Genomic DNA, 72,089 nt, shown 5'->3' on the forward strand with positions numbered 1-72,089 from the left:
CATTGTTCTGTAAACTAGTCCTCCACATTAACCAAAAGGTTAAAAACCTGCCAATAACGGTGATAAAGGTCAAACAACAATAATTAGATTCAAACAAATTGTAGAACAAGGAGACAGAGGTGGTGATCAATAGTTGCAAGAATTTTCTCAGCCAGTTTATAGACAATGGATATATAATGCTAGACTTAAAAGAGCTCGATACAGTAACCATTTCTAAACCTAGAGGGTCAAACTTTAGTACTTCTTACCAACACTTATAATTTCAATAAAACTGCTAAAGCATGAAGATGCAAAACCAATTATTAGGGAAAACTATAGCCTCTCAAAGTACTAAATCTTGAACTAGAATCCTATTTCACTGTTATTAAAATGAGATTCAAGCCCAAAGTATTAAAATATACAAGGCCAGCAAAAAATTATAACATACCTTGGATTGATTTTATCAAGTCCAGGAAGCAAAGGAATTGATAAAAGAATAGGGCTCCAATCAAGTTGGCCTTTTGAAAACTCAAAACAATGTCTTGAGGCATCATCAATGCATAAAATTGGAGCACCACCTCTCTCTCTATCTTCGTCTCTACAAATAATGTAAATGACCATTGGAAGTTGCTAGTCTTGGGGATTAGGGGTCTCCCTTTATAAGCGGACTAGAGTCTCCCATGACCTACACATGGAAAATGGTCCCACCCATGACCCAGCAGCAAGGTCATAAGCCCTTCCTACCTAAAGAAGATTATGGATTGAAAATGCTAATGTCTCCGAGTTGCCAAAAAGGTGAAAATTTTCAACATATTCTTTATCCAATGGCTGCCAAATAAAATAAATTAGGTTTAATACTAATTTTGTTTGAGAAATAAATCGGAAAGTCAAATAAATCTTTCAGGATCATCACCATACAACCATACCTTTTGTAAAAGAATATGTTTTCATAGCAGTTGTTCAATTTCCTCAGCCAATTTACAGAAAATGGATATACAATTCCAAATTAAACATTGTAAAAAATACATTCTCAGAGCATAGCAATTTATAATTGTGGTGAAGGAAGATCAAAATAACAATAACCATACGTACTTCACAAGAATAGCTAATAATATTCTTATGAAAACATTTCCCCCAAGAACTAGGAAGCTAATAAGCTTAACAAAGGTTTTCTGAAAAAGAATTTGAATGAGCAAACTAAATCAAGATAGTGAAATTTTGAAAAGTAAAATCCAATGATTAATTTGAATAGGAGTAATACAATACCTAGCAACAGAATCCAGTGATGGTAGACTATAACCACAACTAATAACAGGACTGGTGACACCCGTATTTTGCAAGCTCTATAATGGCAATGGAGGCTTACAAAATGCCACCGTACCACACTGATCTGGTCTCTCGTTGTCAAGAAAGACCTGATTAGCATTTTCATGATTTGAATAAATATAGGTAACTTGGTGAGCATCACAAGAGAGGTTTTTTGTCAAATTTAATCAAAATGAAGGCATCAGGCTCATGTGCTAACTTTTTAAGTTCCTCCACACAATAAGTACATCCTTAACCTTCCTACTAAATAGAGCATGTGAATAAGGTTATTATATGTACACAAATCCGGACCAGAAGACTTCAATGGCATTATTTTGAGCTTATTACATGCTATAACTCAAAAAGTGAAAAGTAGATAATAAAGAAAGAAAATTGAACAAATAATTAATTCAAGGATCATGCTAGTACGCAAGAAAACAGATCCCGTTACAAAAATTTAATCTGGAACTAAGTTTACAAACTCTTATATTTTGGAAAATTTTCAATAACAAAACGACACTACCACAACAAAAACAAAAATTTACCTTGAACCTATTCAAAGAAATGCACTATTTCTATTAGAAATAGTTTGTAATTTTCCCTTTCTTCAACTTTCTAACATCTTAAAGTTGATTTGGACTCAAAACAAATCTAACCCTTCAAATTCTACCTTCACCAGACCATTTTTGCATTTTTTATTAGTCTCAATCTCCCTTCAAACATCTACTTTTTCCTTTCACATTTTCCCTTCAAACATCTATAAATCCCTCATTTCCAAACATAAGCTCATTTACCCAACTTTCCCCACCTCTTACACAATCATTTTCTTTCCCCATTTTGCGGAATCCAAACACCCACCTAGAGAGAGAGAAAAAAAAAAGAAAAGAAAAGTTTTCAATAGGCAGTGGTGTGGTGGTAGTGTTCAAGCATCACCGCCACCATCACCACCACGAGCGACAACATGGAAGGAGGAAAGGAAAATGTCCAGAAGTTTACTTGTAGGGTGGAAAATGTCCGGTGGAGAAGTGGATTTGGTCGACGAATGATGACACGAAGGTTGGATTGACGACGAACGGAGGCTGGATCGACGACAGACGAAGGCTGGATCCACACCAGACCTGCACGATCGACGGCCCAATGAGAAACTAAAACTAAAACTTAACACAATTTAAAAATAATGCAAAACTTTAAAGCTACATGATCAGTCTCATTGAAAAAAGAATGCACAACCTTACAAATACAACAATGTAGCTAAACCCTTTGAGAAAATAGCATATTTTAGAGTTTAAGAAGGAACCCTAACTATCAACAAAACTTCTTTAAAATGTCACAATGTATAACACTTACTCTAGAACATCTCTCGAATTTAAAATTAAAATAGTAACAATAAAAAGAAACAAGAACAGAGTATATCCATGAATTACTTTTTACCTGTTTAAGTGGATTATTGTCCAGCTTCAAACATATGAGATTTGGTAGCTACTTAAGAATTATGCCTGATCATCTTTCTTGCAGACAACAACAGATAATACAATGTGCTTAAGGCAATAAAAACTGATGAACTTCAAACACAAGAGCTAAAGGCAATAAATTCTACCTAAAGGATGGTAGAAACTAATCTCTAGAAGTTTAATTTGTTGTAAACGGTAATAATGCTCAAGCAACTAATAGATAATATAATGTGCTTACAATATTTAATTTGTTGTAACCTTAAGTTGTTATTATTATTATTAAAACTAAGAAGCATAGAAAACAAGAATAATAAACAAATAAAATCGTCACATCGTGCTGTTTCTTTTGCGCGAAAAACACAAGTAAGCAAATATACCTTCACTCGCCTTTGATATAATAGTACGTGAATCTCCAAGATTGACCCAAACATCAAATTGCTTTCAAATAGAAAATAGTTATATGAACAAAGAGATGGTCCATCAAGAATTTTGGGTGCTTCATCAGATTCTCAAAGAGATGTTCCTTCAAAAACTCTGTAGCTCGAGATCCACTATGACCTGCAACCATATGTCAAGAGGTAAGTATTTATGTTATTTGTAATATTGGTTAGATATTCATGGTGGCTTCTATAATTTGAAAGATTAGCAATTAGCATCAACTATGGATTAAAAAATATTAATCTCTAACAATGATTGAATTCAAGCGTTAAAATTAAGTAAAATGAATAGCATGGGTAAATAAAGTTGAAACCTAGGTTCGTTTGGCAAAGTGAGGAATCTCAAGGTTTTCAAGTTTTGCTACTTACTTTTTAAAAACATTTTCTTAAACCAAACCAAAACTTGAAAATTAAAAATGTACTTCCTCAAATCTTGATTATATCTTTAAGATTTGGCTAAGAATTCAAATGTTTTTAAAGGAGGTTGAAAAGCACATAAAAAATTGGTGGTGAAACAAGCATAATTTTCAAAAATGGAAAGAAAAAGAAAAATGGTTATCAAATGGGACCTAAGTGAAACTTAACATCTAAATTTAATTCGTAACAATACATCACCTATAAATTGGATAGATTAAAATTTACTAATAACGGTGTTACATCATGCCACTACAAGAATAGTGGGAGAATTTAATTATTAAAGATGCCAAAAAGGCAGATGATTTGACCATCGACCTTAGACAATTTAATATCAAAGAAATCTTCCATGGTTGCCCTCTTTCCTTTGAAACTCGAATATCCCCAACTAAGTTTCCCATCTTCACTGCATATCAAATCAAAGATAATAAGTTTACTGCAGATCTCATGGAATCCAAAGTTTAATAGACTAGGCGCAATAACAAGATCAAAACATTGTGTTCTTGTCATTTTCATAAGAACAGAATAACAATTCAGCAACATAACTTCAAACAAATAGAAGCATGCTTTATTCAGACGAATCCATTAAAACCTTTTCCATCCTTCGCTAGTATAGCCACCATCTTCATCTTTCTCTGGATGCTTATCAACAACTGGTCCACGATTTTCTGATGCACCCATATATACCATCATCATGAGACTTGTTCCATATTCACGCTTCCAAGTGTGAACAAATCCAAGATTGGAAGGCAAACTCCTCAAGATATTGTTTATTTGGACCCTTCTACTGATTATTCCTATATGTCCAGCCTGAGCAATCACATTCCTTATATTGTAGCTGCATACCATCTTAATCAACATTTGCACAATCACATCATTACAGTAATCAAAAGATGCAAACCCCATGAAAGATTCAAAAGTAGTAACAAAGAACAGATGCAACAAAAATAAATCCTCGCATCATAAACAATTCAACATTCAAAACTTCAATTTCTCTTGTAGGTTCTTGATATCAAAATGATACCAAGATCTAGAGAGAGGGGCAAAAACTAAAAAGAAAAAACAAACAAAAAAAATAGAACAAGAAGCCAAAACAAGACTTGCACTCTGATGATCTCCAATCAAACGCTAAGGTAAACCTTTCAATCCGATTGATCGACCCAAGTAAAAATTGTCTAAAACCAAGTCTAAGCTCGATATTAATGAAATGGGTCAGTCAAAGTGGTGTCTGGTTCTAGAGGAAGTGGAGCGACATTTTCACAAGAAAATCTTGACTGGTAATTTCTTAGGCGAGAAATTGAGAAAAAAAAGTTTCTCTTCTCCCAAAATACACCCTCTTTTATGTTTTCTTATATCTCTTCTTCTAACCCTTTCGTTTCTTGTAGAACCAGAGCAACATGTGTAGTAGCTGGCTATTCACTTAGAATTGGAAGATCAAGTCAACAGAACGACGATAGACTTATTTGGATCATCTAGTTCTTTTGATTCAACTGAGTTTGCATTTCAGAAAATCCACTAGACCTTCAAAAACGGCCTTAGCGTCCTCACCCTACTCTTTCACAATCTATGTCGATGATATTTCTTGTGTGGGTAAACTAAAGCAGCCTCTAATTTGGTACCCATACATTTGACGGAATCTGTAGACAAAATATATAAACCTTCTTTTAAATTAGATTTTAGACATAAGAAGCTTTAGGGTCATCTCAAACTTCTTTGCATTTTTCTTTTCTTCCATTTCTCCTCACTCTTTCTCCGTTCCAGGTTATTTCCTTGTTGATTTGTTTATTAACAAATTAAGAATTTTGGATCAATCGCAAGTTGTCACGTTGTTTACTAAATTAATGACAAAATTATAAATCATTAAATTTGGATCCAATTAGAAGTTGACATATGTCCCGAATTGAATTGAAGACAAATTTCGATGACCACACGCGATTGAATCAGAGATTAAATTGGCCCAATTTGATATTATTGTTTGGGTTTAAAGTCAATTGGACTCAAATTTCAAATAAGACCCAAAATCGATTAATTGGGTCCAAGGGCTAGGCCCACGGATTAACCAAGCTAAGTCTAAATAATTGGGCTCAAGGGTCAGATCCATTGACCAACTAAGCCCAAGCCTACGAAACTCACTCGAGAACTCCATAATTTAGAAGTAGTATTGGCCAGGACTTGTACCATTAGCATTGAATTTCACAATTTCGTTTCAGGATCCAAATTTTCTCTTCAAAAGTAATGCACATGACAAACTTGTTGGTGCTACCCATGTAATTTTTTTTAATTGCCATTTATGTTCTCTCTCTTTTTGAATGTCCCTCAAATAGTTTTCTACTTCCATCCAATATATAATACTCCATCCAAAATCAAATTCCCTTTTTGGTGGAAGTCATTGACTGATTTAAGTGAGGATTTATTAGGGTGTTGTTAATGATGTTATCTAAAAAGTTTCGTTTCTCATTTTAAGAGCGACAACCATTGTTCACTTTACTCCATATAATAGGGGTAGATTATATGTGCTCATTTTTTATGTAATGACATTGCAAATAGAAGATAGAATGAAGTCGAAAATGAGACAAAATAAAGTAGCACGTGTAACATGCCCTCTTTTTAAAAGCAACCTATTGAATCTCTTTTATAGGTTAATGGTATAAGGAATCATGTTTTAAAATCTGGTTGTTTGGATGTTTGGTTGACTTTGTTTTATGTACCAAACATCTATCTTTAATATCTTGATGTTTAATTCACTTTGGAATCGATGAAGTATTTTATTAGTATTTATTATGCTATGAAGTATTTTATGGGTGTATATTTTAACTAAAGTTGAGTACTTGAACTAAAATTTATCAAAATCTAATTAATTAAAAAATTATTTTTAGAAAAAAAGTTACCTCTTTTGTAGCCATGAGTTAAAGCTATAGCAAGATTTATATAGCACAAACGAAATGCTATTAAAAGGTTATTATAATAATAATAATTGGAAAGGATTAAATAACATTACTATAGCATACAATTATAACTATAAATACTATATTATAGCGTTGAAAAAAGGCTATTATATATTAAAGATAGCACATTATTTTAGCTATATAAACATATTATAGCTTTAATAAAAAAATGCTATTAAATGTTTTTATAACATCGTATATAAGTTGTATCTTCATGCTTTATAAACATTAATTATAACTTTAGAAAAACGCTATAAAAAGTCCCAGACGTTTAATAACATGGGCTATCAAGGCTTTCAAAAAAGGCTATAAAAAGTCTATTATCGTCTTTTTCGTTAGCTATCGTATATGTTATTTCTTGTAGTGCTTGTTGGTTAGCTAGGTTTTGATCTTTAATGCCATTTTCTTTATTATAATGCTTTGTTGAAATTTGCAGAGATGAAGTTAACAAATGAAAGCTGAAGGGGAAGAAGATGAAGAACACAACAATTACGTGGTTCGGCAAGAGTGCCTACATCCATGGGAAGGACCCTTTCCTTGATTCTTAAAGATTCTTTTATAGTAGTTTTCTTTTTACAAAGTAATGAATGATAATTTCTATCTCATGTATGTAATAGTTCTGATCTTAGGTATTTATAGTTCATACCCTTTATCAATTACAAAAAATGAAATATTGTTGTGTAAAAAGTCTATACTAGCCATTTTAATGCGTTGGAGTCAGCTTCTTCAAATTCTCCCCATTGACTCCAATACATGCAATCTTTTGTCCTTCCAAGCTCTAACACTTTGTTACACTTCTGGTAGGTTGAACCTGATAAGCTCAAGGCATTCGAGAAGCTTGAGCTTCGAAACTGGTTTCGTCAACGTATATGCAGCATTCTTCAAGGTATGGACCTTTAGAGTTTCTATTTCCTTAGCTTCATTTTTTTTCCTGATAAAATGGTATTTAATATCAATTTATTTTGTTTTTGTGTGATATTGTGAGTTTTAGGATAAGTAAATTGCACTTTGGTTATCACAGTAGAGTTTAACTACTATTTGATCTATACCAAAGTCTTTCATTAATCCTTTAAGTCACAATGCTTCTTTAATTGTCTCTATGATAGCCATGTATTCAACCTTTATTGTAGATAGGGCCACTATAGGTTGTAGAGAAGCTTTCCAGCTGATTAGGTTAGGATCAAGAAGGAAAAGATAACCTGTTAGGGACCTTCTTTTGTCTAAGTCACCAGCATAATCAATATCTACATAGCCATATAAATCTGACTTCGATTCTTGGGATTTCTGATAGACTAAGTTAGAGATTTTGGATCAAAGTAGGTACCTTAGGATCCATTTAGTGGTCTCCCAATGTCTCTTACCTGGATTAGACATATATCTACTAACTAGGCTAGCTGAATATGAGAGATCCGGTCTAGTGAAGATCATTAAATACATAGGCTACCCACTGCTTGACTGTAGGGTATTAAAGACATTCGATTCTGATGTTCTATATCAGTTTCCTTTGGAGAATTAACTTAAGTCAGTTTAAAGTATTAAGCTATAGGTAGGGATAATGGTTTTGGTTTTGCATCATTTAGATGAAACCTTCTTAGTACATTCTTACAATAGTTATTTTGATTGATGCTTAGGGTTAATTCTTCTCTGTTTCTCAAGATATCAATCCCCAAGATCTTACTTGCCTAACCCAATTCCTTCATGTCAAACTCTCTCTTTAGAAGATCTTTAACATGAGTTCAGTCTTACTTGGACTTCTCTGCCAGTAGCATATCATCCACATATATGAGTAAGTCCTCTTTATCCTTATAGGAGGTTGTGTTCACATACACACATATGTCATAGGAGCTCCTTTTAAATCCAATGCTAGAGATATAGTCATTGAATCTTTTATACCAGCATCTTGGGTACTGCTTAAGTCTATAGATTGACTTATTGAGTAGGCAATAGAGATTTTCCTTCCCTTTGATTTCAAACCCTTTTGGTTGCTTCATATAGATTGTTTCTTCTAGATGTCCATGTAGAAAAGAAATTTTTACATCTAGTTGATCTAGTTCTAAGTTGTCTTGAGCAACCATAGACAGTAGAAGTCTAATAGAAGTTTGTTTTAATCAATGGAAAAAATATCTCTGAGTAATCTATGTCCTCCCTTTGTGTAAACCCCTTAGCAACCAACTTTACTTTATACCTAAGTTTCTGATTTGGGTATACTTCTTCTTTGAGTTTGAATATCCATTTAGAAGCAATAGGCTTATACTCTTTAGGAAGAGGAGCCAAAGACCAGGTCTCATTCACATTTAGTGAATGCATTTCCTCATTCATGGTAGCCTCTTCAAAGGTAGTTAACCGGAGAGAACAAAATTCATACCGGTGTCATATAATTACTTCAGTAGGAGCTACAACAACATTATTAAGCACTAATTTCATATAGTTCATTTCAGTATACTTGGTTGGAGGAGTTATAATTCTTCTTTGTCTATCCCTTACTAAGGCATATTGACTCAGATCAGATTACATATTTATGGTTTCCACTTGTTCTCTTATTCCTTCCTCTTCTTCTTCTAAGTCACTGGGTAAGTTTGGCTCTATTGGTTGCTCAGTAGGTATCTCCACCTCAATTTTTGTGGTAGAGGTATCAGATTTATCCTATGATATCTTCCCTTTTTGCATAAACATTTCTTCTTCTCTAAAAGTAATTTCTCTATTGATATTGAATCTTTTCTCAGATGGATGCCACATTTTAAAACCCTTAACTCCCTCAGTGAAGCCTACAAACATATGCTTAGCGACACTTGCATTCAACTTTCCCTTATTTTGGTGTATAAACCCCACACATCTAAATACCTTAAGATTATCTAGATTAGAAGGGTGATTAAACCACTTTTTCTCAGGAGTAAGTAGCTTTAAAGATGTGTGTGGGCACCTATTTAGGGTGTATACGGTGTAGGTTGCAGCTTCTGCCCAAAAATTCACTTAAAATAGCATAAGATAGCAAACACCTTACCTTTTCCATTATAGTTTTATTTAGCCTCTAATCAACTCCATTCTATTGAGGTATGTACCTCATAGTCCTATGTCTTGTTATTCCATTCTCACTACAAAACTTATCAAAATCTTCATACAAAATTCAAGTCCATTGTCAGTTCTAAAGTACTTTAACCTTTTAAATGTCTGAGTTTCTATCATTATTTTCCATTCTTTAAATTTCCCAAATACTTTCCTTAGTTTTTAAAAACTATATCCAGCTTTTCCTAGAAAAATCATCTGTTAAGGTTAAAAAATACCTTGATCCACTAAGGCTTGGTGTAGGGGATGGTCCCCATAAGTCAGAATGAACATAGTCAAGTATTCCTTTGGTGGTATGCTGAGATTTTGTGAAACTCTGCCTGGTAACTTTTCCTAAAATGCAGTGTTCACTAATTCCTTTGGGTAGTATACTCTGCTTAGACAAAGCTTGCATCTCTTTAGCATTGATGTGAGACAGTCTTTTTTGCCATAGGTCTGCTTCTATCAAAGTTGTTGTAGAAATAGCATAGGCTCCGGTCATCATTTCTACTCCTCTGAGAATATAAAGGTTATTTACCTTCTCATCAACCAAGACCACCTTCGAATCCTTGATAAATTCTAGGATTCCATTCTTTCCCCTGCATTCACTCCCAATGGAGTCTAGCATACCCAGAGATATCGAATTTCTCTTAAGTAAGGGTACATGTCTCACATGTCTAAGAAGCTTAACTGATCCATCTCTTTGTTTTAGGGATACTAAACTAATTCCCTTGTTCTCACAGACTTCATTATTCCCCATGTGCACCAATTCTCCATCAAATCCTTGTAGTTATTGAACCAGGGTCTAAAAAGTGTCATGTGATAGATACAACCAGAGTCAAGTACCTAATCATGCTTCTTAGAGGGTGGATATGGTTGGTTTTGTTTCTTGTAGAGGCTAAGGCATAAAAATAGATGTATGAACCTTCAACCACTGAGGCTTTAGGGTGTTTCCCTTTCTGATCCTTCTCTTTCTCTTGATTATTCTTTTTCAAACTATAACAATCTCTCATAAGATGTTCTTTCTTCTTACAGTAGTTACACCTCAGTTTAGTTTTAGGCTTGTGTTCTTCACTAGGTTGATGTTTGGCACCTTTAGAGTGGTTTTGCTTGTTCTTGCCTTTGACAAACAGTCTTTCTGCATTAGGTTGTTCCTTCTTGACAACCTGAAGCTTCAACTCTCTAGTTCTCAATTCTGAAATAATGGCATCATTGGTGATTGATTCTTTGCCATATTTCAAAGCATTCTTTTACCTCCTTATAAGCTTCTAGTAGAAAGTTCAACAAGATAAAAGCTTCATTTTCATCACCAATATTTTCACCAAGGCTCTTGAACTCAGAAACTATCTTCTTAAACTCGTCCAAATTGTCAGATAGTGTTTTAGCAAAATCCATCTTGAATGTGAAGAATTTCTCTCTTAAAAAACATCTTGTTAGGTAGATCTCTTGTGGCATAAAGACCTTCTAGCTTGGTCCACATCTTATAGGTTGTGTCTTGGTCAATTACCTGTCTCATGATGTTGTCACTGAGGTTAAGGACTAGAGTTCCATCGTTTTTAGTTCCATATTTTCCCTTTCTTGAGCTGTTACACAGGTGGTAGTGTAGATGGATCTACAAGGGCCTTATGGGCTTTCTTTTGTCTGAGAATTACCTTAATTTTGGCATTCCATAGGCTAAAATCGCCCTTTCTATCAAACTTCTCTATTTGGAATCTTGCAACAACCATTACTGATCTGAAATTAGACTTGAATCACCAAGAATTATCTTCGTGGAAATCTCGATGCTCCAAGAAATACTAACCTGATGATCTTCGTGCTCTGATACCAATTTTGTTAGGTTAATTCGCACGTGAATAAGCCATGATCCTTATGCTATCTATTCGCACGTGTAGAGTGGAGATGATGCCCTTAGTTGATCAGAATGAGGGATTCCCATATCTCAATCATTTGGTAGGCAAAGATTTAGTCTCGTTCTTCAAACTCTCTTTTTCTCTCATAGCTTGTTGGTTAGCTAGGTTTTGAACTTTAATGGTGTTTTCTTTACTCTAATGCTTTGTTGAAATTTGTAGAGATGAAGTTAACAAATGAAAGATGAAGGGGAAGAAGATGAAGAACACAACAATTATGTGGTTCGGTAAGAGTGCCTACATCCACAGGAAGGACCCTTTCCTTGATTCTTGAAAATTGTTTTGCAGTAGTTTTCTTTTTACAAAGTAATGAATGATGATTTCTATCTCATGCATGTAATAGTTCTGATTTTAGGTCTTTATAGTTCATACCTTTTATTAGTTACAAAAAAATGAAATATTGTTGTGTAAAAAGTATAAACTAGTCATTTTAATGTGTTGGAGTCAACTTCTTCACAAATGAATATTCCTGTATAGTTGGTAGAGTTATGCTCTTGCAATTCGATCGTTGCAATTATGGGTTGGATATCTACTTGTTACAAGCGTAGTTAAGTAATTGTCATTTTGTAAGATCATAATAAAAACATAGTTTTTATTTTTCTTCTAAATGAATACGATATTTAAATTTTTTTACCGGAACATGATTAGTTTTTAAGGGTGTGTTTGGTATATGATAAAAGTAGAGAGTTGAGTTGAGTTGAGTTGGTAATTATTATCTGGAGAGTTATATTATCTGAGGAATTAAATTGTCTGTGTTTGTTGTGTAGAGTTGAGTTGAGTTAGTAATTATTGTTTGTGTTTGTTGTGCAGAGTTGAGTTGAGTTGAGTTGAAAGATCTGATGTAGTTTTTTTGTGAATGAGATTAGTTCTATTTTTTTCTGTTTATTTTTTATTTCATTCTTTTATTTTTTTTTTTAGTTTTATGCTTTGCTATTGTTGATTAATTTTCAAATATACACGTATTTTCTCAAATCATTTATGAAATAAACTGGACAATCTCAATTTTTTTTCTCAATTTGTAGAACATAATAAATTATTTTTCATATATTCTTTTCAAAAACTGTAATAATTCTAATTCTCTTCAATCGGTAAAACATACCAACAAAATATATTTTATATTACTGCTCAATTAATTGGTATATTGTATATCGTATGTATATATATTGAATGTTTGTATATATATTGAAGGTATATATATTTCATATTGAATGTTTGTATGTATATATATCCAAAAAAAATTCACATATATATATGTTCTTTTTTATACTTATAATATTAGTTATATTTACAAACACAAAAAGTAAATGTATGCAAAAGTTATCATTCTTTTCGACATGACAGTCCATTGTCCATTTGCTATTATCCAAAAAACTATAAACAAAATGTAGGGGTGTGGTCAGTCTACATGTTTCTTTCTAGTAAACAGAGGCAGTACCTCTTCCATGCGTGTTATGGTACTGCAAGGAAGCAATTTGTCTTCTGAATGTCTGTGACAACGAGGTCAATAAGGGTGACCTGATCATCCTCATCCAGGTCATCAATGTTGTATATGGCATTTACTACTTCCTTCCGACGCCCGAACTCCAGATCATACTTCTTCTTTTGCCACGATGCAAGTCTACCTATGTGTGTGCTCTGCATTTCAACAGTCGATCTCATGATGTCGATCATTTCAACTTGGAATGATGACCTCTTCCTCTTACTGCCTCGAGATGACTCGGCAGGTGCACTCGCTCTACCTGTAGATTGCTCTGCTGGCTCTTCATCTATTTCATCTCGAATTAATGGTGATTCTGTTTGGCGAACCTCAAGGGTGTGACAGTCCTGTGATCTAAGTCGAATCTTATCTTCAAACTCTCTGAATGCATTCGTCGCCATCACGTATGGGTCTTCACTTGATTGCCCTACTACTCTATCTTTCCCAAATACGGTGGAGAGGTCATCATAATATGGGAATGGCTTGTTCCATATCCCCTTCGCATTGGGATGACTCTGCATTGATACACATACACATTATTAATATTTATATTATAACACGTATCCGTACATTTTTTTTTCTAGAATCTTACCCGAACCCAAAGATAAAAAATCTCCCTCTCGACCTAGACACATTTGAACTTCTCATTCCAGCCAAACCCCGACTGACCTAACATCTCTGATACTGCGTTGTATTGTTTCTTCAGACTCCTCACCTTGCACTCAATGGTGTTCTGATTCTGCACACCCGGCACTTTCTCATGCAGAATTCGCTCCAAGTGTTGTAGGTATCCTGGTCGAAACGTCCCATTATCGGACCTCCAACCGGTCTCCACTAAATACAATAGAGCTTCCACCAACTTAGCATCCTCCACCTTCGACCATATGTGTTTAGACCTCTTACCATTACCTGCCATTATGTTGCATGCATATGTTTTTTGAATGAAAAGATGCTATAAATTAAACACATGCACAAACAAAGGATAAACTGTTGAAATTATATGTTCCAATTTAACTTGTTCACACAGAGTCTTGGCACAAAACATTTTCACGACATTCTTGGAATGTTCCATAATTAAATTCCATTCAGTAGTAAAAGAAAAATAAGCAATGAACATTGAATAATCAAGCTCTTTGCCATTGAGTAAACATTTCGACTACTAAGTCATCCCTGAACTTGGTCCATTCCTTTGATGATTCAACAAATTCAATATGATTCTCATCAGGACCAACTGATGTAGAATTCTTCTCATCGAGCACGTCAAGCATTGCACTGATTCTCATCTCCCTTGTGATCAAGTTGTGAATAAGGCAACATACAGTTATTGTTCGACATTGGACTTGTATTGGGTAGAATGATTTTCCCCTAAGAATAGCCCACCGCCCCTTTAGCAACCCAAACGCTCGCTCGATAACGTTCCTTGTTGAAGAATGTTTCATGTTGAAAAATTCTCTTGCAGTTGTCGGTGCGTTTCCTGCTCCACACCAATTGGAGAGAAGGTATCGTTCCCCTCTGTACGGCGCCAAGAATCCTTCAGCGTTGGGGTATCCAGCATTACATAGGTAATAGTATCTTGTACACGTTTTGAAATGTCATGCACATGTGTTGTGGCAGGTACGCATGTTTAAATAACGTATACGATTATTATAATACCCTTTGGAACCCCCAATCCAAACGGTCGTGAAACCGCATCCCTAAGAACCCTTGAATCGGCTACAGACCCTTCCCACCCTGGCAAAACGAAGACGAACTCCCCATTTTAATCACACACCACAAGAACGTTTGTGGCAATCTCTCCCTTTCTCATCTTATATCGAGGTCAATCGACGACACTAACATTCACTTTAATGTATGTGCCGTCTAACGCACCTAGACAATTCTGTTTCTCTCAAGTGATCAGAATGAATTAAAAAAAATCTATCGTTACATGCATATTTATGACGTATTCATATAAAAAACTGAGTACTTTTTGTACCTAAAACCACTTCCATCTTCCATCGGTGCATGTATTTGTGATCGGTTTTGGTTTTCTTAACAAAACAGTGTGAAGTTGTAAGAATGCCTTAAGAACTATGTTGAAATATCTCGAAACTGTCTCACCAGATCTCGAAAAGTTTTTGCGTACCACTTGATTCTTGACATCATGTGCAAGAATGTGTAGGAATATCACAACCATCTCTTCGACTTCCATACATCTTGTTGGTTCCAAACAACCAGTCGACCGTAGTATATTACATAGAATCGTAAAGGTACGTCTATCCATTTGGGTGCTTTCAGGATATGCCAAGTCACTCTCGTAAATTAGGCGAAGAAGGTCAACTGCTTAATGCAGTGCCTAGCATATGTCGGTTGTCTCTCTATCCTTCGATAGTTGTTCAATAACATGGTTAGTGTTATGAACAACTATATTTGAGAGTGCGAAAAAATTCTCATGATCGAAAAGAGGTCTTCAACAGTATCCATCTTTATAGGGAAAGGGATACACAAGTTGTTCCTGAAAGGGTAAGGTATTTGGCGAATTATGTTTCATGATTAAGAAAGAATAGCAAACGATGTCAAGCGTCGGTATTGAGCATATTGGGTTATAGTTTAGATTTATGGTGTTATTTCCCAATGTACCTATAATAATCTAAAAGTACATGTTTTCAAGGGCTTAGTGGGTTTTTTTTCCTAAGGATAGGATTGAGAGTATTTTAGTTAAGTCTTTTTAAGGGCCTAGTGGGTTCTTTTCTTTTCTTTTTTTTTTTAAGGGCTCAATGTACCAATAGTAATCTAAACTTGTCATAATCCTAGTTCCTAGGACAACAAATTTTCACCGAAAGATGTGTTAAAACGATGTATATAGAAAAAAAAATATGCATTTTTCCATATTTTCAAAACTTGGTGAACCGATTGTATGAATATTGGTGTGCAATATTTTTTTAATTCTTATGTCACCGATTAGAAACTATATTTTTCAGAAATTAAACATTGGTTATAATATTAATACCATCGTTTCATTACAATTACATAATTTAAAAAAAAAAATCAATTTTGATTGTGAAACGATAGTAAGACATACTAAAATTAATCTTGAAACTAGCTTGATAATAACACACCAAAATGTATAGAATATGATCTTAGTGAAGCTGGAAAAAAAAAAAAAGAAAGAATTGAAATGAACGTACTATTAGATAAAAAAAAAATTACATAACAGTACTATTTCACCCATAATTCATAAAAAAATTGAGAAGTATCAGAGGAGGTGAAAAATAATGAGGATCTCGCTGATCCTCATTGTTTTTCACCCATTGAAATGAACGTATTATTAGATAAATAAAATTACATAACATTACTATTTCACCCATAATTCATCAAAAATTTGAGAAGTATCCGAGGAGGTATGAGCGAGATCCTCATTGTTTTTCACCCATTGAAATGAACTTATTGTTAGATAAAAAAAAATTACATAATAGTACTATTTCACCCATAATTCATAAAAAATTTGAGAAGTATCAGACTAAAAAATATAATGTCGCCAACCATTAATAAAAAAATTTGTGAACTAGTATTTTAAAAAAAAATGTGACCAACAATTAAGAAATAACATATTTCCATAAAAAAAAAATAAGTCCTAAAAAAAGGGAGATACTCTGAATCTCAAAATAATAAACCTCCTCAAACTAATTAGGAATGATTTGTGCAATTAGTTTGGACACCACAAGAAACACAAAATAATGATAGTTAGATTAGAAATAAAATAAAATAAATTGAACTAAGAAGTAACCAATAAAAAAAAATTGAACTTTTTTAGTGGAGAAAGACTGTGGAAATATGAAATGTGGAAAAAGATAGTGGAAATATAGTGGAGAAAGACAGTGGAAATATAAAACGTATGAGTGGGAAGTCATCTATATATAGAAGAGGGAGAAAGAAGAGGGAGAAAGAAGTGGTTGTTGAAGAGAGTTGGGTGCATTTATTAAAGAGTGAAATTAATTTAACCTCATTAATTAAGGAGTGAAATTAATTTGAGTGTTAGTTGGAAGTAAGTAGCAGCCACGTTGGTAGTAAAGTCAAGTAAATAGAAATAGTAAAGTCAAGTAAATAGAAATAACATATTTTCATTAAAAAAAAAAAAAAGGATCTCGCTCATGAGGATCTTCATGAGCGAGACCTCATTTCTAGCGAGATTTTCTTCTAGAGCGAGATCCTCATCACAAAATTAGCGAGATTCGGCCCACATTTCTAGCGAGATTTCGGCCCACATTTCTAGCGAGATTTTCTTCTAGAGCGAGATCCTCATCACAAAATTAGCGAGATTGGGCCCACATTTCTAGCGAGATTTCCTTCCAAAGCGAGATCCTCATCACAAAATTAGCGAGATTCGGCCCACATTTCTAGCGAGATTTCCTTCCAGAGCGAGATCCTTATTCAAAATTAGCGAGATTCGGCCCACATTTCTAGTGAAACTTCCTTCCAGAGCGAGATCCTCATCACAAAATTAGCGAGATTCGGTCCACATTTCTAGCGAGATTTCCTTCCAGAGCGAGATCCTCATCACAAAATTAGCGAGATTCAGTCCACATTTCTAGCGAGATTTCCTTCTAGTGCGAGATTTTCATCATAAAATTAGCGAGATTTCACTTGTCCAGGGTTGAAGTTTCGACTTATGTACAACCCTTTATACATATTGTTTCCAAGTTTTTTTTTGTTTGTCAAGTTATGTATGTCGAAACTTCAACCTACGACAACCCTAATATACATATTGTTTCCAAGTTTTTCTTTGTTTGTCGAGTTCTGAACGTTCGACATCTACATTAATCCAATCCTCAACCCTCGACTTCTAGCAAAACAACAATATTTCTCTGATATAAAAGGCCTAATATTTCTCTAATATAATAAGTTTTGAAAACAACCATATCAATATAAAAAGTCCTCGTTTTGAGGGAATAAAAAATGAGAGTTTTGAGTGGGTAAAAAAGGGATTTTAATAACCCATAGGTTTTCTTTATGGGCTTAACAAACCTGAATAATAAATACCTACCCAACTCAACTCAACTCATACCCATTTATCAAACACACCTAAATGAAATAGACATGTCTATGAAACATAGACTACCTACATCTTGTCAAAAAGACCTTATATGAAATTCACTATTCCTTGGATTGGTTTTGGGCCTTTCTTACTGCCCATAATTGTAACAAATGGAAAAAGTAAGTCAGAGATCTTTTAGATATTTTCTCCAATTTTAAAATCTTAGCAACCAGAGCTTATTACTAAAATTCTATGACAAAAAGAAAAAGTAATTTTTACCCTAATTAAAAAAAAAAAAAAAAATTCTTCTATCTCCTTTATACTTGAAATTAAAATTAATTTAGGCTTTATTTGTTAACCATTTCTGTTTTGATTTTTTATTTTTGAAAATTAAGATGTTTTCTCTCAATTTCTTACAATGATTTATATCTTTTTTTGGTAAAAGAGTTGAATTATTAGCCAACTTCCCAAAACAAAAAGAGTTTTTTAAAAACTATTTTTTTTAGTTTTTAAAATTTGGTTTAGTTTTAAAACTACTTTTAAAATATAGCCAACAAAACTTGAAAGCTAATGGATGGAAGTGGGATTTGTGAGCTTCATTTTTAAAAAATCAGGAAGTATCATTAAGACATCATCATTTTCCTTCACCATTTCATCCACGGTGACTTCAGATGACATCCAAAACAAAGGAGATCAGAAAATGCGTCATCAATTTTCAAGTTTTTCACTAAAAATTATAAAATATAGTTTTATTAGGAACATTTCAATAAGTGTGTATATATATATATGTGCATATTCAGTTATTCATTATATGGGTTTATAAATAACTCATCTCGGTTTCATTCTAAAGTTGGAAGCCTTATGAATTCAATCAAATTCAGAACATTCAAGAATTAATGACCAAAATTAAGGCATAGAAATTCAACTAATTTCAAAGTGGGATAAACATTCAAGAAAGAATGTAGTTCAGATGCTTAGGCACATTTCAACTCACAATGAACTTGTAATTATTTTGGCTCTCTTTCCCCATAGAAATTGCTTCTGATATGTCAACAATTCAAGCAGCTTTGAAAAGGAATTAGCTTAAGCTCTGTTTGGAGATACATATTTGTTGTTCAGCTTTAGTGGGCTGCATCTTCTTCCTCACAAAACTTTGTATATTCCTTTGGACCAAACAAGGAATCTAATTCAGCTGGATTGCTTGGCTTCACTTTTATCATCCATCCCCCTTCATATGGACTTGAATTGATCTTCATTTCATGAACATGGAAGTAAATAAATCAATAATATACTTGTTATGACAGAAACAAAATAGACAAGCAAAGAATAAAGAACAAGAAGAAATCGGCACAGAAATTTATGTGGTTCACTAATAGTGTGTTAGCTATGTCCACGGTAAGGAAGAAAGCAGTTTATTATTAGAGAGAATATCATATAATACAAACAATAGAGATGCTACTAGGATTAGAGAGATTATATATAGCACCTCTCTAAACCCTAGGCCAAAAAACATAAATAACGCATGTACAAATTGAAATTAGGTTTTGGGGTGTTACCCTGAGCCCCCACCCATCTTGTTGATCGGACAATGAGAACTCGTGCATGGTTATTCAGGACACCAAGTAACAGATTCAAGACATTCCAACAATACTACGTTGAGACTAAATTTACCATATCTTTTTGTAACATGTAATTTCTGGGCTCTTCTTGGTTTCATTTTAGTCTTTGTAACTTTGTCTACGCAATAACCTAATCCATATGTTAAATATCTAATTACCTAGTAACTAAGTACATATATTAGATTAAGTACATTGAGAAAAAGCACATGAATCAAAATGAAACAGACAGAAAACTCACAAATGAAACATTAAAGTTAGCAGAATACGGGACTCGGAACCGTGATTTGTTTATCAAGCAAATGCAGAGTCCAAGGACTTGGCAAAAAGAATATGAGAATTTGGAATTACCAAACCAGGGGATTCCTTAAGCTGTGGGTTAACTTCAACAATCTCACCAGAGATTGGGGAGTTGATATCACTGGTTGCTTTCACACTCTCCACAGCTCCAAAGCTCTTACCTTGAGAAACTGAACCGCCTGATTCTGGCAGATCCACAAACACCACTTCTCCCAAATGATCCTGTGAAGATGCATGAGAACAAAACGCTTCCAACCCAAGATTGTGTACAAGTATAAATGCAAAGTTTCTAAAATGAAGCGATGTAAAAGTTGTTATAACAAAAGCTTGAATCAGTTTCAATGGAAAAATGGAGAAACAGCACAAGGAATCTTGTAACTATCAAGTTTCCTTATCCAAAGAGCATTCCAAAATTTAGGTAAAATTATAAGCTCAGCACTTGGGCTAATTAGTTCTGTATTTTAAAAAGTTTTTCATGAGTCTCAAAATTTTCAATTTTAGTCTAATATGGCCCAACAATTAAACCTGACACTAACACAACCCTTCCAACCTATCACGTCATTAAAAACTTTCTAAAGAACTTAAAAGATTTATTATAAACTTTTCAAATAACGAGACTAAATAGACACAATTCTAAAAGTTCATGGCTCAAACTTAGAATTTCACCTAAAATTCAGGCAAACAAGAGTTACATTATTTGGAAAATGATCAATTTCATGGAAAAAAAGAGAGAGAACCTGAGCATGGTCAGTGATGCCAACGGTAGCAACAGAGCCTTCATGCTTCACCCACTCATGCGAAGAAGCGTACTTCAGCCCATCCAAAACTGCAAAACCAACCAAAAAGCGTTACAAATTAAAAATAAAACAACCCCTCTTTTATCATACCCAGATTAAAAATAAGTAAATAAACAAATAAACATAATTGAGAATCATAAAACCCAACAGCACAAAAACGGTACCCGAGTGTAAAAAACAAACTCAAAGTTCACAGAGACATTTACACAAACAGTTTGCATGCAAAATAAGAAATGGCAAAAAAACTACCCGTGGAGAAGCATCTGGAGAGAGAGAATGAAGGAGAGAGATGGGTTTTTGACGAAGATGAGAGTCTGAGTGCATTGGCAGTAGAAGAAGCCCACATTCTAAGAGCCATGGCTTTTTTTTTTCTCCTTTCGTTTAATTTGCTCTGTTTTGTTCTTCTTCTTCTTCCTCTGTTTTGCTATCAGCAAAGAATAAAAGAAAGTTTTGAAATTTTTGATTCACGCTTTATCTTCGATGGATGGTGGGCAGTGACTGCCTAATCTATAAACTGCTTTTTTTTTTCTTTTTTTTTTCTCATATTTTTTCTTTGTTCGAGTGATTTTCACTCTTTTTTCTTCCATATCATCATCATCATCTGAAGAGCCATGGCCTGATAATGACCCCATGATAATGGTATACGATATTAAATTTTCATCAATATTTTCAACAATTCACTAAATACAAGGGTTGATAATAAATTAGAATAAATAATTAATAAATAAATAATAGAAAGTTAAAATATCATCTTCATCCTCGATTTTGGAGTTTACTTAAAATTAGTGTATGTACTTTCAATACATCTTATTTTTTAATCTCTACGATAAATCTATTGTTGATTATTTCAAAAATATTTGATTATCTATTACCATTTATATTATAAAAATTGGAAACATTTCAAATATTGTATTTTCCATTAAAAATACTATTTTTATTAGACTGAGTACAACAAGGCAACAACAATCATAACTCACTACTCTCGAAAGAAGGAGAAAATACTATCTAGACAATATTTTCATCTTAATCTTTCTCTCTCAAAGTAAATTCATCTTGATGACTTTGAAGCTTGTTCTCATTTTTTATTTGTCATGTGGGTTCTGCATAGATTGTTCTCGAATGTGGATTTGTCTTGAGGATTTTGCAACTTATTCTCGAAGTTATAGTTCTTGAGTTTGGAAATTATCTGAGATTTGAAGTGATTTTGGGTTTCAAAATGCGTGTTTAATTCTCAATAGTTTGGAGAATGTTATGTTTTCTAAATTCTCTCTAGAACTTCTTTTAGTGTCTTTGACTTCCACTCGTGATCTTCTGAGGTTTTGATTCCATTAGTTTTAGATAGTCTTTTGATATTTTGAAAGTATTTTGAGCCTCGATCTTAATCTTTAAAGAACAAAAATAGATCTTCAAGAGAGATACACTCTTCAGAACTTCAAAGCTTTACAGTCTTCTAGTCTTTAGAGTTTCAAGAGAGTTATATTATCAAATAGTAAGTGCTCCAATTTTTGAAACTTTAGGGGCCGTTTGATTTAAGGTTTCCTAGATGTATGAGAATAAAGGATGCTTGGAAATGTCTGGGAATAGAATGTCTGGTAATTAAAGATGGCCGTGTTTGGTTGTATATCATAATGCTATCAGAATTTTATGAACAAAAATTGTGTTTGCATTTATTTTATGAAATTAAGCATGAAAATTTTATTATAATTTTCGTAGATTAATAAATTAAAGAATAAACAACATTCAATATATCGATAAAAAAAATTAATTAATTATGAATCATTAATAGTTTTAATTATTAATATTTAAAAGTTGAGTAATTTATAATTAAAAATAACCAATTAATATATTTAATGAACGTCATACTAATTATAATTTAGGAGTCAATCATTTTTATAATTAATTAAGCTAGAAATTAGTAATTTTAGTTTTAATTAAATAATATAAAAAAATATAATCGATATATTATATAAAAATTGAAAAAATAGATAAAATATGATTTATTAATAAAGAATAATAATTGTTTTGTAAATATGATATGCTAATAATAAATGGAGTAATAAAAAATAATAACAATAAATAATTAATTTATTATAAATAATCAATAATGATTATATGTTCATAATGAATGATCAAATTAAAACACTCTCCATAAATAATTATTTGATTATTAAAAAAACAATAAAGTAATAAATTATAATTATTGGGAAAAAAATGAAGTTTTATACTACCTAAATTTAAGATATTGTTGGGTAATAAATTAATAATTTCGTAAAAAACAACTCTATTCATTTAATAAATTTTTATTATAAAAATAAGTTAAGTAAATATTTTATTAGATTAGTATTGATTTATTAAAATAAATATTTATATAATTTTTGTTAAATTAATATTAATTATTTAACTATTTTCAAAGTGAATTATATATAAAATGAAAAACAGAGGGAGAGAGAAAAAGAAAAAATCCAAAGTATTAGAAGGAAATCGACAACATTGTCCGTAGAAATGAAGGTATCTAGGAATAGCTTAGTCCAGGCAAAACGTTATATTCCCAAATAATGAATTGAAAAGGGTGAAACAAATATGAGATTTGGATGCTCGTTTCATTTCTCATGCAAAAAACTCTCCAACTAAAGATTCAAGGTTTAGGTACTCAATACATCCGATCCTCTTCCATAAGGCAAGACTCCCTAGGTGAAGGGGCTTACATGGGCTTGGATCTAGTTTTTTTGGGCCCATAATTAAGTTGGGTTTGGACTTAGTTTTTTTTAAAAGAAAAAAATTGTAGGAAATGGCCACATTTTTTCCTCCCATTTTTACCCTATGGTGACTTTAATCCCAAATTTCTTCTCCTAAAATTTTGTTTTTTAAATTTCATTTTCCACACTTTTAAATCTTATTTTTCATTTATGAAATCAGTTTTTTTCCAAAATTCTTATCATATCTTCCCACATTATAAATTCAATTACAATTTTTTAAGATCTACTAATATGTATGTAGCAATCTTAACCACCTTTTTATATTATGTCGTTTATTTACAACATCAACATTCTATACTTACATGTTTTACAAGTTTTTGTGCATGATAATCCTACAAACAGAGATTGTAAATGTCAAGTTGTGTCTCGAGAAAAGTTGCTAAAATCTCTACGTAAATTATTCACACATCTTTCTAAAACAAGCAAAATTGGAGAATTGAAGAGTATGGAAGACAACTTTCAAACCCTAACGAGAGAAGCTACCAATGGAAGGGATTGGAGCCATCCATTGCAAAAATTTGAAGCAACCCCTCTTAGAAGTCAATAAACATGAAATAATTTTGCAATTTCTCATGTAGTGGAGGAGTAGCGTGTAGTTATTGGCCATATTAATTGTCATATTTACAGATTGAGGAGCTATTATGAGAAAATTAGAAGTGAATAATGTTCTCTTATTCAGTAACTAATGGAGAAACTCTCGTCTATCGAGTTTTAACTGCTTTGATTGAGAAAACTCAGGTGGAGAAAGTTATTTTTCGATGTATATATAATATTTACAAATAAATACTATGTATTATATATATATATACACTTTACTAGGAACATTGCCCAAGTAGAAGAGATTATTTGTATTATATATACACTTTAATTACATAAAAAAAATACAATGTACTTAGCTAGAAAGTTATCCCGTAGAGGGGATTATGTGTTTATTTATATACATCAAATTTGTTTGATAGGTTATGCAAGTGTTCTCCGAATGGACATTGCTTGATAATAAAGATGTATTACAATGTATTTACATGGCTTAGTCTAAGGAACATTAAATTATTTTTTAGTATGTGTGTCAAAATGTGACAAATATTTTAATTGTTTATAGGTAGAAAGTATTTGTTAACACTTACTTAGAGTCCGAGTGTGAAACTTAATAAATTCATAATTAGAGGTTATTTAGAAAAAATTATTGGTTGAATGTCTGCCCCCGAACTCTCCCTTTTTTCAATATGATGTATTTTCATGACTCAACAAAGATTTCAGTTAATTAAGTTCAATTATCTATGGGTTTTTTTTTTTAGTACATTGTATTTTAGTATTTATATGACTCAAACAAATATTTTAACCGTTTTATTTGTGTGGTTAGCTCGATCTCGATAGGTACTTATTTTTTAAAGGAAATATAATGTATATGATGTGATTTAAAAAGTTGGTAGAAAATTAAACGCCTCTTTTGCCTCTTTGCCTTGTTGCTTCTCATACTTATACCGGGTTTTTTTTTTTTTTTTTTAAGGAAAACATTTTTTTAGTTTGTTGAACTATTATATGAATTGGAGGTGTTTTCATACTTTTTAGTCCAGTTGTTTATATTCTATATATTATTTTTAGTTTATTAGATTTGTTTTTAAAATACACCATAATCATAGCAATTTTATTTGAGAGGTAAATCTGACCATTTATAGATTTTAAAATCCAATAGATTTAATAATTTGGTATTTTTAAAATCTAATAGATTTAATAATTTGGTATTTTCTAAGTTTACATAGTTTTAGTCATTTTTCAAAAATATCATCCTATTTTAACCATTTATCCAGTCAACTCTTTCTTTTTTCCACTTTTCTACCGCGAACATGAATCAGATTGACCTTGGACCCGATCAATTTAATTTACAATTTATACCAAACTTAGTTATTGGCCAAATAATCAATTGTGTGCCTCATTACCATTAAATTCGACCAATTTTGTTGTTATGATCAAATGACCAGAAAGAAGACACATGATATTTCAATCTACGACACATGTCTTGAAATTAGTCCAAATTTAATAATTTGTAATTTCGACATTAATTTGAGAGATGACATGGTGATATGTGAATGATCCAAAATTTATCATTCAACATAGCAATCATCATTTCCATATCCATTAGAAAATAAATAGAATCCCTCTCAATTTAAGATTTTTCCTATTATCCTCTTGAAATATATAATTATTTCGTTGGAGGATAAATTTTTAGCAATCAAAATTCACCACATTCATCACAAAAAAAAAAAAAAAAAAAAAGTCTCATTTTATTAAATTTATGGACAATTAAGAATTAATATTTGCCATAAAATAAAGTTTGGAGACCAAACAAATGACAAATTAGAAAATGTCACATTTCTTTTTTCTGATCATCTGATCACAATAATTAAGGTTGGACCACGATGGATAATTTGGTCTGTAAGTCACTTATGCCTAAAGTCCAATCCAATTCAATCTCATAATGGAAAATTGGTTCAAAGAAAAGGTTGGACCTAGGAAATACTTTGGCACAAACCCAAGTCCAATTGTTGGCCCAAAAGAAAATGATGCCCAGGCCCACAAAATCCTATAAACATATTTTTCCTTCATCGTAGTGGTGGAGAAAAATAAAAAACTGGAGCTCTGAATATTCGAGGAATCTTATGAAGCTCTAAAGATTACAAGACTAAAGCTTCAAAATTCCAAAGAGTGATATGAAAACTGAAACTTAGAGATATTTACACAAAATATTGGAATGTCTTGAATTCGTTTGTTGACGCTTCAAACAACAAAGTATTGGGATTTCGCTATTTAACATATTTATTTATTTGTGGTTATTTACGATTATAACCTTAGGGTTTAGAGCAGTGTGCTATATAAACTCTCTAACTCTAAGATGCCGTTTGTGTATTCAGAAAAACATTCTCTTTCATAATACTGTTCTCTCTCTATCTATGGACATAATTAACCTATCGTTAATAAATCATATAAATTTGTATGTTATGTTTTCTATTTTTTATATTTTTTAATTGTCCATTTGGTAACACAAACAGCTTGCATGCAAAACAGGAAAGAGCGAAAAAAAACTACCAGTGGAGAAGCATCTGAAGAGAGAGAATGGAGGAGGGAGATGGATTTTAGATGAATAGAGTCTGAGTGCATTGGCAGTAAAAGAAGCCCACATTCTAATAGCCATAGTTTTTGTTTAATTTGCTTTGTTTTATTGTTCTCCCTCGTCTGTTTTGCTAACAGCAAAGAATAAAAGAAATGTTTAAACATTTCGTATATTGTATGTTTTTTCTAGTAAAAATATTATTTTTTAGAAGTAAAGAACGAACACAACCCACTACTTTTGGTTCTTTTAAATTTATTTGAAGAGCTTTAGGGCCTGTTTGGGTCCAAGATTAGAGTGAGGTGGAGTGGACTACTTGTTTGAGGCTCCAACTATTTTTAGATGGAGCTCCAATTATACTTCACACTTTAATCCTAGGGGAACTGTTCCAAACCCCACGATACACTGTTTCCATCTTCTCCATCGCATTCGTGTCTCCTTTCTTGTCCGATCGTTCTCCCTTGATTTTCTCCTTTCTTGTCCGATCGAACACTATGCTTAGATTTCAATCTTCCTTCTCTTTATTTCTCCGGCTTCAAATCTGGTTTTGGTGTCATCAGATCTAGTTTCACATTTCACAGATCTATAGATCGTGTCTCTTCCCCTTCCCGCTTCAAACAATCTCTCTCTCGCCGTTCCAAAACTTTGATTCCCTTTTCTGCTTTATTCGATCTTCTCACTCTGTCGAAATAGGCTTTGGAGCTAAGTAGGGGGAGGTCAAGATTTGGAGCTTGGTAGGGGGGTGTCGAAGATAAATCTTCTTTTTCCCTTTCCCAGCCGATGATGAATTTTTTTTTTTTTCTTTTCAGTTTTAGCTCAAAATTTTGTAAATTAGTGGACAAATTATTTGATGTTCCTTATTTTGCTTTCAAATTATGCTCTTCATTATATTGAATTCTTTTGCTTTGAATTATTATCGTCTCTGAAAAACACACATATTATGTTGAGTTATGCTTGTACAATGGCTATCAAAGATTTAAAAAAAAAAAAATTAAATCTCTAACTTTGTTAATTTTTATTTAGAATTTACTTAGAAATGTAAATAAATGTAGCATAATTTCACATGAAAAAAAATTATTATGTATATGTTATGTTCTTTGTTGTTGAAGAAAAGAAAACCTCACATGAGAGTATTATCTTTGTCATGTTAGTCTAGGTTAGTCTTTACCAAGTAAGATATGTTATGTTCTTCATTGTTATTACTGTCTCTGTAAAAAATTTATTCATTTCAGTCTTTGTTTGTCCATTGCTTGTCCAATTTGTAACTTTTGACCTCCGTTTGACCATTGTTTATTGTATATTGATTGACAGCGGTTCTTAGGTACTGTTTAGTGCATTCATCATTAGCATATTCCCTATTTTTAGGATGATTTATTGTATATTGATGGACACTAATTGTTAGGTAATGTTTAATAGTATTCATCATTGCCATATCTTTTTTTGGATGGTCTATTCTATATTTACTAACAATGGTTGTTAGTTACTATTTATTGTATTCACACAACTATATATATGTATCTCACTTCACTTCAACTAAGGCCAAACCCATTCCATCTACTTGCTTAATGCAATCAGTAATTATTTCTCTTCACTCCAACATTTTCTTATTCTGTGTTATTTCTCGTGTCTCCAACATTTTCTTATTCTGTGTTATTTCTCTTGTCCCCAACATTTTCTTATTCTGTGTTATTTCTCTTGGTTTACTGCATTCATCTTGTTGATTTCTCATTTATCATATTCATGATATTATCTGAAATTCAAGTTTCAATGAATGAATTTCATAACTATGAGGTTGGACCCTATTCCATTTTTTGTTTTTTTGTACTTTATAATTATGCTCTCACTTGTCTTCAAGTATAAGGACAAACACATTCCATCTACTTCATAAATGCAAATGATATGTCTTCTCTCTCTTTATCCAACATTTTTCTTTATTACGGTTGTTGACTAGTGTACTAATGTTGTTTATTGTAATTTGTTTTAGGGTTGGTCTTATGCGAATCAACTGGATCAAACATTGTTTACCAACTTTCTCTTACTAAGGTGTTTACATGCACTTAAATATATGTTACTTTTGTTAATTGTTTCTTATATTTGTTATTTTTGTAATTTGATTTTTTACTATATTTGGATGATTGACTGTAATAATATCACAACCTAATATTCGTTGCTATATTTGTAATTTATTTTTATTTGTATTTATTTATTATTATTATTATTTTGTGTTCATTCTTTTGCAACTTTAAATTAAAAACAGATTTTCATGACAATTAGTTAAAAAAATATATAAAAATTGGAAAATTTCTGCAGTTGGTATGTATTATTATTATGAAATAAGAAAAAGTAACAAAAAAAACCATTAGAATAAGGGCAATAGAATAAGGGAGCAAATAAGAAAGATGATAATAAATTATTTTCTCAATTGATATGTATTTCAAGAGTTTCAAATAACTACTAGTGTGTTTTCAACAATTTTGTTTTATCAATGTGTTGCAAAGGAGTGAGACAAATACAAACAAACAATTTCGATGAAAATTTTTGTTATTTTTAGCATCCACAACCAACAGATAATATTCACTCCCTTTTTTCTTTTCGTAAACAACAAAAAAAATGTTATAAATGGTAAAAAAATCAAAGTTTCTTTATATATAGCATGACTAAGTTTATGGTATTAGAAAATAAAAACTTTTTGGAATTTGACTAAGTTTATTTTTGGAATTTGACTAAGTTTACATAAACAAAATAATATATATATATATATATATATATATATATATATATATAAAGTTATATAAAAAGTTTTGTTTTTTTAAGTAATATAAAAACAGTATATTAGAAAAAAAACAGTGTTAACATGACTAAGAAATATTTTTGGAATTTGACTAAGTTTATTTTTTAGTTTTGTAATTATTTTATGATCTAAAATTTTTCTTTCAGGACCAGTTCCAAATTTATAAGTACATAACGGACCCAACAGAACTAGTTACAATACTAACAGGATTTACAGCTTCACAACGTCAGTTACTTTTAATACTAGAGTTATTACTGAATGACCATAGAAGGATAGGAAACACATCACATGACAGTAGACATCGTATTAGACAATTAGCATACTTTCGACTCATTCATGAGTCCGATTTATATTGTCATCAAAGTACAAGAATGGATAGAAGATGTTTTGCCATTTTAGGTCATTTACTTAAGACAACTGGTGGATTAGTTGGAACTGAAGTTATAGATGTGGAGGAGATGGTTGCTATGTTCTTATATATTTTAACCCATGACGTTAAGAACCGGATAGTTCAAAAAGAATTTGTATGGTCTGGTAAAACTGTTTCTAGGCATTTCAACACTGTTTTATTAGCGGTGTTACGATTACACGACGTGTTGTTAAAAAAAACTTTGTCGGTCACAAACTTGTATACAGATCCACAATGGAAATGGTTTGAGGTACAATTCAACTACACCAACATTAGTTCGACATGACTTATTTCTTAGGAGAACGTATGTGCATGAATATTTCTGATTTTGTTCGAATGCAGAATTGTATGGGTGCATTCGATAGCACGTACATCAAGGTAAATGTCAGTGCAACTGATCGCCCAAGGTATAGGACGAGGAAGGGTGAAATTGCAACAAATGTACTCAGTGTGTGTGATACAAATGGCGACTTTGTGTTCGTCTTATCAAGGTAGGAAGGATCCGCAGCTAATTCTTGAGTTCTCAGAGAGGCAATATCACGACCTAATGGACTGAAGGTTTTGAAAGGTAACTAGCTACACATACCATCTCTCCCTACTCATTGTATTTGTAATATAAGGTTTGAAACGATTGGATGTTCAACAGGGTATTATTATCTATGTTATGTTGGATACCCAAATGCAGAGGGTTTTTTGGCTCCATATAGAGGCGAAATATATCATCTTTCAAAGTGGCATGGAGGAGGTAATGCACCAACAACTCCATGAGAATTTTTTAACATGAACATTCTTTTGCACAGAATGTCATCAAGAGAACGTTCGGGTTATTGGAGGGTAGATGGGAAATCTTGCGAGGGAAATCATACTACCTAGTGCAAATCCAATGTCGAACCATCATAGCGTGTTGCCTTCTACACAATCTTATCAATAGGGAGATGACTAATAGTAAACTGACCGAGGATTTGGATGAGGTGGATTCAAGCTTGCTACAACTGGGGGAGATGAGATAAATTATATCGAGAGTTCAAATGAATAGATCCAATGGAGGGATGAACTGGTGCAATGGATGTTTACTGAATGGGAGTTGCATACCGTGTAATGCCTTTATACTTTTTGTTTATTTTAGTGCCTTTATGAACAATTTCATTCGAAACTCTCTCATTATGTTTACTATATTTTGTGCTTAACTTTACCCATGAACTCTCTCATTAGATTTTCTACAAACTACTTGTCATTTATTGTTTAATTATATTAAAATATGTACGTGTATACACTAAAATGTCAAGTTCCTCAAGAGCCTCGAAGCACACTTGGACTAAAGAGGAAGAAGCGAAGCTGGTCGAGTGCTTGGTGGCGTTGGTCGCATCTGGTGGATGGAGATCAGACAATGGGACGTTTCGACCTGGCTACTTGGCACAACTACAACATTTGATGGCTGAGAAGTTGCCCGACTGTAATATCCAAGGATCACCAACTATAGATTGTCGAGTCAAATCCCTGAAAAAAACTTACCAAGCGATCGCAGAAATGAGAGGACCAGCTTGTAATGGATTTGGCTAGAATAAGGAATTCCAATGCATCACTGCAGAGAGGGAGTTATTTGATTGATGGGTGAAGGTACAGTTTTGTCTAAATTAATTTATGAATATTGGTAACAAAATCATAACATCCACTTCACCCTTCATGCGGAGTCATCTTGCAGCAAAGGGGCTTCTACACAAATCGTTCCCATACTATGATGATCTAGCCTACATCTTTGGCAAGAATTGGGCTACGGGAGGATGGTCAGAGACCTTTATGGACGTCGGGTCTAACATATCAAACCATATGAATGATGGAGTTCCTATTCATTAATCACAGGATCCAAACATCCCCATGATGTCTAATCAGGGAATGGACATGTCACAGGATGACATGCATGGAACACGTATCGGTTGAAGCACTGAAGAAGGAAATGCTTCGAGAGGAAGTAAGAGGAAGCGAAGTGGGAATCAATATAAAATGGCAAAGATTGTTAGGAATGCGATAGTATTTGCAAATGACCAATTGAAGGCGATTGTAGAATGGCCGAAAGAGAAGCGTGCAACTGAAGTTGAACTACGTACAGAAGTTGTAAACCAACTTTAAGATATTCCTAAATTGCATAACCGATAGAGAGTGAAACTTATGCAAATCGTATTCCACAGCGTGCAAGATATGAAGAGCTTCTTATCCATTCCTATAGCCCTAAAGTTGGACTATTGCAACCTTCTCCTTGAAGAGAATGTTTGATCAACCCGTGTTTTAGACTGTTTTTCAATAATGAACAATGATTAGTTTGTTTCAATTATGCATTTAAGTTTGTAGTACATTTGGTACCTAAAAAAAAAGGTCATATTTTAATCATGCAATTAAGGGTGTTCAAGAAACCTGATGACCCAAAAAAACCGATCAACCCAACCCGGGTTCAAATAAACAAAAAATTTATGGGTTGGATTGGTTCATGGGTTCACCTAATATAACCCAAATCAACCCGAACTAACCCGAATTTATTATTACCTTTAGAATATTTTATTTTGTTACTTATAACATGATTATTTATACATATATTGATTTTAATTTTATTTAATTCCAATATTTTAAGAATAATTTATTCTCCAACAACTCTTAAATGTAGTTTTTTTGCACTTTAGAAAGAAAAATTTTACTATATAAATTGAAGTTGAGTTGTTAATCTTAATTCAATATATGAAAATAATTAAATTAGATTTTTACATATTTACGTTTTGCTTCTTTTGAAAACAAAATTTTAAACAAATAACCTGATTAACCCAAACCAACACAACCCAAATATTTCATGGTTGGGTTGGGTTCATTTTTTAATAAGGATTATTTGGGTTGAAGAAATTTACAACCCGAACAATTGGATTGGATAAAAAAAGTCTTTCAACCCAACCCAACCCAACCCATGAACACCCCTACATGCAATCATGAGTTAGTTATTTTGTCTTAGAGATGCTTGTACCTAAAAAAAAGAGCTTTATATATGAAATACATGAATTGCATCAAAAAATAATGCACTTTTTCCTTTTTTGGCCATGTTAACCAAGGTATCTCTCAAAATGACAAAAAAATCGTGCTTAGCTTTTAATATAAATTACAATGAAATTACTTTTGTATAAATTGGTGGAGCATATAGTCTTAATTATATTTTCAAAATATGATATTTCATATGTATAATTATTAGTATTATAAAATATGGTAGTAGAAAAAGTTACACATGGTCTAAAATAATCTACATTCAAATTACAGACTGTTATAATTCAGATTATAATAACCTGCAGTCCAAACACAGACTATTATAAGACATAATACAATACTATGCACCCCAAACACAGACTATTATAAACCAAACTATAATAGTCTGCACCACAAACACAAACTATAAAAACATACAGTTTATTATAACCTACAGACTATAATAACCACAGACTATAATAACATACTCTACGCCCCAAACGCCCCCTTAGAGAGTCTTTTAGTATTTTGAAAATCTTCTGAGCTTCGTTCTTCAAATCTTTAAGAGAGCAAAAGCAGGTTTTGAAAACTTCGATCTTAGATTTTTTGGGAGAGGTACGCTTAGTTCAGAGTTTCAAGAGAGTTTTGTTCTTCAAATCTTAAATGCTTCAATCTTCAAAGCTCTTCGATCTTCATATCTTTAGGTAAGTTACACTCGTAGTACTTTAGATCTTTAATCTTTTGATCTTCAGAGTTTCAAGTGAATTATGTTATTCAAATCTTAAGTGCTTCAATCTTTGAATTTTCAGAGCTTACTAGATTTAGAAGTTTGGTCTGAGATGTTTCTAATCCTCTCTCTAAAATTAAAGGTAAGACTCCCTGGTTAAAGGAGCTTACATGGGTCTTGGGTCTAGTTTCTTTTGGGCCCATAATTTGAACTTGGGCTAGAGCCAAAATTGGTTTTGAAGTCAAACTTTTTTTGTCCACTTTTATACCACGAATCTGAATTAGATTAAACCTTGGACTCGATTAGTTTAATTTAGGGAAATTTGACTGTATAGCAAAGTTTAGAGTTTGGTTTGAAAAAAATGTCAAAAACGAAATTTGTTTAGATCTATGGTAAAGGAGCTACTTTGCACGTGATCCAAAATTTTGATAATTCGAAAACGTTTTCTAACTTCTCGTGTAACCAACATTTTTTTAATTACATGGCAATACATGATTAGTTCAAATTTTCTCATTGCAATCTTGACTTCCAAATTCATGAGTCAATTTAAAAAGAAAAAGAAAAAAAAAGTCCCTTTCAATTTTAGATTCCCCTAATTATCCTTTGGAGTTTAGATGGAGAATAAATTTCGAGTGATTAAAATTCACCACGTCATCACAATGAAATCTCATTTTATTCAATTTAGGGATAATTAAGAATTAATATGTACCCCAAATTGACATTTGGAGAAAAACAAATGACAAATTACAAAACGTCAAGCGTCTACCAGCCATTTGATGATAGTTATCGTGTCATCATAACAATAATTTGGTCAGCAGCCTAAGTAGGCCTAAAATTGTAAATTAGATTGGGCTAGGTAAATCAAGTCTCTCGTGCTCAAGGTCCAATCCAATCTAATCTCATGGTAGAAAACTAGTCCAAAGAAAAGGTTTGACTTAGGTCAAACTTTCACCATTCCCAATCCAATTGTTGAGCCCAAAAAGAAATCAAGCCCAAGCCCAAGTCCACCAAGTTTAATGCATATATAGGTTTTTTTAAAAAAGAAAAAAAAAAAAAAACAATTACTTTAGGTGATATATTATTGTGAAATTGCAAACATGGTAGGGAATATGGTAATCTATGAACTGAAACTGACCGTTCCAAAACAATTGGAGTTTTCTTAAAAACTCAACCATTGAATACATAATCAAACTAATTTAAACTGAATTGATAAATATAAAAATATTGAATGAATAAAATAAATTAAAAGACATAATAACATATTAGAATGAATTTTAAGATACTAATAATTAATAACATTTTATGTAAATGATTTACCAACAAAGTTATTATTATTTTTTTTTAAAAAAATAATATACACGTGCATGACACGTGGTAATACACTAGTTTTTAATATAATTCTTGTGTTAGTAACACTTACAACTCGTGTAACATTTACAAAATTGGTCGTATCCATAGTGTCAGCGATAAGACACCTAATCTTATCCATATACTACAAACGATTTAACCTAATCTTATCCATATACTATAAACGATTTAAGTTATACTCAAACATGATCCACACACTACAAGAATATAATATTTTTTTGATGTCCAAAATCGTCAAGATATAGCTAAAAACACATTGAGAGATCATCTCCCAACTCCATGATCTCATCGAGAGAATAATCGGGAAATAGGCGTCGGGGGTCATATTCCCGACGCAAAATGCCTACTCATTGAGAGTTTGTGTAACCTTTCAAGGAGGTATATGTGCTGTCAAGAATATATATATCTCCCAACGAGGTCAATGACATGTCGATAGTTCTCCCGGCTCTCTTGACGGTTTCAATTGGAGATTCAATGACCAAATGGATGTCCTGATTCAATCTCACGACGATTGTGTACCCCGTTGGGGGAGATTAGGCCTTTTTTCTTTTTAATATTCCTATAATTTCCTATAATTTATTTTTTTCTTAATATTGATTTGCATAACCAAAAATTGAACCAAAATCAATAATTTGTTAAGGAAATCTAAAGTTTTCACATATATTGAAATTAAACAAAGTCGCCCATAATATTATTCGCTACATAAAAAAGAGAGAAGTGTACTAAATACTAATGTTTACATATAGTATAAATATAGTAGTCTACAAAAATATATCTTGAGGAACATATATAAAAGTATGATGACCATGTTGTGAGCTCATAACTCCAAAAATTACTCCTTCAAAGCATCAAATTTACCTACAATTTAGTGCATATTATTATTAAGATTAAACGTATGAATAAAACTTAACAAAATAATAATAATAAAAAAAAAAAACTTACCGATCAATTAAAACAGTGTTGGATTAAGGAAAAGTCAATGTTGGATTAGACTAGGGTGCCTACACCCTACACACTTTGTCAATCCAATTATTTTAAATTTGATTTACAATCCGTAATAATTTCAACCTCATCCTCTCTCCAAACAAAAACACAGAATCAAACACAAAAGCATCAAATTTTATATTGCCTTAGCATTATATTCAAATATATAATTGTAGTCTTAATTCGCAGAATTTGTGATAATGTGAATAATTGGAAATTGCTTGATCAGTACTCTTCAAAATTTATCTTCCCTGGGTAAAACTACACCAATCCTCTTTTGAAATAATGATGGATTTTGCTGCTAAAGTAGGTACATATATAAAAATTTACTTGACATTAAAATGTAATTTTATATATTTTTATTACTAATTAAAACTCTCCAAATCTTTCTTCCATGCATAGGAAAATTTGGCTCTCCATGAAAATTTGAGAGTACATGTCTGAAATAATAACGGATAAACATACGGTTAGAAGTGGATTTGTATACGTTAAGTAATAACAGGTAAACATACCGTTAGAAGTGGATTCATATACGTTTAGGTAATTACTAATATATTATTACATGTGCATCTTCGTGGGAATTATTATATTTTACATTTTCCATCAATTAATCAATATAATTATTTAGTTTCTTACAAATGAATATATAATAGATGAGTTGAGGATTTATTATTTACTACATTCTTTATAAATTCTTTTATAAACAATGGTCAAATATAAATTCTTTATATTTTACATTTGCATCTGGTCAAACATACAATAGCTTTTCTTTGGATCATGCTACATTCTTTTTTCTCTTTCAATTTAATGTTATGAAAAACTTTTTCATAGCATTATTTATAAAAATACTATGTTTTACTTTTAATGTCATTTTTATTGTAGTAAAAAAAGGTATGATTTTACTTTTAAGCTATAAAACACATATATTGTTACAATTCTTTATTTCTTTAGTGTTATGATTGATTTGATAGCTAAGTTTGATATTGTTTATTTATCATTTTATACAAATGTAACAAAGGGCTATAAATATAATTGTAAAATCTACTTCATTTATATTTATATTAAAGTGCATTCACATGAAAATGAATTTTCAAGAGTCCAATCCAATTTTATATATCTATCCTCCAATTACTACAACATTTAACACCAACATAAGTAACCATATATATATATATATATTTTAGATAAAGTTGTCATTTTCTTCAAATTACATTTACATTATAGAAAATAAAATTAAAAAAAAAACTTTGAATTCTTAGTTTCCTTCATATACATAATATATTTGTTTTTGTTTTGTTTTTGTTTTTTTTTTTATACATTTAGTCTTGTATAAAACTGAATATGCAAAACTAAAATCATTATAATGAAATATATATATATATATATATATATATATATATATATATGAAAAGAGATGAGTTGCAAATTTTTATATGATAAGAATGGGTTGCAAATAAAACAAATTAAGGAAAAATAACCAGGAAAAAGAAAAATGAATAAATAAATAAAATTAGATACGCTACTAATACCATAAATAATTTACCATCAGTAGACAATATCTATTATGGCAAAAACAAGATAAAATTTTCCACACGAAGACAAAGCTGAATTTTTCATAAAAAATGAAATTTGTGGAATGGACGATCATTTGATACAATTTCTTATTAATTTATTAATGATACCCAATACAGAGTCCATATCGGATGGGGAATTGAAGACAAATACTTGTCTTTTTTTTTTAAAGAGTTGTTTTCAAATATAGAAAAATAAATCAAAATATTTACGAAATATAGCAAAATTTTAGAACTATCAATGATAAACTTCTATCAATGTCTATCATCGTCTATCAGTGACATTGATAGACACTGATAGAAGTCAATCAGTGTCTATCAGCATCTATAATTGATAGTTCTAAAATTTTGCTCTATCTTGTAAATATTTTCAACAATTTTACCATTTGAAATAATTTTCCTTTTTTAAAATTACTTTTGTTTACTTGATTGATTTTTAAAACACGAGTACAAAATATGAATAACCAAAAATAGAAATATATAAGTGAAGTAGTAGTGTTTATAAATTTAATTGGTAAAAAATTAAAAGATGATCAAACAAGACCTAAATTCTTATCTAATGAGTCAAAGTTTTATCTAATTTTATCTGTACAAATTATTTTAGGCTCAATTTAATGTATGTATTTTTTTTTTTTAATAGTTTTTGAAAAATGGGTATGTTTGGCACCAAATTGAATTTTTGTTTTTTCAATTAAAAAAAAACACTTTTTAAGTTGGCAAGAAATTTTCGGAAACAAAAATAATTTTTAAACCTTAATTGATGTAATTTTTTAAACACCTATAATATTTGGAATTAGGTAGGAAATAATAATATTCAAAATATTTTCTCACATCAATTTTTTCATTTTGTTTTTTAGCAAGATTTTTTTTTAAAAAAAATGTAAAGTATTTCAAAATTCAAAGTTTGATTAGAAAATATAAACAAAATTATTATTAATAATAATAAAATTTAGAAAACTAAAAGTATCCATAAATTATGAATTATGAATTCTGTATGTATTTAGAGAGAAAAGGAGTTATATTTGATTTTATTTTAAAAGGTCAAAGGATTTTTCCTATTTGGTGAGTAAAAGCAAGTTGTACATTTTTGGGTGTTTGTTCTTTTTTCTTTTTTTCTTTTTAATTAATCTAAATTATTTAAATTTTTTTTTTTTTTTTTAACTACACCGTTATGACATTTTTTGTGGCTGTTGTATGTTATTACCCTTCACATCCCATGTTTATTTAGAGGGTAGTAGCCACAAAAAAGAAAAATGGAATCTCTAATTATTGTGTTTGGCAAATTTGTAACTATTTTAAAATTTTAACATTAATTGTGTCACATTGGTTCCTCATAGGAGGGGTCCAAAGATAATTTTATAAAGTTTTTCTTTCCTTTTGACAAAAAAAAAAAATGTTAAAAGACATAAATTAAGGTTATAATGTTTTCCCCCTTAAGATATATAAAAGAACACGAAATTGGAACCTCTCCTTCTTCATGTGTTTCAGATAAAAGAAATAATTAGTAAAAAAAAAAAAGAAAAGAAAAGAAAATACTTAGTTGGAGGGATTGTTGTGTGGGAGCAACAGAATGTCCCTCATCAAAACAGCTACATAGACTCTAGTTCTTCTGTACTTCCTTTTAAAATAGTAAATACATTTTCCCTTTAAATAAATCATGCATCTTATTATTAGCTAAAATTTCATTTTTTTTTTCTTTTTTCTTTTTTACATGAAGGGATAATAATTATATATTCTTCACAAGTGAGAAAATTTTTGAAATATTGTTTACTTTTTTATTGGTGAAATTACAAAAAAAAAAAAAAAAACTTCTCCTAATACTCATATTCTATTAAGACTTGCAATATTTCCTTTCTAAAAAGCCTAAATTAATTAAGATAGGATTGGAACCGGACCGGGGCGGGGTATTTTCCTCATCCCCGTCCTTGCGGGGTATTTTCCTCATTGGCGGGGATGGACGGGAATTCTCCATTGGGGAAACGGGTCCCCACAGGGACCCATCCCTATTTCTCTCTCTCTATATATATATATAATAAAAAAAAATTAATGAAGGACGGGGTCAGGATACCCTCCTCGTCCCTGCCCCGTCCCCGACCGAGGATCCGATTAGGATCCCCGATCAAACTAGGAATTTTCCGTCCCGACTCAACCTCGCAAGGATTTTTTCCAATCTTAAAATTAGGACCATTAATTACTATCATAATTTCATATTAGTTTTACAACAATACAATATCATTAAAATAAAAATAATGCAGAAAAAGATTTTAACCATGAAAATTATAAAGTTTAGAGATATTAAAATAATACAAAGATGTATGATTACTGTATAATATCAAATGCTATTGCTCATTCAGAAAAACTCAACCGCGCATGTCCTTATGTTGTAGGATATATAAATCATAATAAAAAATAGGAAGAGGAAATTTTCGGCCCATAGTTGGTTGACTATTTATTTCTTTTTTTCAAAAAAAATATTAATAAAAAAAGGAAAAATTATGCAATACTATGATATTTTGAGTGGTGACGTTGAAAAATATTTCTTTATGAATTCACTTTTCTTTGTCCATTCCCAATTTTATAATTTTCGCTCTTAATCACCGATAGCTCTCAAAAAGAGCTATTATTCTTAACTTAATTCGGATTTATTATCAGGTTTTACGTGTTTATTATCTTATTTTGTAGGTATCAAGCACCAAGGAGGTAGAATTAGTGATTTGAAGCTGATCGGGGTTAATTTGAAGTAATTTGGAGTAGATTTGAGCATCCGAACTTCAAAGGAGTTAAGAAGACAAAAATGCCCCCGTTGAGTGTCACAACGCTCCTGATTTACCTAACCTAACGCTCGTGCAATGCTTGAAGGTAGTAGCTCGAAGTACAGGGGAGCGTTGCAACATTGACCACAACATGGCAACGCTCCAAAAGATCATCATCGCCACTGTTGCAACATCGTGTGACGCTCGATCCTGATGTTGGAAGACAGAAGCACAATGTTGCAACGCTGCTTTACAATGTTACGACGTTGTGAACTTTGACGGATGGACATGGTTAGCGCACGCGCAAATGAGCGTTGCAACGTTGCGATATTTTCTATAAATACTCTCCTTCGTCTTTAGGTTAAAATAGGTCGAATTTGGGAGGCCAAATTGATGGAAACCGAAGTAAAACTCGTTCCTTCGTCCATTCCTTTCAATTTTCAGTATCTTTAGGTTAGTTTCGCTTTTTATTTTGGGTTGTAATCAATGGAACAAATGTGTTGTCAGATTTGTCTATGAATTGAGAGGTAATCTCTATCTAGTTTTTTTGAATAAGAGCCCTGTGTTTAATTTCTTGAAGGTTTCTTAATTAATTTAACTGCAATCTTGTGAATTCTTTGGTTGGATTTGTTTTAATCTTAATGGAATTTTAATAAATTCTTTTGAAAAATTAATTTGTTGAAATTCTTGTTTGCAAAAGCATTCTAGCCTATGCATCATTAATTGATTTAGTTGTAAATATTAGGATCACATGTTTAGGGTCTAAAATTTTTCTGGCCAAACTCATGTATACCCTAATATAATCTTTCTAAATAAATCATGCTACAAGATATGACTTTTCGACTTGTAGTATGTCTCAACAATTGAACCATTTATTAATGCTTTTTAGTTTTAACTTGTATGTCGCTAAGAAGGAAAAGTTTTAAATTGAATTAGTGATGGTTTGGTTTAATATCGAAATTGGCTAATTGGGCTATTAGAATTTCTAATAGGTTGAGGGATTGACTGATTCAACATAATTAATTGGTGCTTAATGAAAAAAATTACATAGGAACTCTCTCTTGCTCTAGAAATTAGATAGACTTCTTTCCTAGATTACATTTACCCCTTTTATTTCAATTTCGCACATGTTACCTCTTCCACACCAAAACCCCCCATTTATCACTCTAGTTAGAAAAATTAACTCAACAAAACCAATTGCGCTTCTCTGTGGATTGTCTCGGACTTACCACTATTGCTACATTTTAGTAGTGATAGAAGTAGTTCGACATTTACAAATTTTATTTTGACCAGACTCGAGGCTTATTAACGACGTAGGCTTTCAGCTCTATAAAAAATGGCATCGTTGTCGGGGAAGCCATTGATGTTTCGTTAGTTAAGTTTCTAGTTAGAGTATTCTTTTGCTTTTGATTTGTTTTCTTTTTGTGTCTATTTGTTCTTTTATGGCAGGAAATATCAACATGTATGGTTTTCCATATACAGAGCAATGGGAATCACCAGAGATAAGAGAGATTCATGGTCTTAGAAATCAAATTTCTGAACTAACCTTTGTTGTGCAAGCTTTGGCTAATATGCAGGTTCAGAATTCACATGGCCCTGAGTGGGGATGTCATCCTCCTTAGGAGTTGGCTGGCCAAGCACTGTTACCAATGCCATATCAATCTGCCCACACAGGTATTTCTTTAGAGGATATAGTTAGGGAACTTTCTAATTGCTTTGGTAAGTTTGTGCAGGAATGCCCCTACTATTACCAAGAACCCATCAATTTCCAGCAGGACGACCTCTATTTCGAACGTGAGGTCAGAGCTGAAATTCAAAGTTTGAGTGATCAAATTGCTCAGATCGCTGAATCAGTTAGGAAACTGGAGGAGCCTTGTGAATCACCCTCCAAGGATGCCAAGGTGAGCAGCGACGATATGAGCATAGATGATCCAGCAGAACAGATGGTCCCTCAAATTTTTTTAGCAAGGTAAGGCATTGGATTATTTAATGTATGAACGTACTAATGATTTTTCTAAGCGTGCAGAAAATCATTTAGATCCATCCCGCGTCTGTGGCACTGAGCTCGACCTTGTGGAATATGCTTGGATCGATTCGGACAACAAGGTTTATCTTCTGCCACAACAAGAACGAGTCAGTGAGGTTAAGTATGAGTATGGGCTTAATTTAGAAGAATTTCACGTAAAAGAGTCAGAGGCTCCCAAGCTTCACTCTATTCTTTGTATTGGTATTCCTCTTATTTTTTAATTTTACTTGCCTTCGCCTCACAAGTCAGTTGAGTTAGAGTCTTCATTTTCTGCAGAGTCAGTCCTTGAGTCTTTTATTTTATTTCCTTTTACTAATATGAAAAATACCAAATTCGACATGTCTAGTTCTCTTCAAAAGATGAAGAGCTTTGTAGCCTTACCGGGATATATCGACTCATCCAAGAAGGGACCAGAGACATACGAGAATTTTTTGTATCTTGATAGGGGACAGGTCACGTCGAGCAATCGACGTTCAAAATTTTCCCTTCTTGGAGGGAGCCAGATGAAAAAATTTACTACTTTCTTTATTTGTTTTCTAGATTAAGTTTCTTTTTGTTTTTGTTTTGTAGGAATGACCTAGAGGAGAGGAGCTCCTTTTTTAGGTGAGCCTACGACCACCATCATCCTATGCGCGACTATGTTTTCAAGGGAGGTTTTCTGTTCCCTTGTCTTTATTTTCATTGGGCTTAGAATAGAGATACATTGGGGACAATGTATCGTTTTAAAGTTAGGGGTGGTAGTTATATATGCATGTTTGGTAAGTCCTTGAGCACCTGAGCTCGGACTTTGTGGTTGACCTATTGATATGATTTTTATGATACATGTATTGTGATGATGACTTTCTATGATAGGATTTAGATAACTCTCTCTTTGATCTGTTTAGAGTTCACATAATGTATGCATGATTTTAGGCTAAATTTAAAAAATTTTCTTGATTTCCTTACATATTTTGAGCATATAGCCGTTTTATTTGTGGTTTTGAATGCTTAGGATTGGATTATTTGGTCCATATGTTTGTTGTCACTTCGAAAGGTCTAGGTAAGGGTTGTTAAGTAACTGAAGCTCAACTTAGTAATACATGCTTAGGTTTTTTTTTCAAACTCTTGTGCTGTAAAGTAAAAGCTTGTTGTATGCTATTTAAAAGGAAAGCATGTTGTAGAGTAAAAGAAATTTTGTATGATATTTTTGAAGGGGATTACTTCTCTTTCTTGGGTTATGATTAACCTGGGGCGGCTATGACACCCGTAGTTTCCTTCTGAGCTAAAATACCCCGAGGAATGAGTAAGCTTCGACACCTTGTTAGGAGACATTGCTCGTAGTTGGATGATTCGCATGACACCCGTGTGGGCAAGCCAAAATGAAGGCAATGTGTCTAGATAAGGTTTCCTCTTTCATGTGTATAAAAGTGAAATAAATAATAAAAAAAAGGGTTTGGTTCCCTTAAGTGTTTCATTTCAACCTTGAGTTTAGGGAGCTTAATGCTTGATCCTTTGAGCCAGAGTAGGGAAAAATGAGTTGAGGGCTGAATAAAACTTTCCCGGTGTAGCAGAGACCTAGATAGGATTAGCTAAGCACGCACACACACACACGTAGGGGATAGAGAATTAGTTTTAAATGTCTTGATTAAGTGCATGCATTTGAATGACCCTTTCTTTGAGAAGAGTTTGTTATCTTTAGCCTTGAGATCTGAGTCGCTCATTTGCATCATAAGTTTCATTACCTATATTTTATTCTGCCTTGCTCGAGACGAGCAAGAATTAAGTTAAGGGTGTTTGATAACTCTAAAAAAAAGCTATTATTCCTAGCTTAATTCAGGCTTGTTATCAAGTTTTACGTGTTTATTGTCTTATATTGTAGTTATCAAGCACCGAGGAGGTAGAATTGGTGATTTGAAGCTGATCAGAGTTAATTTGAAGCAATTTGGAGTAGATTTGAGCTTCCCAACTTCAAAGGAGTTAAAATGAAAAAAATGCCCTTGTTGAACGTCACAACGCTCCTGATTTACCTAACCTGACGATCGTGCAATGCTTGAAGGCTGCAACTCGAAGTACAGGGGAGTATTGCAACGCTACCCACTGTGTCGCACGAAAGATCAACATCTTCATCGTTGTAACGCTATGCGACGCTCGACCCTGACGCTGGAAGACAGAAGTGTAGCATTGCAATGCTGCTTTACAGTGTCGCGACACTGCAAACTTGACGGACAGACACGATAGCGTGTGAAAGTAAGCGTTGCAACGCTATTTTCAGCATTGCGACGCTACGATCTTTCCTATAATACTCCCCTTCGTCTTTAGGTCAAAATAGGCTGAATTTGGGAGGTCAAATTGATGGAGGCTGAAATAAAACTCGTTCTTTCATCCATTCCCTTCAATTTTCGGTATCTTTAGGTTAGTTTTGCCTTTTATTTTAGATTTTAATCAATAGAACGGATGTGTATTTCATATTTATCTATGAATTGAGAGGTAATCTCTATCTAGTTTCTTTGAGCAAGAGCCCTGTGTGTATTTAATTTCTTGAAGGTTTCTTAATTAATTTAACTGCAATCTTGTGAATTCTTTAGTTGGATTTGTTTTAATCTTAATGGAGTTTTGATAAATTCTTCTGACAAATTAATTTGTTGAAATTCTTGTTTGCAAAATCATTCTAGCCTTTGCATCATTGATTGATTTAGTTGCAAGTATTAGGATCGCATGTTTAGGGTCTAGACTTTTTCTTGCCAAACTCATGTATGCCCTAGTATGTATAATCTTTCCAAATAAATCATGCTACAAGATATGACTTTCCGGCTTGTAGTATGTCTAAACACTTGAACACTTTCTTGATGCTTTTCAGTTTTAACTTGTATGTAGCTAAGAAGGAAAAATTTTAAACTGAATTAGTGCTAGTTTGGTTTAATATCGAAATTGGCTAATTGGGCTATTAGAATTTCTAATAGGTTGAGAAATTGATAGATTCAACGTAATTAATTGGTGTTTAATGAAAGAAATTGTATAGGAACTCTCTCTTGCTCTAGAAATTAGATAGACTCCTTTCCTAGATTGGATTTACCCATTTTGTTTCAATTTCGCACATGTTATCTCTTCTATACCAAAACCCCCCATTTATCACTTTAGTTAGAAAAATTAACTCAACGAAACCAATCGCGCTTCCCTATGGATCGACTCGGACTTACCACTATTGCTTCATTTTAGTAGTGATAGGAGTAGTTCGGTATTTACAAATTTTTCTTTTGCTTCAGTTCGGAGTCAAATTAACAATGTCAATTCTCCATCCGAACAATCACAAATTGCTAAATTAAAACTATTCTCACTCCATGGAACTCCAAATCTCTCATGCGTGTTATTTTGGGTATGTATGTTATGAAACCATGTTTGAGGAACAAGAGAGTTGATTATAAAGGATTAGATTGGAACAGATTAATTACAAAGAATAGAAAATGTTGGAATAAACTCAAATTAAACTTGTTGCTCCAAAAAAAAAGTAATAAATAAATAAAACAACTTGTTGGCTTCATGTACAGACAGGATCACTGTCCATAAACTGACTTTTAGGGTTTTTTTCTCCTTTTTGGTGGAGTACAGGTTATACCAGCAAAAGAATAGAGTAATAGCCACAAGTTGTCCTCCTATGAAAATCACTTATAATTAATTAGTGGACATATAATAAATAAGAAAACAATCTGTCTAAAGTTCAAACTGTTGAAAGAGAAATTTTGGACCAATCATAATTTGCCACGTCCTTCACTAAATTAATGACGAAATTCCAAATCATGAAAATTGGGACCAATTAGAAGTTGACATGTGTCCTAAAATGAAGTTGAAGACAAATTTCAATGACGCCACATGGTTTCATCATGACCATTGGATTGAATAGAATTAATTTGGTCCAATTTGATATTATAATTTGGGCTAAAGTCCAATTGGGCCCAAATAAAAAAATAGGTTTAATTTGACCCAAATATCAAATTAGGCCCAAATCGAACTAATTAGGCCCAAGGGCAAGCCCATGGACCAATTAAGCCTAAGCCCATGAAGCCCGCCAGAGAACTCTATACATAGAGAAGTTCCCTCCATTTGTAGGGCAACAATTCTATATTCTAGAGAGAATTCACCAACAAGCAGGACTTCTACTTCAAGAACATTTGGCGTTTTGCTTCTTCAAGTCAAGCGCATCCATTTAACCAAGAGAGAATCAAAGGATTAAGTGTTAGAGATCGAGCCACAATGCATCAAGTCAACATTTACATCAACACCAACTCAAGTTCAACACCACAAATCAAGTTTTCTTCGAAAGCCTCGTGCGAACACTAATCATTAGATCAACAAGCCCAAAGCCTGATCATCCAAAAAGATCAACAAACTCAAAGACCGATCATCCAAAACGATGAACAAACCAAAAGGCTGATCATCCAAGAAGATCAACAAGCCCGAAAATCGATCATCCAAGAAGATCATCAAGCCCAAAAGTCGATCATCTAAGAAGGTCAACAAGTCCAAAGGTCAATCATCCAAGAAGATCAACCAATTTAAATATTAAAGTTTATTTTGAACGCATCAAAGAATTATTGTATTAAAGATTGTACTTGCTATATTGAAATTTATACAAATACGAAGTTCAACTTCACGAAATAAGTTTCTCTAGAAGCCTCGTGCGAACAAATTGGCACATCTAGTGGGACCTGTCTACCTTTCATCTCTCTCTCAACATCCAAACAAATCAATGGCACCAAAGAAAACTGCATCCAAAGTTACCATCGCAAGTGACACTTACATAGGAACAATTGATAAAATCTCCTAAAAACAGGATCGTTATTAGAGAAAATCCCTTATTTAACAACTATCATGATGACTGATGTAATGGTTGAGTCAGCCATGGTAGAAATGGAAAAGAAAATAGATCTCCTAATGAAAGTTATTGAGGAGTGAGATAAAGAAATCATCGCCTTAAGAGATCAAATACAGGCTCGAGAAATTGCAGAGACAAGTCAAACTCCTGTTGTCAAAGCCAATGATAAAGGAAAGACTGTTTTGCAAGAAAGTCAGCCGCCACGATCCACCTCTATCGCTCCCTAACTGTTATAGGATATGATACAAACTCCATAAGAGCTCAATACGGAGGACCGTTGCAAACTTCTTTTTTGTACTCTAAGCCGTACACCAAAAGAATCGATGAAAAAGGCAATCCAAAACAACATGTTGCTCATTTCATTGAAATTTACGAAAACGTAGGAACTAAAAGAGACATGCTAATAAAGAAATTCGTCAGAACCTTAAAAGAGAACACTTTTGACCGATGCACTGATTTGCAGCCAGAAGTGGTTGACAGTTGGGAACAGCTAGAAGGGGAGTTCTTGAATCGCTTTTACAGCACAAGGTGCACTATTAGCATGATGGAGCTGACAAATACCAAACAATGGAAGGGTATGCCAATCATCGATTACATCAATCGATGGAGAACTTTGAGTCTAGATTGCAAAGATAGACTCACTGAATTATCTGTAGTGGAAATGTGCACTCGAGACATGCACTGGAAATTTCTCTACATTTTTCAAGGGATAGAGCCTTGTACATTTGAGAAGTTAGCATACGCACTCATTGAAGGGAAACTCAACATGAGGAGTTCCTTGAGTAGAAGCTGATCGTCTAAATTCCATAGTAATTGAACGCATACATTTATAGTCATACAAGAAGATTATGCAATCAAAGTAAATTACAACATGCTTTTTCAAATAAAATAAAGGTTGAGAGATTATACCTTACCGTTCTTCAAGTAATCCTTCGATCCAACTTGTTCATGAACGCTTCGAACAAGTCACAAACACTCCTCTCGAATAAGCAACAAACAAGAACTTGATCCTTGAACCAACAAGGACACTACCACTCGGATTCCTCAATATGCTTAGAGTGAGAACCCAGGAGTGGTGGGTTCTAACTATTTTGGTTAAGAGGATATTTGTGAGTTTGGAGGAGGAAGACGATCGAAGAAGAACTATCACATAGGAACTTCTCGATCATTTAGGCTATCACATAGCAGAACTACCTATCGCATAGATAAGTCTTCCTATCACATAGACAACAAGAGCCTATCGTATATGCTCTGTGTTTGTCGTGTAGACTATCGTATTTTCTCTCTTTTGTGTTCTTGTTGTTCTCTTTTGTGCGTTTTTGTCTTAGAAGTAAAATGAAAAACTATTTTTTCATTTTATTCTAATTGACATAAAATTTTCATAACTACCCACTAAGGTAGTTTTTGAGAAAAAAAGATTATTATTCAAAATAATAAATAATATAAATAAATATGAGAGCTAACTTATCATATTATATTTATAACCTATAGTTTTAATATTGCATCACATACAATATAAACTATAGTTATTTTTCTCTATTTTATGGTATTTAATATAAATCATATTTAAATTAAATCAACAACTATTTGAATCTCATTCAAATATTTATTCCTCCAATTAATGTATCAAATACATTATATCAATTATATCATATATAATTGAATTAATTGAATTATATATAATTAAATTCTCTCTTATTAATTTGAACAATTCAAATTAACCAAAAATTGATTCTCAACATAATCCTTTTGCGCTACCAAGGGGGCCTTATGGACCTGTAGCTTGAAGCTCCAACGGTACGTGAATAATTAATTAATCTATTTAATTACATTATCCACCATCCGTTAACTATCGAGCACTCTATTAAAGACCGATAGTTGTCCTTTTCGCACTACAGATATATTTCTGTGTCCATTAGATATAACCAATCAACAATGCGATGACCCTTCACAAATTGCTTGTAAGTACAACTGGGCCAAAATACCATTTTGCTCATGTAGTTACATCTAACTCCTTAAGTACCACTGATTCCTCTAATGAACAATAAATCATAGTCTCACTATGACTGAGTTCTCTCTGGCCAAGAAAGGGTGTGGCCATTATGTTCAAGACCCGGAATCAGCCCTTAAGAGAACAATTTATCTACTTGCCCTTGCATCGAGGAATGAGTGAATTCCTTGTTGCGAAGCTAAGTTCCCAGCTCCTCAATCAGACGAATCCCCAAAATGGTAAGCTTGTTGAATTGGCAATCTAACTATTTTCACCCATACAAATCAAAGAACCACCTTCATGGTCATCCTAGCGAAATGTAAGTCTTTGTTACCAACGATGTTATATAAAGAGACTAATCATTTCGTGGTCCGGTCTTATACAAACTCTTTGTATAGGATACCCCCACTCGCATATCTCCACATGAATGATCAAGGTCAAATCATTTGTAGCACTTTACAACATTTGTAACACCTACAAAGCGGGTCGTATCTATAGTGTCATCAGGATAAGGTACTCAACCTTATCCATCTACTATAGACTATTTATGTTATTATTTAAACAAGATCCACCTGTATGTTTCTACATACTTGTTTAAATTTACATAAAATAACCTTGGACCTTAGTTTATTGGATTGAGTATATGTTTATAAAATAACATTTATTTTATTTATAATAATATGTTTATATAGAGTTTACAAACTACGAGATTACAAGAAGATTTAGGACACCAATCCCAACACCCATGATATGGAGCTGAGCATCGCCAATAGAGAAACTAAAGATTTCCTACTCCCTGAAGAGAAAAATGATAAGAAAGAAATCAAAGGCACTAAAAAGATTGTGAAAAGTGTCATAACATGATCTATGGTCGTAAATCTGACCCCGCTAAAAGCGTCGCCTAACTCTTAAAGAAAGACAGAAGAAGGTTTAGCTATCCCTGATTCTGATGTTGCAGACATGCTGGAGCAACTGCTAGAGAAGAAACTTATTTAGTTGTCGGAATGCAAATGACCGGAACTAGTAGGAACAATAGATGATCCTAACTACTGCAAGTATCATCGGGTCGTTAGCCATCTAGTGGAAAAGTGCTTCGTGTAGAAGGAGTTAAATATGAAGTTAGCTCATGAAAAGAAGATTGAGCTAGATTTGGATGAAGTAGCTCAAACAAATCATGCCACAATAGTGACGACTTCAAGTGTTCCAACACCATCTGCATCTTATGATCAAGGAGAAAACATGATTTAGTTTGGAACCTTCGAGCCTATAGTTGTTCGGTTCCAACAAGAGATTCAAATGATAGACTCTCAGAAGAAAGATGATCTTGTTGAAGATAACGACAAAGGGTGGATCCTCGTGACTCGTCGAAAGAGAAGACAACCAAATTCCACCCAAAAAGAGTTATGCTCCTATCAAAGATATAGAAGAAGGAATAAGACTCATAAAAAGAAAGAAAAAAGATGGCATGGAAGCTTAAACCTGCTAAATAAGAATACAAGGACTTCCTTAAACTTTGATGACCGATAACTTTGGCAAAATTTCTCCCAAGAAGCTTCTTCGATAATCATCCAGATGAAGTATCAGAAGTTATTGCATGTCACACTGTTAGCATAGCGGAAGTTAACAACAGCATAGCGGAAGTCAACAACAAACAGATAACTAATAAAGAAGTTGATGATTCAAAAGAAATTAATTAAAGAATTTCTGTCTTCGATCATATCAAGCCTTCAACTACTCGATTTTTAGTCTTCCAAAGATTGAGTATGGCCACAATAGAAGAAGAAAACCAATGTCCATTGTCTACTGCAATTCGAACGTCAGCTTTTAAGAGGCTAAGTATCTTCACATCAAAGAAAGATCGACCTTCAACATCTTCTTTTGATTGTCTCAAGACAAAGACAACAAGCGATCAACATAAAGGAATGATGAAAATTTTGAAGGCAACATCATTTCATGAAGAAAACAAAGGTGAAAAGATTCACAGTCGTGTCTCGTCACACATGAAGAGGAAGTTGATATAAATGTAGAAGGTTCCTTGATGGTGAAGCCAAAACTCATCATATTAAGGAATCCTACAAATAAAGAGGATGATCAAAGCCATGATGAAATTAGAGCTTTTGAAATTTAAATGTAGAAGCTTCTCATCGCAAGTGAAGGATCTCTTTTTCAAGAGAACCAGTGAGTGGAAGCAAGATCTTACCAAGCCCATTGTGAAAGAATAAAGCATTTATAAACATACAACCAAAGTAATGCATTTTAGAGTAAATTATAAGCATGCTACAAAATAAAAATACTAAGGTTTAAGCGAACTTACCCTTGAAGAACTATTCTTCTCGTTCCCATGAACTTACTGCACGATCGTTCACCAACACGAACGTCACACCCCAACTATCTCCTCGAACAAGCACAAACAATACTCGACTCTCAAATAGAAAGCAGACAACACAAGAAGGCTACCTTGGTCTTCTCAGTGTGAGAATCCAGGAGTTGTATGCTCTGTAGGATTTGGTAGAGGATAGGAGAAATTTTATAGATCATGTAGACGATTGAGTAAGTGGGAGATAGTTTTAATCTATCGTATAGACAATGTACTCGATTGTTTAGAAAACAAGTGACTATCGTATAGAAAACTTGTTACACGATCGTGTATGCTCTCAAGCTATCGTATAGCTAATGCTTTGGATCGCACAATTCTCAATCACTTAATGATCTCTCTATTTAAAAATGAAAACTATTTTTATTTTATCCATCAGTTTCCATAACTGATCATAACTTCCCACTTGCACGGTTAATGAAGAAAAGAAAAATAACCAACTAACAATTATCTCATTATTGTTTTTATTATAAATAAATATAATAACTAATTTATCATATTTTATTTATAACCTATAGTTTTAATATCACATCATATGTACTATTAATCTATAGTTTTTTTCTCCTTTATTTAATATAAATCATATTTATATTAACTCCTCCAATTAATGTATCTAATACATCAAATCATATCACATATAATTAAATCAATTTAATTATATTATATATAATCAAATTCCCTCTTGTTAATTTGAACACTTCAAACTAACCCAAAAACTGATTCTCATCTTGAATCCATTGAGCTACCAAGGGGACCTTATGAACCTGTAGCTTGAAACTCCAATGGTGCATGAACAACTAACTAAACTTTTTAATCCCGATATCCATCATCCGTTAACTATCGTGCACTTCACTAAAGACCGACAGCTGCACTCTTCGCACTACAGATATATTTTTGTGTCCATTGGATACAACCAATCAACAGTACTATAATCCTTCACAGATCGCTCGTAAGTACAGTTGGGCCAATTTACCGTTTTGCCCCTATAGTTACATTTAACTCCTTTAAGTACCACTGATTCCTCTAATAAACAATACATCATAGTCCTACTATAAGTGAACACTTCTCGGGCCATAAGAAAGTGTGTGACGCCACATTGTTCAAGCCCCCAAATCAGCCCTTAAGAGAGCAATCTATCTACTTACCTCTGCTTCGGGGAAGAAGTGAATTTCATCTTGTGTAGTTGAGTTCCCAGCTCCCTAATTAGACGAATCCCCAAAGTGGTAGGTTTGAGTCGAAAATCTAGCTACTCGCACCCATGTAAATCAAAGGATCGCCCCCATAGGCAGGAGTTCCAACTCACTCGAGATTAAAGTCATGTTACCTATGGTCATCTTAGTGAAATGAAAGTCTCTGTCACGAACGACGTTATATAACGAGACTAAATATTTCGTAGTCTGGTCTTATACAAACTCCTTTGTATAGGATACCCCTGCTCGCATGTCTCTACATGAATGATCAAGATCAGACCATCTGTAGCACTTTACAACACTTGTAACATCTACAAAGCGGACCGTATCCGTAGTGTCATCAGAATAAGGTTTCCCTCCTTTATCCATATATAACAAACCATTTAGGTTATCACTTAAGGCATGATCATTTTTTATGTCTCCACATACATGTTTAAGTTATAATGATAACTAGGGATCTTAGTTTATTGGTTTGTGGTTAGTGAAACTAAAATATCTCATATTTCATAGACAATAGTGAAAAAAATATCTCATATTGTTACATCACAAAAGTTTATTCATATACTTATTTACAAACTACAGGACCCTAAACTGCATGTTGCTTCTGGTCCGCATGATCTTAGAAGGTAAATAGCTAAAAAAAATTGAAAAAAGAAAAAATTGTATCGAACTACGTTATGACTTATCCATTTTTCTATAAGGGTACGTAGGCAAGTTAAAAAGAAATTTTAAGCTCAGTCAAGTTAAAAAAAAAAAAAAGAAAAAGAATCATATGATAAGAAGATTCATCAATATAATACTGTGACAAGCATATCTAGCAAATAAAAAATCAAATTAGGGGTTACTAAATCTATTACAATAAATTGCACGCAACTAAGTCAAATAAATAAAACTAGCTCATGCTGCCCATTTGTAGTTCTCCAGTTCTTGTTGCATGGCCTCTAATTAGGGGTGTATATCGATTGATCAGAAAACTGGCATCGAAAACCGATAAAAAAAAAGTGTGTGAAATTCACCAGACTATTGGTTGAGTCGGTCGGTCTATTTGGTCATTTTTTTTAAGAGGAGCCAAGATGAATGAAAAGGAAAGATGAATTGACAATGTGTTATTGTTAGGTTAATAAAATTAGCAACTTTTTAAATTTTAAATCAATCATTTTTTTATTGAAACTTTTAAATAAATCATGTAATGGGTTTGAAAATTAGGCAACATAAAAAAAATAATAAATCGATACTAAAATAGTAGGCTTGGGCTTGGGTTGGTGGTAATGGGCTTGCTTTTATACTTAGTTTTTTAAAAAAAAAATTAAAAAAATAAATATATATACGTCGGTCGGTCAGTCGATTTTCAAATTTTTTTTCAGTAAAACTGAAAACCAACCAACCGACTCCTAGCCCTGGCCGACCGACCTTAATTCGGTCAGTTTTGATTGGTCGGGTCGATTTTGGTCGGTTTGATGTACACCTCTACCTCTAATATTCCACGAAGGATTTCCAGAGCTTTGGTATCTTTTTTAGTAAGAGTAGGAATGCTTTCAAGCTTATTTATATTCTCTCTCATTTTAGAGGCTTCGAGTTTGTGTTGTTTTAAAGGTTCGCTGCTTTCAAAAATCAGCTTGGACACCTCAGCACGTTGAGTTTTGATGGCTTCTAGCTTGGTTAATAATTCCTTTTCTTCTTGCAATGCATGAGAATCGCGCTCCAGAAGGCCCTTCTTCTAGGCAAGTATGCTAGTTTCATCATATAAAATTTTCTCTAAATTGAATTTGACTTCCTCCAATCAACGAATTTTATCTGCCTGACTTAGTTGGGAAGAAAACGGTGATTGGAACTGGTTATACTTCTCTACCTTTAAAAATATCTATTAACGAGTTTTTTAGGAGGAGAAAGATTAGCACCACAAATGTCATAAATTGTATCAAATATCTGGCGGGTTTCATCTTCAAGATAAAGGACTTTGTCAAAAGGAGTACACATGATTTTCTTATATATGGTCTCTTACATGGCCGAAACAACGACGTCGAATATCAGAAATCATGTCAACAACACAAAAGCTAGAGACCTTAGGAGTAGCCATGGACATTTTTTTTACCTGCCTAGGTGGCTTATTAACCACAAAAGGATGGGTTGGAGTCACACTTGTGTCCAATGGTGCTTTAAATTTGTCGATGCGAGCAAATGTAGAATCATAACCATTCGAACTCACGAAAGATTTTAAGGTTTCTCTGACGTCTAGGATCTGATCATCTAAAGGTGACAGCAAAGCAAAGATCATTATAAGTAAATAAATAATAGCAAAGAGATGATATGTAAAGGGGTAAAAAAATGACATCAAATAGTTACCTTGAGAATGGTGATATCAAAAAATTGTGAAACACTTGGAACTCTGTAAAAAATTCCTTCTTCGCATGTCGGTTGTTTATTGGAAATTTTAGATCTTTTCCAGTGACAATCATCATTGCTACTGTGACTTTCTTCAGTATGTGCAGGAGTGAGTTCACTAGTTCCAAGCATGCGAATCTATTTACCTCCCATATCATTTTCGGTCTTTTTGGCAACCTTAGATTTAGTGAGAAGGGAAGAGGTACTATCAACTGAATGTTGTATCCCTTCTTCAAGATAAGTGCCAACTAACCACCAATTTCTATAACGCGAGATAACATGGATCTGCAGATTCAACAGACGCACAAGAAGATACACTTTGGATAAAGTATTGTCATGGACACATATCATCCAATGTTACAGTACGTTGGGGAAGTTAACTTTGGGGACTTCCCTACCCAAGTCATACAAAACATCCTGATAAAATCCAAGTTTTTGACTAAATCGAAAAGGATAATAAGTCTCAATGACCATGGAAGACCCACACTGTGAGGATAAAAAGCAGGAGCGAATACTCACGAAAAATGAAGAAAGCCAAAAAGTCAGTTTTCCATCATCTCTCAAAAGCTCATGTTTACTTTGTTTATGAAGACTCGTATGTCAAAACACATATTTTCCCTTGTGAATGTTTACACGAGCTTCAAAATTAGTATAGTATTTAGCTCCACTTCGCCAGAAACTTCAACCATCAAAGGACCCCTAATAGGCGTTAGAACTTTGTAATGTGTGTTGAAGTAAATGACAAGCCATCCATGGACATAATGTAAAGGAAAACATGCATTTGAATAACTAGGAGAAGCGACATGATTCTGGCGTAATCCACTATAAATATTAGCCAAGACAAGAACAATAAGGCTAAAAATGTAGCCTTCGCCATAAGACTAACAACCTTAAAAACTTTGGACGAAGAGAGGATTACTTATTGGGGAATACGAACACGCACGATCAATAGGAAAGAAAGACGGCCAAATAGTTCTTATCCTTGAATTCATCTGTGATGGCTAGTCCACAAAATAAATTAAGTTTATCCTCAGACCAATAGGGACGTCAGATGGGAGCTCCATCTGGGTTATGAGTCGAGCAAGGACGAGAAGATTTCTTCAACTTACGTGCCCATGGCTTTGGATACTTCACCTCGGGTCGCGTAAACTAAAAAGAGATCCATGCACTCATAGGAATTCATGAGTGATCTATTCGTTGAGAAGCAATGTGATAATAAGTAGAAAATAGGTATTCGCTGCTTCTCGGGCAATCTTTTTCTTCAGACGGTCCTAGTAGATCCTTACAGCTATGAATGCTTGAAGGAACTCTTATAAAAAAGAACCAATGCGCGGAAGCACGATTGATCCAAATTCATTGTGACAGAATTACAAACATTCACAAACATATAAACTAGTTATGCATATTTAACAAAATTACGACATGCTAAAGAAATTAAATACAAAAGGAATGAGAGACTTACCTTTCAAGAACTTTTCTTCCATAGACCTCTCATTCTCGTGAAAACTTTGGATAGCAAAATCTCGCTCTCGCCCAGATCTTCTACCCAGTCGTCCAGTCGTCACGAACAGATTTCTCCACGAACAAGTAACCTCTCGGACACCACCATTTAGTAACCTTGGTATTCTCAGAGTGAGAATCCAGGAGGTGTGACAAGTCTGCGGTAGTTCAAAACTGGAATTGGCACAATATCGCGAAGTGGCGGATTTGGTAAAGGTTTGGAGGAAACAACGATCGAACTTAACGACCAAACAAGTGGGAAAGTATAGTATCTATCGTATAGACTTTGTGCTTGATTGTTTAGTAAAATTTCAATAGGTACACGATCGTTTAGGAAATTAAGCGTGATCATTTACATGATCGCTTAGTGAAGCTCGCTTACCACACGATCGTTTAGTAAAAAGCTACACGATCGTTTAGAGAATGGTGCTTGTACACGATTGTTTAGACAAACACTTGAAGGCTGTCGTGTAGTCTCTCGTGAGCTAAAGATTGGTAGTGTACTTAATGAAGTCATTCATTACAAAATGAAAACCTTTTTCATTTTATCCTTCAGTTATGAAAACTAAATACAACATCTCACTTTCACGCACGGTTAAAGGAGAAACCACCCACAATTATCTCATAATTGTTTTAATTATAAATAAATATAATAACTAACTTATCATATTATATTTATAACTTATAGTTTCAATATCACATCATATGTAACATTTAAACCATAGTTCTTTTCTCCTTTACTTAATACAAATCATATTATATCATTTTCCTCCAATTAATGTATCTCATACATCATGTCAACTAAATCACATATAATTGAACCAGTTTAATTATATCCCTCTTGTCAATTTAAACACTTCAAACTGTCCCAAAAATTGATTCTCAACTTGAATCCATTGAGCTACCAAGGGGACTTTATGGACTTGTAGTTTGAAGCTCCAACAGTACGTGAATAGCTGACTAAACTTTTTAGTCACGAGATCCACCATCTGTTAATTGTCGGACACTCCACTAAAGATCGACAACTATACTCTTCTTACCACAGATATATTTCTGTGTCCAATCGGATATAACCAATCAACAGTACGATAATCCTTCACAGGTGTTCGTAAGTACAACTGGGCCAATTTACCATTTTTCTCCTGTAGTTACATCTAACTCCTTAAGTACCACTGATCCCCTCTAATGGACAATACATCATAGTTCTATTATAAGTGGACACCTCTCGGGCCTTGAGAAGATGTGTGGCGCCACATCGTTCAAGCCCTGGAATTAGCCCTTAAGGGGGCAATTTATCTACTTACCCCTGCTTCGGAGAAGGAGTGAATTCCATCTTGTGTAGCTGAGTTCCCAACTCCCTAATCAGACGAATCCCCAAAGTGGTAGGTTTGATTCGGCAATCTGGCCACTCGCACCCATGCAAATCAAATAACCGCCCTCAAAGGCAGGAGTTCCTAACTCACTCAGGATTAAGGTCATGTTACCTATAGTCATCCTAGTAAAGTGAAGTCTCTATCATGAATGACGTTATATAACGAGACTATATACTTCGTGGTCCGGTCTTATACAAACTCCTTTGTATAGGACACCCTGTTCGCATGTCTTCACATGAATGATCGGGATCAGACCATCTGTAGCATGTCACAACCCTTGTAACTATCTACAAAGCGGGTCTTATTCGTAGTGTTACAAAGATAAGGTTTCCCTAATATATCCATATACTACAGATCATTTTGGTTATCACTTAAGGCATGATCCAATTGTATGTCTTCACATATATGCTTAAGTTACAATGACAACCAGGGATCTTCATTTATTGGTTTGTGGAAAATGCAAATAAAACATCTCATGTTTCATAGACAATAGGGAAGAAAATATCTCATATTATTACATCACAAGTATTTATTCATACAGGTGTTTACAAACCATAGGACCCTATGAGAGTTTAGGGCATCAACCCGAACAATGCTTTCGTCGTAAAATCTACCTTTGATGGGAAGACCCCCTTGATATTCCAAATTCATTGTTGTATAAAATAGCATTGACATTCTTCGTGTGTGAAGCATGTCTGCATTCTGTTTAAGTGCTAAATAGTTTTGTGGATGTGGATTAATGGAGTTTTCTGGAATGATTTCCTCTGGTTATTTAATTCTTTTATATTCAAAGTTAATTGTAAGGATCCTTGTGTTTTTGGGCGTATTAACTTGCTATCGAGTCTATAAATTCAAAGAGTTTGAGTCACTGTGAGTCGCTCGTGATGAGGCTTCAAGGCAAGCAGTTGCACAATACTTCGAGGATGAATATGACCAAGCGTTGGTCAGGTCGTGTAAACAATGGGGTAAGCGATCGTTGAGTATGGGATACTCGACAGCAAGGTGAACACGCGTGCACTAAATGATCATGTAGCTCAACAACTTCATCACTTAGTTACTGACTATACGATTACAGAGTAAATGTTACTTACGCGCTTGTTCTATGATCATCTAGACGATGCTGCTTCACAACAACGTCGTTGTCTAAATGATCGTTTAGACTTGCGTGTTTAAATATAGTGTGCTAAACGATCGAGTGTCTCATGCTTCATCGTATTGTAAACTGGTCAATTATATATGATATAGTTGACATGATGTATGAGATACATTAATTGGAGGAAAAGGACATAAATATGATTTATATCTAGTGGAGGAGAAAAGAACTATGGTTTATATGTTGCATATGATGTGCTATTAAAACTATAGATTATAAATATAATATGATAAATTAGTTATTATATTTATTTATAATTAAACAATTATGAGATAATTCTTGGTGGTTTTCTCCATAACCGTGCGTAAAAGTTGGAGGTTGCATTCAGTTTTCATAATTGAAAGGAGAAAATAAAAATTGTTTTCATTTTTGTAAAGTATCGGATAATCGCTTCAAAAATATTGTACATTGTCTATCGTTTAGCTAACGAGAGCCTACACGACAGCTCAAGTTTTCCTAAACGATCGTGTACACGTGCAGTCGACCTAAACGATCGTATAACTTTTACTAAACGATCGCATGTGAGAGCGAGATTCTCTAAATGATCGTCTAAATGATCAGACCTGATTACCTAAACGACCGTGTACCTTTTCTAAACGATCAAGCACCCATCTATACGATAGACACAAAACCTCTCCCACTTGCTTGGTCGTTGAATATGATCATGTTTCTTCCTTCCCTCTTCCAAATCCAATAGAGCCCACACCTCTTGGATTCTCACTCCGATAATACCAAAATCACTAAGTGATGGTGTCCTCCTTGTCGTTTGTTCGTGGAGAAGACGGTTCGTTTGCTGAGCGACAGCGAGATTGGGTAGACGATTGGCTTGGCATTGTAGCGACAGCGAGAGGGGCTGATCTTGACGAGAGCGAGAGATAAAGAGAATAAAAGTTCTTCAAAGGTGAGTCTCTTGTTCTTTTTTATTTAATTTGTTGATTGCATGTCGTAATTTATTATATGATGCATAACTTGTATGTTTGTTTGTGAATGTTGTATTTCTGTCATAATGAATTTGGAACGATCTTGCTTCCGCTCAGGTACTCTTTAATAAGAGTTCCTTCACCCCTAATCTTCATAAGTCCCATGAATAAATAGGCATCTCTCCGGATGAAGTATGGAGGGTATTTGTTAAGGGACATCATGCTTCACAAAAAGCCCGAACAATGTCGCTATTGCGATCATAGATCTATAAGGAAGTCAAAACAACATCGAACAAACGAGCCCTCTTGAGTATTGTTGTGTTACAAGCAACTACGACCTCTAACCATTCCCAATAATGGAAGATGTAAAAGAATTCTCCATGAATCTTCAACGAGATGCCCCATCAAACTTTCTTACTATTAATAATGTGACAACCCAATGATGACTCTAGATTTTCATTTGGAGCTTTGTTATGTATTGAAGACTCTAGAAACCAGGCCTTCAACAATGAATTGGGCCCCATAAGTCGCTCTTTAGACCATTGAATTAGGAAAATAGAATTGTCTATGCGAGGTTGAGATTCCATAAAGTTCCCATATACTGTCTCTCCCACGGGAAGGATAATTCCACTCTCAGGAGATTGACCTTTATCTTTTAACATGATCAAGCATTTTTCTTCTTGGTCGGGATGCTCTGTGAAATGTATCACTTGTCGTGCTCTAAAAGAAAGGAAAGTAATAAATTGCTTAAGTAAATAAATTTAAAATAAGTGCAATGGAGTTATCAACCACCACTACAGGCTACACAGTTATTCACATAGGGGCTGTATCTAGCAGATGTCAGGTCGTTGTTGACAGAGCTAGCGACCATCCCTGCATGCTACACAGTCGCCCACATAGGGGTTGTGCCTAGTAGGAGTTAGATCGTTGTTGGTAGAGCTGGCAACCACCCTACAGGCTACACAGTCGCCCATACATAGAGGTTGTGTCTAATAGGAGTCAAATCATTGTTGGCGGAGCTGTCGAGCTCTATTTATAGAAGCCAAGATGGACTCAAATTCCTAATTTAATTTGGATTTTCTACTAAGATCTTATCTTTCAAAAAGATTTTGATAAGATTTGAATCAAAATATCTTATCTTTTAAATTTGAATTTAAGACTCTTGGTGGGTTTGGATAAGCCTTAAATCAAATGATATCTAAATCCATTTACATCAATTTTAAATTTGGGCATATTCCAAATTTTATCTCAAATTTATCTCAAATTAAAATTTGGTCATATTTCAAATTTTATCTCATATTAAAATCAAATTTAGCTTTTATTCTCCATCCAAATCAAATTGAGGGTAAAATCTCAAATTTCAAATTAAAATTTAACCATATTCCAAATTTTATCTCATATCAAATTGAGCTTTTATCCTCAATCCAAATCAAATTGAGGGTAAAATCTCAAATTTATTTCAAATTAAAATCCAAATTCTATCCAAACTAAAATTGTTCAACTATAGTATTAAATTGTGAATAAAATGTCAACTTCAAATTTGGTCATATTCCAAAATTTATCCCAAGTGAAAATCATTCAAATTTAGCCGGTTATCCTTGAAGCAAAATAAATTAGAGATAAAGTTTCAAATTTATCTCAAAGTAAAATTTGACCATATTCCAAATTTTATTAAAAAATCAAATTGATTGAGATTAAATTGTATATAAAATCTCAAATTAAAATTTGGACATATTCTAAATTTTATCGAAAATCTAAATCATCCAAATTTAGACTTTTATCCTAAAGTCAAATTAAACTAAGGATAAAATCTTAAATTGATGTAAAATTCAAATTTTGGCATCTTCCAAATTTTATATCAAATTCATCCAAATTTAGGTTATTATCCCTATTTTCAAATCAAATTGGGGGTAAAATCTCAAATTAAAATTTGGTCATATTCCAGATTTTATCACAAATTCGAGTTAAGCTTATGTACTAAATTCATATTTTGATTGACACATCAATTGATGTCAAATTAAAAAATAAATATATTTGAATTTCGATTCCAACTTTATATTTTTCGAGATTCATACACCCATATATGTGCATAAATTTAAAAAGGGCATTTGTTGAAAGAGAATTTGTAGACTAATCACAAATTGTCACGTCATTTACTAAATTAATGTTGAACTTCAAAATAATTAAATTTTGGACTAATTAAAAGTCGTCATGTGTCCCAAAATGAAGTTGAGAATATAATTTGTGAATTCTAATGATGCCACGTGTTTTTGTTTGGATTAAATAAAATTAATTTGGTTCTATTTAATATTATAATTTTGGATAAAGTCCAAACAACCCAAAACAAATATCAAATTAGGCCCAAATCCAATTAATTGAGCCCAAGGGTAGACCCATAGACCAACTAAGATTAAGTCCACAAAACCCGCTAGAGAACTCTATAAATAGAGGGGTTCTCTCCATTTGTGGGGTAACAATTCTAAATTCTAGAAGTTTTACATCGAGTGAGCGATCCTTTGTAGTTTCCTATCTCACCGACAAATTAGCAATGTCGGCAACAGATGCACAAAAAACATCGAAACATGTGGATTTCAAGAGCCAAATCATTCCAGATATAGTAGTTTTGTTCTTCCAAAATCTTGGGTACGAGAATGCTGATATTTGTAACATCATAAAAAGAAGACCATCCATTCTATGCAGCCATCCTATCAAAACACTGCTACCCAAACTTTCCTTCCTAGAAGAAGTTGGGTTTTCAGAGAAGCAAATTAAGAGCCTGATTTGCAGCACATTCCCTCCCGTTTTGTTACGAAGTTTATCCAAAAGCCTTGTTCCTACCTTTGAACATGTCAACAAATTTCTAGATTCTGAAAGTCCTAATCATTGGTGGATATTTGATTGATAAAATTGTGATCTTCTTAAAGATATCAATTAGTATGCATAAACCAATAACCAGGTCGCATAAGAGGGGAACCATTGACCATTTTCTTTTAGAATACATAATTCACTATTTAGCCAACTATTGATATCCACTAGAGCAAGAACGCAAACCTCCTTCCTTGCTTGAATCTTTCTGAACAACATGCATAAAAGAAAAGATAATCAACAACAAAATAATGGAGAAGATATTAGAGACTCTTCATTGTTATGGGGGAAAACCCAAAATTTATAACAATGGAAGATTTAGTGGAAGATCCCTAGGCTCTTGATTTGGGGAAAAACAAGTAAAATATAAGATAAAAAGGGAAATATACCAAAATATTATTGTTAAATGAGAAATTTCGGCGAATCAAAAGTTGTCACATCATCAACGAAAGTCCGAGCCTAATGGAAAAATTATAAGTTGGATCGGACTGAGTAATTAAAATCACACAGGCCTTACTCAATTCAAGCCTATGGTGAAATTTTGGGTCAAATTAAAGATTAACCTCAGGTCCAATATTTCAGTTCAACAACAAACGGGCCAAAGCCCAATTTAAAACTTATATTTTTCAACACAAAATATAAGTTCTAATGTGCGAGGTTAAAACTTAGAGACTTATGGGATGGAAAGAAGTAGAGAATAAATATAAATTAAAAATTAAAACATTCAATATTATATTTTATTTGACTATAACAAGAGTTGGGGTGTCGGGACTAAAACTACCAACTTCGTAGACGATGCATAAAGATGTAAATTTAAATTAAAGTAAAGTCTAATTTCATAATACAGGATTTAAAATTCGAAAGTGTCTCGTGAATAATACTATTATCATTATTATTAATAATAACTTTAATTAAAACTAAATCCATCTCTCACTAGTTGTTATTAATAATAACTTTAATTAAAACTAAATTTGATGTTTTTAAGTCATGAGGTCCACAAATTCTTTGAAAAAAAATCAAGGAGTGAACTTCTCGTGTAACCTTTTTTTTTCTAATTACGAAGTCTTTGAACCCATAGGATAAAAATTAATAAGACATAAAATTGACATTTTTATGTCAAGAGGTTTACAAATTCTTTGAAACAATCAAAGAGTAGACTTCTCAACTCCACATTTCTCAATTCCTTGGCCCAAACACCCGTTAAGAAATTCTTTATATATATATATAGAATAATTGTTTTAAATGACAAAATTGGTGGAAATATTTACAAATATAGCAAAATGTCATAGTCTATCAGTAATATATAATTACAGAGACTGATAGACATCTATCAATATCTATCAGTGATAGATGATAGTAGTCTATCAGTACCTATCAGTTTCTATATCAACGATAGACAGTATATATCATTGATACACAGTGACATTTGCTATATTTATAGTGATTAGATAATAAAAAACATACATCCCATCTTGAAGGATCAAATTGTTGTGGATTTGAATATATCTGAGAATCCATATCAACAGCTAAAGTCCAAATTTGTACCGTCCATCCTTTCGGAATAGCGTAGTCTATAACAAATAAGAGAACAAAAAATCAAAAACAAAACAATAATCAAAAGAACAAAAGAAACTATCATCAAGAAAAAAATAAATAAATATTATGTATTTAATATAAAATGAGAATGAATATATTTTTATGAAACAATATATAAATAACTAACCATTGATGTTTACATCTGTTTTTGCCTTTCGAAAATTTGTAGGAGCGACAGTGTTTCTTCTCAATACTTCATTTATGAACTGAAACAAGAAATAAATTAAAATCAAGGCTACATTTTCTCTATTTTATTCAAAATATAATGAGACGATTAATGCAACAAAATTATTCTTTAACATAAGTTTTTATTTTAATTAGATATGTGAATGGTGCATGTTATCGGTATTAAATTTTTTTCATTTTGTCTTTTAAGATAATCTTCTATATACTTTGGTTGGAATCATTTGCAATCTAAGTTAATTAAAAAAAGTATGGCTAATCCTTTTTCAATTTACGTAATTTTTCTAATCAATTTTGTTAGAATAATTGACATTTAAGGAACGTTTACTTATCTATTTCGAATTTAAGGTGCAATCGTAATTGAATTGCATCGTAAAGGAAATGGACGATAATAATAATCAAATTACCTTTCATGGGTTTACCAATGTGTAATGAAAATGGATTGAAGCACCATGAAAATTTAAATTTAAATGATTATTAAAATACCCTTTTATATTTTTTAATTAATTTTGGGGAAAGTGTCTTTTTGGTCTCTAAGTTTTCAAAATAGGTACATTTAGTTTCTAAGTTTATTTCAAATGAGTCATTTTAGTTGTTGAATTTTTAAGAATATGCTTAAAAGATTCTTCTACTAATAAAACCATGAAATTTAATTGACTAAATGTTGACATGACAAGATGACTTGGAAAACAATATATTTTAATTTTTAATTCTTCTATCTTCTCCTCTCTCCTCTTTCCCTCCTCCGCTCTTCTATCTACTTTGAATCATCCCTTAATTAGACAATTCTTTAGGAGGGGTTCTGAGTTGTAATCTTAAACTATAGCGAGAAGTATCCAAATGTTTGGTTTTGACTAGAGAACAAGAGTTCGAGCAAGAGCGAGAAAAGGCGTGAGCAAGAGCAAAATCAAAGCATGAGCGAAGAGCGGGATGGAGACCAAGAAAGAAACTGATCGATGAAATCACAAATCAAATAGAATTCAGATTTGAGATTAGAAGTAAAGCATGAGCGAGAGTGAGATTAGGCATGAGCGAAAGTAGGATGGAGAGCAAGAAAGGAATTGATCGATGAAATCGTAGATCAACTGGAGCTCAGATTCGAGATCGGAAACCTTAACTTCATGGATTTTGATGAGTTTGTTGATGGTGTTCAAATCGTGGACAACAATGGTCGAATTCTTATGATGTGATATAAAAATTAAATTAGTAGTTAGATTATGTAGAATTTGTATGAAGAAAAAGGAGGGGTTCATGGAAGGGGCTAGGATGGAGAGAAAAAATGCATATAAAGTTTGATCTTTTTTTTTTTTTTTTTTTTTTTTTTTTTGTCTTCAGATTGTATGGGAAAGAGTAGTGTGTTGTTTCATGTTTTATCGTGATCAAATACCACCTATGCTCGGACCAATTGGATTATAAGATTGGATATAATAAAAAAATGGTGGGACCTACTTTTGATTTCTATTACAGATTTAGGTAAACAACCTCAATTGTAATCGAGTGAAACCCACCTCCCAAAATTACATTTGATTGATTACGTTCGAAGGTAAGTAAATGCGGCCTTAAACCCTATTACTAATATATTTCTACAAATAAATAATAACTTATCCCTGATACGAATCTATCACTATAGAATTTTATTAGTCATAATCTTCAATCATGCACTATTATATTAAATATTAATTAACTTTTATATAGGTTTAGTCTTCTGGAGCAACTAGAAATGGATAACTTTGTGCGCAGATAGAAGGATTATTTGGTAGGTTGAAAAATGTGATGTCTTAATAATGATGACATTCATTTTTTCTTTTCTTTCTTTCTTTCTTTTTTTTTTCTTGGGAGGTAGGTGGGAGGGGGCATGGATTTCTATATGTGATTGAGGTCTATTAGCTTATAGACTTTTATTAATAGTAAATTAATATCAATGATGGATATCTACACTTTATATGATTATATTATAGATAGTCTTCAATTAAACTCCACAAAAATACTCAACAGCTAAATACAAGGAATTCCATAATGTTGATATACCATTACTTCTTCTAATATGTTTAGTTGACTTCTTATGTTTTTCTTTTCTCATTATTCTTTTGCATTATGTTTGTTAAGTGAGTGCAAAACCTAAATGGAATTGAAATCGAGCCAAATCGAGAAAAATCGACTGATTTGGTTCAACTTTTATATATTTTTATTTTCTTAATTTTTCAAAAAATCGAGACTATTGGTTTGGTTTATAGTTCATTACTTTAAAAAAAATTCGTAAACCAAACCAACCCAAATTTTTATAATAATTATTAAAAAAAAAAAAACTAGCCTAGTAAAATTAGCTGTCCACTTAAAAAGCCCACAAAACACAAAAGCCCAAATCAAGGAAATCCTAGATTTAATTTCTTCAAACCTTGGCCATTACCCTACCCATTAGCTCTCCCTCCTTCCCTCTATCTCTCCATAGTTACGTTTTCAATGAAAATAGAGAAAGAGATGAAAGAAACAGAGTATGAGAAATTTCCTCTTTCAATGATGTTTCTTCACACAGAAGCTCTGATTTTCCACACAAAAAAACAAAGGATAAAGTCAAATAATATACTGTTGCAAAATAATGAATTAAACGAATGATTTGGGAAGGGAGAAGAATTCTAGGGTTACGTAGTGCACCACTAATGAATACAGCATAGCAGGAAAGAAAATCTTCTTGAAGTAATTTTTAAATATATGGAGAAAAACCAAGAGAATCCACGTCAGCGACATGTTAGCAATGACTCAGCTGCTGATGTTGCTGACTGTTATGTTGATCATCTTCATCCTTAACATTTCCCTAAAACAAGAGGATAGTGAAACTAAACTGAGTTGGGAACACGACTAGGAGAATTACACATGGGTGAGAGTTTTTGTAAAGCAATTAACCACTTTTTCAGATGAAGGAACATACCGAACATCTAGATACCCCTTTGTCACTTGATCACGAACATAGTGGACATCGATTTTAATATACTTTTTCGTGAATGAAAGATGAGATTCGCAACAAGCACAACCATACTAAGATTATCACACTAGAGAACTGGAGTCCCGACCAAAGGAAAGCCAATTTCAATCAGCAGGTGTGTCACCCAAATAATTTCAGCTATGGAGTCAGCAAGAGCTCGATATTTTGACTCTGTACTTGAACGAGTAGCGACGACTTGTTTTCGAGAAGTCTAGAAGATGAGGGTTGTGCCTAAGTAGATACAGTAGCTTGCAATCGACTTCCTATCGTCTACATTGGTAGCCCAATCAGCATCCAAAAGGGTCGCGATACTTATAGAGTCACTCGGTTGAATTAATATGCCATAGTTCATGGTACCCTTTAAGTACCATAGAATCCTTTTAACAACATGTAAGTGAACATCTGTAGAAGCCTTGAGGAATTGACTCAATTTGTTGAATAAAAGCAATATTAGGCCCAGTGTTAGTGAAATATTATAGAGCTCCAATTATACTCCGATAGGGAAAAGGATCTGTAAGTAAAATACCGTCGTTTATGGACAAGTGAGTTCCAACAACAGCTGGTGAGGGACAAGGCTTACATTTTGAAGATTGAGTCTGGACAACAGATTAGAGATATACTTTGATTAGCATCCATAGAAGAAATGAATTGTATAATTAGAGATGAATTATTTCCAGTAATTATAAGATCATCAACATAGACAAGTAATAAGACAATTGAACTCTTCTCTTTGTAGTAAAAGAGAGATGTATCCAACTTACTAACTTGAAAATGACAGTGAAGAAGAAATGTCTTGAGTTCATCGTCCATGCCTAATGGGCTTGTTTCAGGCCATAGATGATCTTGTTGAGACGACAAACAAAATCAGGAATAGAGGGATAAAGCCAAATATGTATAGTTACAAAAGAATGTATTAAACGAATGATTTGATTAGGGAGAAGAATTCTAGGACTACGTGGAGCACCACTAATGGATACAGTATAACATAAAAGAAAATCTTCTAGAAAAAGTTTTTAAATACTTGGAGAAAAACCAAGAGAATCCACATCAGTGGCATATTGGCAATGACTTAGCTATTGACTTTGCCGATTGTTATGTTAACCATCTTAATCCTTAACATCCATCTTTCTTCCTCTTTCTCACTTTTTGAAACTGACCCCTCTCCCCTATGCCCACCTGATCACTTTCTCATGGGCTACCTATCTTTGCTTATTTTATTCACCGGCCAGAAAATGACAATGACGCTTAAACACGACTTCAAAATCGTCTCCTCATCTCTTAACCTTAAGCTCCTCTTACTCCCTCTGTATTTTTCATTGAATGTGTCCATCTCTTTCAACATCTCCCATGTATGATTCAATACAGTCAATAGGCAAAACAAAGGAAAATAAGTTGAAAACCGAACCGAAACGATTGGAACAGAAACCAATAGATTCGACTTTTAACTAAAACTGAGGGAGCTTAAATTTTTTCTACTTAAAACACCTTAGGTATTCGGTCTAGTCACTAGTTTTGGTCAGAATCGGACTAAGTCGAACCATGAACATCCCTAATGCTTATATATTCTTGTTTGTCTAGCACTTCACTTGTTTCCTCATTTTCAAATCTTCTTCTTTTCTTCTCTATCACACAATGGAGGATATTTTGTATCTTTCTTCTTGCCTACCAATAATGTTGTACAAAATATCATGTAAATACTATCCAAGACTAAATCGAGAACCAAAAATTAGTTTGACTTTTATTCTAAATTGTTTAAAAGAAGATGGGTTGATCCCTTAAACTTTATATTTTGGTATCACAATTCTCTAGAACTTTTAAAAGTATTATAAATACCTTTGAATTCAAACAAGTTTAAAAAACAGGAACAGGGGTCAAATAACTCTACAATTTTCTTTTAAAAAAAAGTTTAAGGTAGTATAGTGATTAATTTGTCTGAAGTTTTCTTAAGATAAAAAAAAATCAATTTTAAAACAAATCATATAGATATCCTCATTTTTTTCTATTCTTATTTGTTCAATTCTTACATAAATTTCTTAGTGGCCGAAGTAAAAGTTAAAACTACGTACAACCTTGTTAAAACATTTTAGTCCAAAGATATTTCTTAGCAGTTTTCCACAAATTTCTTAGCAGCCAAAGTAAAAGTAAAACATTTTTTTTTCTTGTTATAATCTATATACCTTAATTGAAGTGAGCAATTTTATCTTTTCTTTTGAGATAATCAAATGTCAAACATTGAATAAAAAGGGTATTGAATAAGAGAGGGAAAAAAATGAAAAATAGAGAGGTAAAATAAACACAAAATATTAACGATTTTCTTTTTCAAATTTAATGATAAGAATATTTTTTGAACTCTTTTTGAAAGTTTTAAAATATTTTTGAAATTTTTAAAAATTCAACTTTTAACGCATAGTACAAAATTTAGGGATATTTATACATAGCCCTTGATTAACAACAAAAAAAAAAGTACCTTGAGTGCTTGATGATAAGTGAATCCAGGCAAGTCATAAGGCAAAATGGCATAATTACAAGACCCAATTCTTTGTACAATGTGTGAAGCTCAGCCACGGTTTGACCATCAAGTTCATCAATCCCCAAGAAAATATGTAAAATTACTTTGAAAAATAGACTTCCAATCTCATCCAACAATTCAATTGGCTCTCTTCTCATGCTACTCCATTCCTCCAACCCCTTTTCCACTATTTGCTCAATGAAATCCACATATTTAGTCAATACCTCATACCCATTCATAGGAGATGCCATTATTTTATATCTACTTTTGTGATCAATCTTTCAGAAATCACCATTTCCTTCTAATATTTGCACTCACTTTGGATAATGTGGTTCCAACCTTTCATCGTCTAAGTATATGCGTCGACATATCTCTGGATTTGTTACAATGATTGTCGGCATTCCATAAAAGTGACTTTTATACATTCCTGCTCTTCCATTTCTGCATAAGAATAACACCCACAATTATAGTCCAAATTTCAAGAACCGTACGACAAAAATGAACATAACTCAACACAATAATTGACACTCACTCTCTTCCATAAATTGGAGAGTTTCGACCATTCGTCCTATAATAATTGTAGTAAAAATATATTGGTAGATCATTGTTTTACTCCAAATATTTGGAATAGAAATATTATGATCTAAAAAACAGTGCTTAATTAAAAAAGAAGAGGAAGGGCATAAATCACTCAGAAAACCATGGATTCCCATTAGTATAAAGTTGATGTAAACATAGAAACTAAAAAATGGGTAAAAGTAGTCTTTAATTATATAAGCTTACTTTTCAAAAAATGAATACTTAGAAACTCAATGATTAACAAACGGAGTATTAAGTATAAAAAAAATTAACCTATTATAAAAGAAAAAGAACGTTGAGAAGAGAACCACTATTATTTATTTTAGAATGAAATGAAAATTTCTGAGTCTCTCACTCAAAAAAGAGGGAAAAAAGAGAGATGAAGAAATACCTTAAAAGAAGAGTATGAATAAAAGAGTATGGATCACGTTAAGTCTAAATCCTTTGTAAAAGGACAATGAAGAGCCAACAAAAGGCCATCCCAAGTCACCAGGAGGAAGAGATTTGTAAACTTTTCTTCCCAACTTAAACCAATACCATATTTCATTGAGTTTCCTCACAAACAAATAAAACCCTAAAAAAGCTCCAATAATAACACAAACACCTATCATTTCCATTCTTTGGTAGCTTTGTAATGCATAACATCTCTCCAAACCCACGATGAAGTGTCTTTTGTAGTGTGATAATGAATGCTGTCATATGCTTTTTATCGAAGATTGTTTAAACATTTCAGAAAGACAAAAAAACTTTATGTACAGTCTGTTCATAGTCATCCACCAACAAAGCAAGTGCAGCCCACCAAAGAGTCTGTTCATAGTCTATAATGGTATTGATATCATATAATGTTGGCCCATTCTCATCAATGGTCACAATCAGTTTGTCTACTTTGACAATGCACTTCACTTGTTTTCTTATTTTCTCCTCCATTGCACTTCACTTCACTTGTTTTCTTATTTTCAAATCTTTCTTCTTGCCTACCAATAATGTTGTACAAAAAAACATGTAAAACTATCAAGTGTAAAATAATTTCCTATCTTCTACATTACACAATAGAGAATCTAAACCTTCTACCCTATTAAAAATAGGGTATTGTAATGTGTGACACTTTTTTGGTTAATAATTAAGTGTATAACAACATTTTGAAGAATTGCATATATTAGACTCTACCATAAATCGACTCTTATCAACGATATAGTCTATTACTCGTATCTTAGATCTAAATTTTGCTATGTCTGCAAATTCTTTTACATTGGACTATATTTGCTAATGTTTTGGATTTGACTACTATATTTACAACTCCTCTTTAAAAATATGTGTGCAACTTTGTGATGGATTTCTAAAGCTTCTTCGAAAATTTAACATAATATCAAAGTCAAACATCCTGTGTTAAAACCCTTATATATAAAACTGTTTTTTCCTCATTTTAGTATTAATAATGAACATGTTAATTAATTTTTCCAGTTAGGTTGTTCTA

At 32.8% G+C, this 72,089-nt stretch overlaps 1 protein-coding gene and 2 pseudogenes across 2 annotated transcripts; 1 reads left to right on the plus strand and 2 right to left on the minus strand.

Annotated features, from left to right (window-relative positions):
• Window positions 1-18,864: 18,864 nt before the first annotated feature.
• Window positions 18,865-21,111, minus strand: LOC120069266 (Single hybrid motif superfamily protein). Its single transcript, XM_039020988.2, has 4 exons — window positions 20,934-21,111; window positions 20,625-20,713; window positions 19,939-20,109; window positions 18,865-19,221 (listed from the first exon to the last, which is right to left on the minus strand). The coding sequence occupies exons 1-4, from the start codon at window positions 21,040-21,042 to the stop codon at window positions 19,093-19,095; spliced, it is 498 nt and encodes a 165-aa protein (XP_038876916.1). The 5' UTR covers window positions 21,043-21,111; the 3' UTR covers window positions 18,865-19,092.
• A 9,913-nt stretch (window positions 21,112-31,024) lies between these two features.
• LOC150035916 (uncharacterized) lies at window positions 31,025-32,017 on the plus strand (annotated as a pseudogene).
• A 35,023-nt stretch (window positions 32,018-67,040) lies between these two features.
• Window positions 67,041-71,339, minus strand: LOC120070030 (beta-amyrin 11-oxidase-like; annotated as a pseudogene). The gene is made up of 4 exons (XR_016529693.1): window positions 71,007-71,339; window positions 69,995-70,477; window positions 67,474-69,189; window positions 67,041-67,359 (listed from the first exon to the last, which is right to left on the minus strand). The product of XR_016529693.1 is annotated as a beta-amyrin 11-oxidase-like (transcript).
• Between the last annotated feature and the right edge of the window lie 750 nt (window positions 71,340-72,089).

Source organism: Benincasa hispida, chromosome 5, assembly GCF_027475165.1.
Source record: "Benincasa hispida cultivar pf3 chromosome 5, pf3_genome.v1.1, whole genome shotgun sequence".
NCBI classification, from domain to species: domain Eukaryota; kingdom Viridiplantae; phylum Streptophyta; class Magnoliopsida; order Cucurbitales; family Cucurbitaceae; genus Benincasa; species Benincasa hispida.

Bases quoted from the DNA above. Each gene is read 5' to 3' on its own strand.
- LOC120069266 (XM_039020988.2), bottom strand. From the start codon at position 21,042: ATGGCTCTTAGAATGTGGGCTTCTTCTACTGCCAATGCACTCAGACTC. The intron at 20,714-20,933 runs GTAGTTTTTTTG...TTGGTTTTGCAG, and splicing joins CTCCAGATGCTTCTCCACGG to TTTTGGATGGGCTGAAGTAC. The intron at 20,110-20,624 runs GTTCTCTCTCTT...GCATCTTCACAG, and splicing joins GCATCACTGACCATGCTCAG to GATCATTTGGGAGAAGTGGT.